The sequence below is a fragment of the Solanum lycopersicum genome, chromosome 10, assembly GCF_036512215.1.
Source record: "Solanum lycopersicum chromosome 10, SLM_r2.1".
NCBI lineage: Eukaryota > Viridiplantae > Streptophyta > Magnoliopsida > Solanales > Solanaceae > Solanum > Solanum lycopersicum.
Window position 1 is genome coordinate 25,435,784 of NC_090809.1, and position 70,161 is coordinate 25,505,944.

The following is a 70,161-nucleotide window of genomic DNA, read 5'->3' on the forward strand; positions in this document are numbered from 1 at the left end:
TATTTGACATTCTTTTGGGTCAATGTAGTCAAGGAAGATGCAATGGACACAAAATAATCCAAAAACCTCCTATAATAACCCGCTAGACCGAAGAAACTTCTAATGTTGGCTGGAGTCAATGGTCTAGGATAATTTTTCACCGCCTTGATTTTCCTTGGATCAACCTCAACCCCCTCACTAGAGATGATATGACCAATAAATTCCACCGACCTCAACCAAAACTCACATTTTCTACTTGGAAAATAATTGATTCTCCTTAAGCACTTGTAACACCACCCTCAAATGATCTGTATGTTCACCCTCACTTTTCGAATATACCAACATGTCGTCAATGAAAATAATAACAAATAAATCTAGGTAACTTCAAAACACCCTATTCATAAGATCCTAAATGTTGTTGGGGCATTAGTGAGACCAAAGGACAATACTAAGAACTCATAGTGATCATATTTAGTACCAAATGTAATTTTTTGTATATCCTAACATCTAACCCTAAGTTGTTGATACCCCAATCTCAAGTCTAAAATGTCATTTTTGGTATATCCTCACCTATTACCCTAAGTTGGTGATACCCTGATCTCAAGTCAATCTTAGAAAAGTAGCTTTCCCCTTGGAGTTGATCAAACAAGTCATCAATCTGAGGGAGAGGATACTTGTTCTTAACAGTGACTTTATTCAGTTGGTGATAATCAATGGACATTCTAAGGGACCCATCCTTCTTCTTTAAGAACAAAATGGAGCACCTCATGAAGAAATACTAGTTCTAATGAAGGGTTTGTCTAGTAAATCTTTGAGTTGAGCCTTCAACTCTTTCAATTTTGCCAGAGTCATCTAATAAGGAGGAATTGAAATGGGATTTGTATCCGGTAACAAGACAATACCAAAATCAATTTCGTGTTTGGGAGGAATACTGGGAAGATCATTAGGAAAGACATCTGGAAATTCCTTCACTAGAGGGACCGACACAATGAGAGGAATTTCGGAGTCTAAATCTTGGACTCTTACTAAATGGTATAAACATCTTTTAAAGATCATTTTGCATGCTTTTAAACAGGAGATGATACGACCTCTAGGAATAGAATTTCCGCCCTTCCACTCTAAAATGGGCTCATTTGGAATGTTAAACTTCACCACCATTGTTCTACAAACTATGAAGGCAAAGCAAGTATGCAACCAATCCATACACAATATGACATCAAAATCAAACATATCAAGTTTTACTTGTTCAACATGAGTAACTCTATTGGGAAACATTATAGGACAATTTCTATATACTTTTTTTTGCAATAATCAACTCAATCACTAGGGTAGACACCATAAAAGGTTCATTGAAGATATCGGGCAAAATGTCAAACTTTTTAGCTACTAGAGGAATAATAAATGAAAAGGTAGTACCGGGGTAAAGTAAAGCATATACATCAATAGAAAATACATTCAACATTCTGGTCACCACGTCGGAGGAAGTATCTCGCTCACCCTTAGAGCGGAGAGCATAAAAGTGATTCTTCTTTGGAGCATCATTAGAACCACTTGTTTGCCCACTCTCCTTGTCTTGTCCCTTCACATTTGGGCAATCTCAAACTTTGTTCCCACTTTTACCACAACCAAAACAATTATCCGTTCCCTGAAGGCAACCACCATAATATTTCTTGACACACTTCCTACAAGTTGGCTTCCTTGTAGGTGCACTAGCACCCCTTCCTTTTTGAGGCTTTGGGTTAGAAACCCTATCATCACGAGCCTTGGGAAATTTGGTAGGAACTTGATCAGAAAACCTCTTCTAGAACTTAGGCTTGTCTTGAATGTAAAGCCTACCCTTTGACGAACCATCATTAAAAGACCTTGACATCTCTACTCTTTCTTTTAGCCCTTGTCTCTTCCATTTGTTGAGCATGAACCATGAGACAATAAATGTTCATATTGTCATGTAGCATAGCCAAATGACATTCTTCTTTCAAGTCATCCGACAATCCCGTCATTAAGCGGTTTATTTCATCTCTAGGGTCGGAAAGAAAGAGCATACTTTTAAAATTTAGTAAATTTCAAAGAGTATTCAGGTACACTCAAACCTCCTTGACGAAGGTTGATGAACTACACCATATTATCTTCCCTCTTCTCCCTAGGAAACAACTTATAAAGAAAAACCTTCTTGAAAACCTACATGTCACGGTCCACCTTTTAAGGGCCTATTGTCTCTCAATTGAACGTACCAAGTTTGGGCCACATCTTTGAGTTGGTAAGTGTCTAACTCGGCTTTCTAAATAGTAGTCAACCCCATAGCACAGAGGATCTTGTAGATTTCATCAATGAAATCTTCGGTGTCTTCCTCAACCTTGGACCAACATAAAGTAGGGGGATTCATCCTAGTGAAATCCCTCAAACGGGAGGCCATGGAACCAATATATCGGGTTACTCGGGGTACAACCTCCCGATTAGCTTGGGCCATCATAGCTTGATCTTGAATAGTGACGTCTTGTGCTTGAGTAGTAATTACTTGAGCCATTTGGAGAAAAGAAACCCTTATTTCACCATCCACCAAAGGAGGAGGACTTACCAAATCTTTGTCATCATTAACATCTTCTTCGAGATGAGGGACTTGATTGCCTCGGGCAGGAGCTCTCGTATTGGCAATCTCTTCATCAAGTCTTCGTGGCACGTTCCTTCGAGTACTCACTACCTATAATCATAATAATAGTATTAGATGCTAAGAGCACATATAGTCAAGACTCTAGAGGTCCGATATTGGATTTCCAATAAAGTGAGAGTTTTCTAAGCATGTTATAGTTTCCTATTCATAAGTGTGGCGTGATTAACAATTATCAATAAGAATCTACATAGATGTTGTTAAGTAAGACATTGAATCTAAAATACTCAACCTCAAGCTCTGCTACCAAGTTTGTAAACCTGGGGAGAACCCCCTAGACGTAACCAGCGTCGTCATCCACTTTGAGGACTAAGACTAGACTCTTAGCTTACATCATTATATTCATAGGCTAAAAATGTAAAAAAACTTTAAAACTTTTCTACATCTATCTTGAGGTTTACATAGACCTCTACCATATATATATATATATATATATATATATATATATATATATATAAGATATAACATAGTCATAAAACTGAATGTCTCATCTTATAACCATCTAAACGTGAATACCACAAATGGGCATATCCCATACATCAATACAATAACAGACACATATAGTCTTTACAATCTTTAGTACTCAAAGGAAAAGGAAAGAACGAGGAAGTCTTAAAACCAGAACAACTTCATTAGCTTGATAGTGGCATTGCCCTCGAAAAGTAAGGACCTACCCAACTTGGATGAGTGAGAATTCCAAGTCTTCCTTCAAAGTCATCTCAAAAGCCCTTCAACGACCGAAACCTAAAATGTCGGGAAAAAGGTAGAAAATGCCATTTGTACTAAGTATGAGACCAAATGCACACACATCATAAAAACATGCTAGAACAGGACATCTCCCTTAAAGTATGCAATTTACTTTGAAAAGTCTTATTCACATTCAAGAAGACCATTTCAATCAGTAAAACATATTACTTAAGTCAAGAGCTTACATCACGAGACCAACAATACTAAGTCTAGTCAAGTTAACATGCTCATCCACACAATTTGAATAAATAGTCAAGAAAACCCTATTTATCAAGCTATAACATCAACAAGCATGAATAAGAGTTCATTACAACATAAACAAAGAAAGATCATTACCCATGAACCTTATTAATTCAACTAGTGCAATGATTAAGCAAAGCCTCATAACCTTACTCAATCAAGTGAACTCAACAAGAATCATGACCAATGTCCTATTTCACATAGCATATAATTAATAGTATATATCATCATACTTTATCAATAGACACCAAACACTCATAAGTGAATTCAACATCATAGGATAGCACCAACATGTAAAATCCTCATATACATATTATTTACATTTATAAGCATATTCATATCTAAGAAAATACTCCTAAGACTTCACTTAAGGCCAACCAATGCAATGTATAGGTAAAGTTCCATACCCCTACCTAGACTAAGTCACACCTCTCAAGTTATCTTAGTTAGAGTCCGTTTTATTTCTTTACTTTAGTTTTGGTAACATCTTCCATAACCGACATACAGTGTCATGCAACCCTACACTGAAGGAGGGAGGACTACTTGCAAAGGTAGTACCAAAACATGAACATAGAAACTATGTGAATCCCCTAGCTAGTATTCCTATGGGGGAAACATGGTTCAAGAACTAGGAGATATAGTTGGGACCCTCTTTATGCTATATGCATTGTTGTATCCAATCTCAAGAGTACCTTAGTGATCCTACCTTTCCTATGTGGGAAGGGCACTCCTCACTCTAATTCACTCGGTGCTAAGATAGAATCTCTTTTGAAATGTCTTTAATGTATTTATTAATCATCATAGCTTAATGTCGGTCATAGGATCTATCCCTTGTATAATCATCATCATCATCTCAATGATAATTGCATGAGTATAGTAATTTCATTACAATCCATATAAGTGAGGTTAGCACATTCAAATAATCACATCCTTATAAGGCACATTGGTAAGTTATCACCATCCTTATAACATTTACATCTTAGCCAACAACTTACAAAACCATAGTCAAGACATTTCAATTTAACATCACACCAACCCTATCAATATTAATACAAGGTATACTTCAATACAACATCAGCACTTAATCACAATCAACCATAATTGAAGTAAAAAGTTGAGATCATAAGACTTGCCAAGTCTCCTTCATAATCCACCATCAATGTTTTACCATGAACTCTTAACTCAACCCAATAAGGGTGTAATATCATCACACAAAAATAACCAACATGATAATAAAATCAATTGAATCACTACATCACAATCCATCACTAGTTGATAGATTAATATAAGAGACATAAGTTAAATTCATAATGTACTTCACAAGCTAGATCAATTACTCAAGAACTAGCATGATAGGACAAAAATTTATCTTAATTTATTCACAACGGATACAATAACATCATGGGATAGTAACTTAACCAGTAACAAAGTTGATTGAACCAACACTACACAATTCACATTAAGATCACAACCTAGGGTTAAGGGAAAAAGGTAATCTTCTACAAATTAGACCAATTTATCAATGAGTAGTGTAATATAGTAATAATTCATCATAATTTAATCAATACAATCCAAATAAACCATAAGAAGATCAATTTAAGGTATCAATTTGGAGATTGGAAAAGACTCACATGAAAAGTCATCTTTCGCAATCAATTTGATGGAACCCTTTGGGGAAAGAAGTCCAAAGGTAAAAGTAATTCCATACCTTAATGTTTGATGGAGATTTATGGAGAAATTTGGTGATTTCAGCCCTAGAACCCCTTTCAATTTGCCTTCTATTGTGTTATTGTACTTGTGAAAGAGAAAGAATAAAGGAGGATAATTTGGGTTTGTGAATTTTGAAGGCTTAAGTTAGTTTAATTAGCTTAGTCTTTATATAGGTCATTAACTAACTTAATTAGACCTCACCTAACCCCTAAATAATTGTCTAACCACTTAATTAATTAATCCAAGTGAACTTAAAACGAATAGCAAAAATAGTGGTCTCATAGACGAGACCATGACGACGCCTCGGGTGCCAATCGATGGACCAAGGGACAAACCATCCTGCTGGTCAGTAGTTTAGTTTAGAGACTTGTCAAGTTATACCTCATGTGTATTTGTCTAAGCGTCCATCGACGGAAGCAGTCCACGCCCTGTGGATTGGACAACAGATCATTTGTTGCATCAGTTGGTGGACACTGCCTTGGGCATCCTTTGACCCCAAAATGCATAAGTCCTCCTTATGGGCCCTTGGCTGGTCCTTGGAGAGTCGTGACCAGACGTTTCATTTACGAATCAAATCTAATACGAGTAATACACTTGTACCAAAATTTATCAATTCTTGGCTAAAACTTAGTCAAATAGTCTAAGGCACAGTGGAATTTCACTAAACTAGTTTTCGGACGTCATGGACGTTCTTTGACGTTTTGATTCCTAAACTTCCTAAATGACTTATATACATTAAAATTTGACCTTAAAACAGATTGTAAACCTTTTGACACCTATTTTAGACTCTATAATATGTCTTATACTTTTGGATTATTACAGTAACATCTCGTAACTTGTAGTAGCCTAGAAAAGCAAAGAAACTAAGAATAATCACTTTTGGAAAGAAAAGGTAAAAGCTGGAAATTTTCCTAAGTTTAAAAAGTGGGGTTTGGTCATTTTCAAACAACCATAACTTCTAGGTTATCATGAGTTAGAGGTAGTTCTTGTTATGGTTGGTAAACGCTTGGAAAGATCTTTCCAATGGCATCATGTTAGCGCAATTTTGATATCGTATGTGGGAGATATGCCTTTAGGAAGTTAGGTTGTTGACTGAAGGAAAGTCCAATCCAGATTTAAGGAAGGGAAAACTACTCTTTTTACCCATTAATTTCCTAATTCCTTTTAAGGGTTTAATTGGGGTACAAACAAGTTTTAGTTCAGATTAGAAAAGTCTTTCACGCTAAGGGATTAGGAGAAAACAAAAGAGAAGAAGAAGAAGGGAGAAAGATCAAGATTTCGAATAGAATGCCAAGGGATTCTAGTGGAATTCGTCAGGGTGATCCCTATTATGGTACATGGGAATTAATTCATCTGCACCCTAATATTGCTTCAGTTCTGTAGATTTGGAGTTTTTTTACATGATTTGAATGAGTTCTTGATAAATTTTCTTGAATCCCATTTAGTTGACTTATTTAATACCCATTGGTGTTGATTAGTAGTTTCCGATGTTTTTTTATGTTAGATTAGTTGGGTATTGATAGTATTGATGATCCTAAGGGTTTGCAGATGAAACCATGGAGGTTTAGGCGATCTGGAGATTGAAAAATGAAGAGAAAAGTTTGTTATAAGCATCTTGGAATGCCTGGCGCATCACGCCTACTGTACGCTAGAAACTAGCTTCAGTCACTGGGGCCTGGCGCGGCGTGCCACCAGTGCGCCCGGATCCGCGGTTTTATTTCATTGTTCATAGTTTAGACCTTTTAAGTCTTCCAACTTATATTAACACCTTTCAATGATTCTAATTACTTCAAGATCAAACTCAAGGAAGTTAAGAGTAAAGTAGAAAGTTAAGAAGTAAGTTAATGTAAAGTTCTTGAAGGTTTTTCAAGAGCCTTGTTTTAACATTTTGACTTTGTTTTAAGACTCGAGTTTCAATCTAAGTAAAAAGTTAAGTTGAAGTTATTTTATTCAAAGGTATATGGGGACTAAGTATTCCTAAAGATACTTCAAATATTTTTTCACATTTAAACAAGTAAGGAAACTTTTATTTCCAAGGAGTCTTAGGGCGAGTTTTCAGAAAAGAACTAACTTTCTAAAAGAACCAAGCAGGAAAACTAATATTTTCAAGATAGAGTTTGAGACAAGTATTTTGAGCACTAATCTCAAACCATAGAATTTGTATGTTTTTAAACATAATATCCAACATATTTTTTGGGAGTAGTATGGAGCAAAGATATGGGAGAGAGTTCAGACAACTCATAGCCCCCATAAACCATGTAGCCGCCATAGGCAGAAAAGGGTTAATAAATTTTAGATGAACCCTTTTAAGACTAGACTGGTGGATCAATTAGGCAGATCAGGTCTTATACTTTGGCCGAATATAGGATGCGCTAGTAGCGTGAGGTAGATTGTTGTATCATCACTGTAGCTCTTAAGTGATGGTTCTCGTTCAGGGAAACTCCAACAATAGTTATTATTTTTTTATACAGATTAGTTTATTTGTATTTTTACATACATATCAGAGTTTATTGTATCTTTCTATACATTAAGAGTTTACAACATGTTTTCAGATAGAATTTCTTTATATTGCAGTTAATTTTATATTGCATTATACTGAAATGAGTTAGTTACTTATGAGTTGAGGAGAGACAAGGTTAGTGTTCCTTCTTACTCATTTTCAGGTTGAAGTGTTGTTAGAATTTTCAATGTACTGATGTCAGTTGGCCTGCATCGTATCATAATGCAGACGCAGGTAAGTAGGATCAGCATTTGGCATATCATTGATTCATTGAGCAGCTCAGAGTCAGTTACTGAGCCTCCCTTCATTCTGGAGGACATATTTAGCATAGTGTTACTTTTATAGTTTTCAGTTGTTAGGATGATTAGGGGTCATGTCCCAACATCCCTCGTTATTTTACAAGCTTCATAGATATATGTGAGTAGTTTTCGTAGTCTTTCTTTCTTTTATAATCAACTAAGACTTGGGTTGCCACTTTGGTTAATTATTATCTTTAAAGTTTTTTCTTAGGTTTTATCTTATGTTTATGTCTTCTGCTGAGTTAAGTAATCCAGGACAAGGGTCTGCTTATGGCTGTAAATGGTCATTCAGTGTTGGCTACGTCCATGGTGTAGGCTTAGCGCATGACAAACTTGGTATCAGAGCAAAGAGTTCATTAGTCGTAGCGTGTCTATGAAGTCATGTCTGTAGAGTCTTATTCATCGGTGTAAAGCGCGCCACATCTATGATTAGGAGGCTACAACATTTACAAATTTCTCACTTCTTTCATATTCCTTTTTGTGTCTTCGAGTCTATTTCTAAAAGTCTCTCTCTAATTCGTGCTTGCACGTGTTCCAGATAACCATGCCTCCACGAAGAGCAACTAAAGGTCGTCCAGCTAGGAAGAATATCAAACCTCAAGAACAAGAGTTACCTAGTGCACCTAAAGTACAACCTCAAGGAGAAGTTACAAACACTGAATTTCGTGAGACTATCAGGATATTGAGTGAATTTGACTACCCAGGTTGGTCAACAGAGGGGAGCTCGACAAGGAGGGGCTGACACTTCGAGGATTTGGGAATTCTTGAGGATAAGTACCCTAAGCTTCACTAGTTCATACGCTATTGAGGACCCAGAGAAATTCACTGAGGATTTGAAGAAGGTAATCAAGGTAATACATGTTGCTGACATTGAGAGAGTTGATCTAGTTGCTTATCAACTCAAGGGCATTTCTAGAACGTGGTTTGACAAGTGGAAAGAGTGTAGAGATTAATATGCACCACAAGCGAGCTGGGCTTGTTTTGAATAGGCCTTCTTGGGGCGTTTCTTTCCCCGAGAATTGAGAGAGACCAAGGCACATAAGTTCCTCACCCTTAAGAAGGATTCGACGGGATTGGCTAAGCTTGCATGAGTATGAGTTTAAATTCACCCAACTCTGTTGTTATGCTCCAGAGATGGTTAAGGACATATGGAGCAGGATAAGTTTGTTATTTTTCGGATTTGGTTGCTCTTCAAACAAAGAGGGTTGGATTATACTTAATGGAGACATAGACATTTCGAGGTTGATGATATATGTATAACACGTAGAGGAGGAAAAGCTAAGGGACAAAAGGAGTATAGAAACACAAAAGCCAAGACTGGAATGAGTTTGAGCAATAGAAAGGTGGTTCGAATCGGCCACAATTTCATAAACAAAAGAGGTCGGCACCATCATCTACTAGTGCACCTGCACCCAGAGATAGGATTGATAATCAGGGTCAGAACTCCCAAGCTAAGCTTGCATATTCACAGGGCAGTGTAGGCATGGAGGTAGTAAGCTTCCTGCCTGTACCAAGTAAGATAGAAATCACTTCAGTGTTTTTTGTAAGGGATCCACGGGTTGCTTTAAGTATGGTCAGATCGGGCATTTTATGAGAGAGTGTTCAAAGAACAAGCTAGGTGGTAGTAATGGGGGTAATACAGCTCAGTCATAATTAGTTTCTCAACTAGATAGGGCTGCACATATGGGAGCTACTTCTGGTGCTAGCGGAGAAATGAACCTCTTGTATGCTCTCAATAATCTCCAAGCACATGCAGATTTGCCAGACTTTGTTAGTTGTATGATGCAAGTCTTAGACTTTACTGTTTATGCATTGTTAGACCCAAGAACGATTTTATCTTTCATAACTCCATATGTCTTCATGAACTTCATTATCATTCATGAGCAACTTAGTGAACCATTCAGTGTTTCTACCCTTATTGGAGGATCAATTATAGCGGAAAGGGTCGGTCATGATTGTCCTATTTCCATCAATCACAAGAACACAATCGCTGATTTAGTTGAGTTAAATGTGGTAGCCTTCGATGTCATTCTTGGTTTGGACTTGCTTCATGCAAGTTATGCCTTAGTTAATTGTAGAACTCGAGTAGTCAAGTTTCAATTTCTAAATAAGCCAGTCTTATTGTGGAAAAACAGTTCAGTAGTGCCGAAGGGTCGATTCATTTCCTATCTTAAGGCGAGAAATTTAGTTTTTAATGGGTGTGTCTATGACTTAGTCCTAGTGAATGACTCTAGTGTTTAGATGCCTCTTATTCCTTCAGTTCTAGTAGAAAAGTGTTTCCAAAAGTACTTCTAGATTATTTTCCCGGAGTCACTCATGAGAGAGAGACTTCAGTTTATATCTTTTTCCATATACTCGTCCTACCTCTATTCCGCCATATATAATGGCATCAGTAGAGTTAAAGAGTTCAAAGAACAAGTAAAAGATCTTTTAGATAAAGGTTTTATCTGACCAAGTGTCTCACCTTACGGTGCTCAGGTCTTGTTTGTGAGCAAGAAGAATGGTTCCCTTAGGATGTGAATAGACAAATGGTAGTAATTTTTTAGTCTTTTCCTTTCACTTGTAATCGACTAAGACTTAGGTTGCTACTTTATCTAATTATTATCTTTAAAGCTTTTTCTAGGGTTTTATCATATGTTTAAGTATTCCACTGCAACATTCAAGTATATTATGAACAGAGTCTTCAAACCTTATTTAGATTTGTTTGTTATCGTCTTCATTGATAACATACTAATCTATTCAAGGAATGAATAAGATCATGCTAGTCACATCAGGATAGTTCTTCAAACATTAAAAGATAAGGAGTTATATGCAAAGTCCTCCAAGTGTGAGTTTTGGCTTAAGTCTATGGCATTCTTGGGTCACATCATTTCTGGTGATGGGAGTAGATTTGATATCCAAATGATAGAAGTAGTTCAGAGTTGTCCTAGACCCACATCTCCAACATATATAACGAGTTTCTTGGCTTTGGTTGGCTATAGAAGGTTTGTTGAGGAGTTTTCATCTATATCATCTCCTTTGACCAAGATGACTCAGAAAAAAGTTATGTTTCAATGGTCGGAAGCTTATGAGAAAAAACTTAAGTAGTTGAGAAAAGATTGACTACTGCTCCAATTTTGACCTTACCAGAGGGTACTCAAGGTTTTGTGGCGTACTGTGATGCATCAAGACTAGGTTTTGGGATGTGTGTTAATGTAGAATGGCAAGGTTATAGTTTTGCTTCCATACAATTGAAGGTTCATGATAAGAATTACCCAACCCATGACTTAGAGTTGGCTGCTGTATTTTTCACTTTGAAATATGGTGTCACTACTTGTATGGTGTTCATGTTTACATATTCACTTACCATAAAACTTATAACATGTGTTCATCCAAAAAGATCTCAATCTTACACAATGGACGTGGTTAAAGTAACTCAAGAATTAAGAAGGCTTTCCATGATGAGTACCACCCATGTTAAAGAACAAAAGAGAGAGCTAGCCAAAGATGTGCACAGACTTTCACGCCTGATAGTCAAACTTATGGTTTCCACAGAAGGAGGAATAGTGGTGACCAATGGGGCTGAGTCATCCCTAGTGTAAGATGTTCACGAGAAGCAAGACCAAGACCCCATTTTGATTGACTTGAAGGAAAATGTTCATTGGAAAAGAGTTTTGTCTTTTGAACAAGGGGGAGATGGTATGCTGAAGTATCAAGGTAGGTTGTGTGTGCATAGGGTGGATGGACGCCAAAAAAAACATGGAGGAAGCTCATAACTCCCGATATTGCATTCATCTGGGTTCCATATAGATGTACTGCGGTTTGAGAGAGGTTTATTGGTGGGAAGGCATGAAGAAGGGCATTGTTGAGTTTGTTGACAATTGACCAAATTGCCATCAAGTCAAAGTAGAACACTAAAGTCCTGGAGGTTTGACTACGAATATAGAAATTACAAAATGAAAGTGGGAGATGATTAACATGGACTTCATTACAGAGATTCCAAGGTCTCGCAGATAGCATGATTCGATTTGGGTGATTGTCGATATAATGACAAAATCAGCCCACTTCTTGCCGGTAAATACCACTCATTCGGCAGAGGATTATGCAAAGTTATACATTTAAGAGATGGTGAGACTTCGTGGATTCCTAGTTTCAATCATTTTATATAGAGTTACAGAATTTACTGGACAGTTCTGGATGTCTTATAAGAAAGGTTTGGGTTCAAAGGTTAACTTAAGCACTATTTTTCATCCTAAAAAGATGGGAAAGCAAGCGCACTATCCAGAACTTAAAAGATATGTTGATATCTTTCATGATCGATATCAAAGGGAATTGGGATGATCATCTATCGCTCATCGAGTTTGATTACAACAATAGTTACCGTTCGAGCATCCAAATGGCTCCAAATGAAGCTCTTTATGGGAAAAGATGCAAATCTCCTATTGGGTGGTTCGAAGTTGGTGAAGCAGGGTTTATATGACCATATGTACTTCACCAAGCTATGGAGAAGGTGAAGGTGATCCATGAGAGATTAAAAAAAACACAGGGTCATCAAAAATCCTACACAGATGTTAGGAGAAGGCCGATTGAGTTTGAGGAGGATGATTGGGTATATCTGAAGTTTCACCCATGAAGGGTGTGATGAGGTTTGGTAAGAAGGGGAAATTCAGTACCCGATGTATTGGTCCTTATGAAATCTTTAAGAGAATTAGCAGTGTAGCTTATGAGTTGGAGTTACCCTAAGAGTTCGCAGCAGTTCATCTAGTGTTTCACATTTCTATGTTGAAAAACTGCTTAGGTGATCCTTCATATATTGTACAAACAGAAAATTTTGGGATTAAGGAAAGCTTATCCTATGAAGAAATTCTGATTAAGATTTCATATCGTCAAGTTCGCAAGTTAAGGATAAAGGAAGTTGCGTCAATCAAGGTCTTTTGGAGAAACCAGTTTGTTGAAAAAGAAACTTGGGAAGTTGAAGAGGACATGAAAAAGAGATATCCACATCTCTTTGAATTCGGAGAGAATGCAGATCAAGGTACTCATTCTCTTATTAAGTACTTTATAATTTATGAGTAAGCATATTGTACTTGCTTTTGATTTTGAGTGTTGAACTTGATGTTACTATTGTTAGTGTAGTTAAATAAATCTCATTCGAGGATGAATGTCCCCAAGGGAGAGATATTATAACATTTTGTAAGTCGTAGTAGCCTAGAATAAGAAAAGAAACTAAGAATAATCACTTTTGGAAAGAAAAGGGAAAAGCTAGAAATTTTTCTAAGTTTAAAAAGTGAGGTTTGGTCATTTTAAAATGGCCATAACTTATAGCTCGGGATGAGCTAGAGGTAGTGTTTTTTATAGTTGGAAATCCCTTGGAAATGTATTTCCAATGGCAGCGAGTTTTCACAATTTCAATATCTATGAGGGAGATACGTCTTTCGAAAGTTGGGTTGTTGAATTCAAGAAAGTCTAATCCGAATTGAAGGAAGGGAAAACTAGTTTTTTTACCCATTTACTTCATAACTCATTTTAGGGGTTTTATTGGGGTAAAAACAAGTTTTAGTTAAAATTAGAAATGTTTTTCACGCTTAGGCCTTGGACAAAAGAGAAGAGAAGAAGAAGGAAGAAAGATAAAGATTTAGCAAAGAACGCTAAGGGATTCTAGTGAAATTAATCAGGGGTGATCCCTATTAAGGTACTTGAGATCTTTCATGTTGGATTAATTCTTCTGCACGCCAATGTTGTTTCAATTCTGTAGTTTTAGAGTTGTTCACATTATTTGAATGAGTTCTTGATAAATTTTGTCGAATACCTTTTGGTTGAGTTGATTTAATACCCATTGGTGTTGATTAGTAGTTGCTGATTTTGTTTCTAAGTTATAGCAGTTGGGAATTGATAGTATTGATGATCATAAGGATTTGGGGATGAAACCATGGAGGTTTAGGAGGTTTAGGAGATCTGGAGATAAAAAAATATAGAGAAAAATTCATTAGACGCACATGGGCAAGCTAGGAGCGTCCAACCTGCAGTACGCCATAACCTGGCTTCAGTCACTGGGCATGGCGTGGCATGCCACCACTTCACCAGAACCAAGCTTCAATCAAATAAGGCTGGCGCGGTGTGCCACATGTGCGCCCACATCAGCATTTTTTTAACAAATTTTTGTAGTATAGACCTTTTAAGTTCTTCAAAGGTACATTAACACCTTCCAATGATTCCAATTACTTCAAATGATCTCTAAAAAACTAGAAATCATTATAGAACTCAAATAATAACCTTGTATCCATAATTCAATTCAAGGAACGATAAGATCAAAGTCAATGAAGTTAAGAAGTATGTTAAAGTAAAGTTCTTAAAGGTTTTCAAGGTCTTATTTAGGCATTTTAACTGTTTTTAAGACTTAAGTTTCAAGCTAAGTAAAGATTTAACTTGAAGTTCTTTTCTTCAAATATATATGTGGACTAAGTATTTCTAAAGATACTTTAAATGTTTTTTTCACATTTAAACATAAAAACATTGATTTCCCTAGAACCTTAGGGAGAGTTCTCAGAAAAGAACTATAGCTTTCTAAAAGAAGAAAGAAGGAAAACTAAGATTTCCAAGATAGTCATTGAGCTAAGTATTTTTAGCACTTATCTCAAACCACAGAATCAATATGTTTATAGAACATAACAGGCAACTTATTTTTTGAAGTAGTATTGAGCACTGATATGGGGAGAGTTCAGACAACTCACATCCCCATGAACCATGTAGCCACCATGGGTAGATAAGGGGACATACTTTTTAGATGAAACCCTTTTTAAAGTAGACTAGTGGATCTATTAGGAATTTTAGGTCTTATACCTTTGGCTGGGTATAGGATGCGATGGAAGTGTGAGGTAGATCGTTGTATCATCATTGTAGCTCTTAAGTGATGGTCGTCGGTTAGAGAAACTCCCACAATAATTATTATATTTTATATAGATTAGTTATTTGTATTTTTACATACATATTAGAGTTTATTATCTCGTTGTATACATTCAGAGTTTACAACATGTCTGATACCTTTTCTTTATATTTCACTTAATTTATATTGAATTATATTGAAATGAATTAGTTTTTCATGAGTTGGGCAGAGCCAAGGTAAGTTTTCCATCTTACTCCTTTCAAGCTTAAGTATTGTTATCATTCCAACCCGCATACTCCTACATTCAATGTACTGATGCCAGTTGGCCTGCATCATATCGTGATGCAGACACAGGTAACTAAGATCAAAATTTGGCATATGGTTGATCTAGTGAGAAGCTCAGAGTCAGTTGGTGAGTCTCCCTTCATTCGGAGGACATCATTAGCATCAAGTTATTCGTTTTAGTTTTCAGTTTTTGGGATGAATGGGGGTCCTATCCCAACATCCCTCGTTATTTTTTAGGCTTAATAGACAGATGGTAGTAGTTTTCTTAGTCTTTTCCTTTCACTTGTAATCGACTAAGACTTAGATTTCCACTTTGACTAATTATTATCTTTAAAGCTTTTTCTTAGGTTTTATCTTATGTTTAAGTGCTCCACTGGGTTAAGTAAGCTAGGATAAGGTTCCGCTCAGGGCTAGAAATGGTCATTGGGTGTCGGCCACGTCCAGGGTGTACGCTCGGGGCGTTAAAAGCTTCAAGACACAGAGGTATTATGAATTTATTTTGGCAAATACCGATTCAGTAGAAGTTGGCATATATTTGAAGAAAGTAATCCAGATAATATAGTATATTCGACGATCACAATCAAAAGAATTTTGAGTCCATTTGAAGGGTTTGTAGATCATTTACATACCCCTATTCACTTATCACAAGTTCATCGGCACCAGATATATAATTGTTATGTTAATAAAGCAACCTGGTACAATTTTATTTTTGTTAGACCCAATAACCGAACATGGTTTATCAAATATTCAAAAGAAATAAAGAATGTAGTAATTCCCCGATGGTTTTACAAATGATGGAGCCAGTTCGGAGGAAATAAACAAGTATTATCAGCTCAACATCAAATAAAGTTTGAGAAATTTTAAGTTGAAATGAATATATCTACCATATCAGAAAATATTAAATTAAATTATGCAAGTTCTTTATTTCCAAAAGGATTTATCATATTATTAGTTCGTCCTTTGACATTCATTAATTTGAGAGGATCAAATATTTAAGCAAGAAATTAAAATTAAAGGATGGGTACCATCTTTCCGCAATGATAAGTTAACTTCAAGTTCATCACCCCGACGGACTATAACAATTTCAAAGAAAAGTTAAAAAGAAGGCTCAAAGAAGCCTTACTAAACCTCAACACTTATAGATATTCAGAATTTGAATTATTAGATATTGTTGCCTCACATGACGAGCTTAGCAACAGAGATATGTTAGATCTACAAGGGATAGCAGGGGCATACCTCTTTAATTAGAAGAAAGTGTCATCAAAATTTGATGATAAAAGAAATAAAAAATCATATCACACAAATGAATGGTGCAAAACAACAAGTTTCAAGACCATTATGATAAAATTCAAAATGCAAGCACGTGTTAACATTTAATGTGTCAACAATTCAACAAACTCGTGAACCCGCAGGAACAAAAGTCCAAGCACAAAGTGACAAAGGACATGATACCAAGGTGCATATATTCAACAATCAAAAAATACATCTTCAAGAAGAAATACATGCAAAAAAAGTCAACAAAATCTATGTATACAAAGTTCCAGCTACGTCACATATATTTCCTACCACGTATAAAAAATTATCAGTTATATCTAATAGTTAGTAGATATGTGCTAGAAGAATAGAGTGTATTAGTATATGCGCACATGTAAACTAGATAGCAGAATAAGTTCAATTACTCAACATTTTTAAGGCCTATTTAAGGCTTTCAACTTGTATTAGTAATGGACATTCAAAATCTTGTGACTTTGAAACCTCTCCACAATTCTCTAAATTTTTCCACTTTTCCAATCTTTTTCAATTCTCCCATCGGTTTTCTCTCTTTCCCTAATCAATAAAAAGATTATAATTACATATTTTTCTCTACTTATTCTTATAACATGTTTTGAATTTTTACGTTTAAGTTTGTTACTGCTTTCTTGTTCTTCTCTTTTCTTATAGTTTTGTTTTAAGATTTTTCTTGTTGTTTCTTTCTTTACTCTGTGTAATTTTCCTATAAATTTCATTCAAGAACTCGGTTCTTCCTCTCCTTTGGTAAAAGAGTTATGTTGGCAGTGAAGGGTATTAGTAGGAATGGCTAAGTCTATACGTTGTCCTTGGCCGGATATCATCGAGACTTATGTTGCGGTCGGTGTAATATATTCCGAGTTTGGTAGTTTTTATTCTTCATTCACTTATGTTCTTAGTTTTATTCCTTAAAGTTGGATAACCGGATAATTTTTTATTTAGACGTTGGCAAGCCTGTACTTTTTCGTTGGGTTAGCTTAGGATGTGTGTGTCATAGAGCCAGGCTCGGAGTGTGGTCTTGTCCCCAAGCCTAGAGGAATAAAATCAAAGAAGGTTAGTGAAAAAGGTAACACAAAGAATTTATTATTCTAATAGTAATATTTTAAGTAGACTTTTATGCCCAAGGATGGTGTTCTTCTCCCTGCTAGATTCTCCATCAAACTTAAAATAAGATCACCTACAAGACACCGTGATTTTATCAAAAATTATAATATTAAATTTTTTGAATCTACTATTGCCATTAATAAAAATATTGAGACGATTAAATTGTTAGCATCTAATGATATTTATAGGTATAAGAAAAATTCTAAATTTCTTCATATAGGAATTGTCATAATCCCGCCCTTCCGTTACTCTACTAAATTTTCCTTAGGATTCCATTCTGGAATTCGGTTCGTCCCCTCCACTGGTATCAGAGTCAAGTTGGTCGGGAAGGCTATGAGTAAGAGCAACTAATTCCCTATGTTGTCCTTGAGCTGACAGTATCGAAACATAGGTTGCGGCCAGTGTGATAAGTTTGGATTTTTGTAGTTATTGTTCTTCTTCCGCTTATATTCTTAGTGTTATTCCTTAAAGTGGGGTAACCGGATAATTACTGGTTTAGACATTTGCATGACCATAGTTTTCCGTTCGATTAGCTCAGACCATGTGTCTTAGAGCCACACACAGAGGGGGTTCCAATTGTCAAGCTTAGAGGAATAAAACAATGAAGGTTAGAGAAACAATAACTACATGAAGAATTTATTATCCCAATAATAATCTTTAAAATTGACATTTAAGCCCAAGGATAGTGTTCGTCTCTCGGCTAGAATATCTTTTAATATGAATTCACCTACACATCAAAATATTTTAAATAGCATTAACATCTCTACAATTTCTAATAAAATTGCAAAAATTGAAAATGATCTACAAAATTGAAATATTCCTAAAGAACACTTTTAAAAGGTTTATAAAACTTGTCACTTTTATTTTATTAAAATTTATAATATTAAGACTTCTGAGTCTACTATTGCTATTAATAAAAATATTGAGACTATTAAATTGTTAGCAGCTAACAATATAAATATGTGTAAGAAATATTATAAATTTCTTCATATAGGACCTGTCCAAGTTGTAGTCAGACCATTATATAGATTGAGTTTAGATGTACTCATATGTCTTCTCTTAAGAGACAATAGGTTATTAAATTTTGACAATTCATTATTAATAGTACAACAAAGTAATCTTGCCAATGGCCCGGTATATTCTAATTGTTATCCTAATTATTCAGTAGATATTAATGATCAAAATGTAATTAATACATTAAAATTAAATGTTAAATCTAAAATATGAATGGTAAAGCTAATACTAGAGAAACAACTATTATGTATAGAATATATTATAGATTAATGAAAACTATCTTAGCTCCTAAGGCTAAAATAGTAAGTAATAAAGGAGTTACCATGCTCATGGATGCAAATCATAACCATAATAACACCTTTATCCCAAAAATTATAAAATTAGATGATGTATTAACAAAATATGATTGGCATTTTTACTCCATAATGGAGCCAGAAATTGAAGAAGAAAATCCAAAAATTGAACACGTAATTCAATTTCCAGATGGATTAATAGATTCAATATTTCTAAGATCCCTATCTTGTGGTAAAATTTCTTCAAGTAAAAGGATGTTATTTTTGACCTATCTTTCTCCTTGACAAAGGAGGAAGATGAAATATCCTTAAAAGAGAGAGATAAAAAATTAAAAGGGGGTAGATTTCTCATAAACGATTCAAGAAATCTACTTGTCCCGTTACTAGTAAATTTCAAAAAATAAAAGAACTTTTATGCATGATTAGATTAGATGAACCTTTTGAACCAGATATTAAATATTTAGATAAATTTTGAACTAGTCAAGAAAATTCCATTAAAAACAATAGTATGTAAAAAGATATTCTTTATTAGAAAGAATAACCTTTAGAAATAAATGGTTCAGTGATATGAAAAGATTAAAATGTTACATAAAAAATTTTAAATGGTTTGAATACATAGGAAAATTAGACAACTAGAAAGAGTCATTAAACATGCTTCTAAATAAATGGTAATAGTACCAAAAAAAGAATAAAGTAGTTGATTCTACAGTTCCCTCATTAGAAGAAATTACTTTGTCAATAGAGGGTAAAGTAATTATTGTCTCACCCTTTAAAATAGATATAATAAACACAAAAGGTGATCCAACAAATAAGGATATAAATATAATACTGAAACAAAAAAATTATATAAATTAACTACTTTAGGTAGTCTCTAATCAAATCTTAGAAGCTGATAATAAACAGATGTTAAAGATAAAACAAGCTCTTCTTACAAGGATAAAAATAAAGATTCAGGAAATCACCCAATATTTAAATTACCTGAACTTCTTAAAGATAGATTTCATAACTATCAAGAGAAAATTGAGATTACTGATGAACTTATAGGAATTATTAATGAAAAATCAAATCCAAGTCCATAAATACTTTGTCCAAAGATAATCACAATGAAATTAATAAATTAGGTTATAGTTATTCCATCAAAAACAATTATTACAAGAGACCTTCCTTTTCGGATATGAAATATGAAAAAACAAATTTCTATCTCATAATTCACACTCTGAAAGTGAAATTGCAGAACGGAATATTGATGGACTCGCAAAATATTAAATATATAATAAATTACATGAAAAATGTATCTGATAAGCAAGCTACTACTTTAGTTACCGCCAAATTTACTGGCACATCAAAAAATTGGTGGGACAACTACCTTATCGAAGATCGATAATAAGGAAAAGGTAGTAAATGCTACTACTATCATTTCTATAATTAAAACTCAGTCAGGAGGGGAAATTATAGAAAATCGAATTTTAGAAGATTTCACTACCAGCTTAATTTATAATATAGTTAAACACTTTATAGGGGAACCTCAATTCTTTCAAGATAGAAATTTAGAAATATAATCTAATTTAACTTGTCAAAAGTTAGATGATTTTCGATTGCATAAATTTGTTTTCATGAATAAAGTTATGATTCGCAAGGACTGCAATCAGTTATTGGAAAGAACAATTTATTAGTGGTTTACCAGTACAATTTGCTAAAAATGTTAGAATAAAATTAAAAGATAGGTTTTGTAACACTCCAGAAATTTATTCAAACTAAGACATGAATCATCCTTCGTAGTGAGTGATATTTTTTAAAGGAATTTAAATTTTCTTTAGTTTTAAGGTCACTAGATGTATCATATTGAGTTCTCTAAGAATTAAATTAGAAATAACAAAAATTTGAAATTTGGAGAGTTAAGATATTTATGAGTTTTGGGTCAACTTCAAACTATCATAACACCTAGAACATGATGATTTAGGTGTGGTAAAAGATATCATAGGAGATATCATCGAATTATATTTCCAACACCACCGAGTTTGCTAAGTTTTGAATTCGGATGAGTTAGATATAGCCTTTTGAAGTCAGGTTGTCAAGTTAAGGAAAGTTAGCCGAATATAGGTTAGGATATTTCGGTCTTTTCCTTACCCAATAAGATTTGATTCATTTTTATTAATATTTTAGAGGTTTATTCCTTTACGTGTAAGTTTTATAATCCTAATATATGCCTAGGGTTCTAGTTGAGAGTTCAAGAAGAGACAAGAACATAAAAGAGGAGAAAAGAGGAGAGGATCAAGCGTTTGTTTAGATTCTTCCGTCTTGTTGCGGAATTTCGCCATTGGTTTAACACCTAAGAGGTATGTAAGCTTCCATAGTTTTAATTTTGTTCACCTACATACCAAACATGTTATTTTCAACGTAATTTTATTCCCAAAGAGTTGAAGGATTTAAGTTCTTGATAGGTGTTCTTGAGGTTCATTATAAATCTTGTCTTGTTGGGGTTTTGATGATTTCTTGAGATGAAAGTATTTTTTGGAGTTTTTTAGTGCATTAATGTGTACTTAAGTTGGGTAATTGAATGTAAGGAAAACTTAAGAAAATAAATCGATTAAAAGCAATTTAGGGTCAGAAAACGAGAGAAGAAATTCATCGAAACGTGGCCCGGAAAGGGAATAGGGCAGAAAACACCAGATGTGACCAAGGGGATAGGTAGTGCGACTGCAGTGCACCTAAATGCACTCTCTGATGTTAGAGGCTTGCGCTTGGAACGCGCCAGGGTCGCCTACCCCCACTTCTTTTCCATCGGTTGTCCCGTTTGAGTTCATTTAAAGTGTATCTTCATTTTTTTTATTATAAACACTTTAAACTAAACACTTATAAATCATTCATAACATGAATTATAACCTTAAAATTAATAATTCAAAATCAAGGTAAAGTTGACATTTAATTTTGAGAGTTCTTCCAAACCTTTTGAGAGAGTCCTTTTGAGGATCCTTCTACAGCTTCAGTAAATTGTTTCAAGACTCAAGAAATTGAGCATGCGAGTGAGGATAATGTATTCATGATACTATAATATGACCTAGATCCTTCATATCATGAACCATAAATATCTTGAATTCATGATGACCATTTAAGAGAGATTTAAGAGAAGAGTTCAAGAAAGAATTTTGAGTTCAATTGTGAATCCTTTGAAATAGACTATTGATGTGAACTAAGTTTTGATGAAGGAAGGAAGAGAATGATAAGATTTTTATACACGAGTTCAATCTATTTACCTAGACCTTCGAATCGAGTTGTTCATGTCCATAACTTCCGCATGAGTTCCATAAATTGAGTATCATTGAGAGGAGTAGTATCTCCAAGTTCTATGTATTAAGTATTGAGTTCCTTTTTCCTTTTGAGATTATTTTCCTAATCATTGTACTATTACATGTTACTCATGAAGTCCTTGAGATGATTAGTGCATGCCCATAATTCCGCATGTACCCTATAAGTCAAAAAATCTTGAGATAAAAAGTGTCTTATAATCCTTGAGTTAAGTAGTTCATGCTCATAATTCTGCATGAACCCTCCAAGTTGAACATCATGGAATCATCCATAAATATGATATCATGAACCTTGAATCCATAATCCAATTTAAGAAAAGTTATGATCAATGTTAAAGGAGTTAAGAGTTGAGTCTAGAAGTTAAGAAGCAAGTCAAAGTAAAGTTTCTTTAAGTTTTCATATTGTTGGGTTTGTTCACACACACACCAAACATTTTATATTCAGTGTAATTTCATTCCCAAAAAGTTGAAGGATTTAAGTTCTTGATAGGTCTTCTTGAGGTTCATTATAAATCTTATCTTGTTGGGTTTTTGATAATTTCTTGAGATAAAACTGATTGTTTAGAGTGTTGTTTTGAGTTTATTAATGTATACTTAGGTTGGGTAATTGAATATAAGGAAAACTTGAGAAATGAAATCTATTAAAAATATTTAGGGTAAGAAAATGAGAGATGAAATTCGTCGAAACGTGGCCTGGGGAAGGACTTACACAGCACGCCCCAGATGCGCCCATGGGTCTGGAAAAAGCGCGCATGCAGTGCTCCAAAATGCACTTTCTGATGTTAGGGGCTGGCGCCCCACGCACAGAACGCGCCAGGTTCGTCTGCCCCCACTCCTTTTCGATAGGTTGTCCCGTTTAAGCTCATTTAAAATGTATCTTCACTCCTTTTAATTCTAAACAAATTAAAATACTTATAAACACTTAGAAATAATTCATAACATGAATCATAACCTTAAAATTAATAATTCAAATTCAAGGTAAAGTTGATATTGAGTTTTGAGGGTTCTTCCGAACCTTTTGAGAGAGTCCTTTTGAGAAGTCTTCAACTACTTCTAGTAACTTGTTTGAAGACTCAAGCATGTGAGCATGGGAGTGAAGAGAATATATTCATGAGTCTTCAGTATCACCTAGATCCTTCATATCATGAATTATAACTCTTGAATTCATAATTCACATTCAAGAGAGAGTTAAGAGAGGAAATCAAGAAAGCCTCTTGAGGTCAATTGTGAATCCGTCGTGGTAAACTATTGCTTTGAACTAAGTTTTAAGGAAGGAAGTAATAGAAACAGAAAATTTTTATACATGATTTCCATCTAGTTACTTAGACCTTCTAGTCGAGTTGTTCATGCCCATAACTTCCGCATGAATTCCATAAATTGAGTATCATTGAGAGGAGATCTCCAAGTTTTAAGTCTTGTATATTGAGTTCCTTATTACTTTTTAGATTATATTCCTAATCATGGGACTATTACATGTTGCCCATAAAGTCTTTTAGATGAATATTTCTTTCCCATAATTCCGCATGAATTCTATAAGTAAAAAATTCTTGAGATAAAAAGTGTCTTTGAGTCCTTAATTTAAGTAGTTCATGCTCTTAATTTCGCATGGAACCTCTAAGTTGATATCATGAAATCTTCTATAAATATAATATCATGAACCTTGAATCCATAATCCAATACAAGGAAAGTTAAGATCAAAGTCAAAGGAGCTAAGAGTTAAGTCTAGAAGTTAAGAAGCAAGTTAAAGTAAAGTTAGTTTAAGTTTTCAAGAGTCATTAATAAATGTTTTAACTTTGTTTTAAAACTAAAGTTTCAAGTTAAGTAAATAGTAAAGAGTTGAAGTTCTTCCTTCAAAGAAATACAAGGTAACTAAGTATTCCCTAAGAGTTGATTTAAGACTCAAGTTTCAAGCTAAGAAAAGAGTAAATATATGTTTCATTTCTCAAAATATATAAGGGAACTAAGTATTCTATAAGATTCTATTATGTAAGTTAAGATGAAACTAAGATTCTCAAAAGATTTTTGAGCAAGAAAAGGGAACGTTGATTCCAAGAGAGCTTTCTAAAGCTAAGTGTTGAGCAATTATCTCAACCCAAGGAAGGAAGTTGTTTTTAAAAGCATGAGCTAAAGTATGTTTTAAAAGTAGTATTGAGCACCAATGTGGGGATGAGAGTTCATATTAACTCAAGTATCCATGAAAATCATGTAGACATCATGGTATTAATGGGTTATACTTTTTAGATGATCACGTAAGTTAATCTAGTGTATCCACTAAGTTAAGTAGTTCTATGCGACGACAAAGTGTATGACAGTTCTGTCAGTATGGGTAAGACTTTGTATTATCATTTAGGCTTATAGTGGTGGTTGTTGGTTAGAGTATCTCCCATAGAAATTATATAACTTTACTATATAAGTAAAGTTGAGTTTCTTATTGCATTTTCTATAACGACCTAAGTTGCTTTTATTGTTTTATAAAGTTTTTATACATGCATGTGTATTGTTGTTTTAAATTGAGTTGAGTATCCCAAGTTGAATATCCAGAGTCGACTATAATATTTTTAAGTTAAGTATCTAATCTCTAACTTGAGTATCTTATCCTTGAGTATTCTGAGTTGAGTAAGTTGAGTATTCTTGAGTATTCCCTGAGTTTCAAGTTTTAGAAGAGGTAGGTACACTTTAATTTTTATCAAGTATCAAGCTTATGTTATGTTTTAGAAATCTCCTTACATGCTCGTACATTTCACGTATTGTACCATTTGTCCTGCATCTTCTCATGATGCATCTTGAAGTATTCAAGATCATCAACAGGTGCTTCGTTGATACATCCAAGAGTTCGAATTAGATATGGTGAGCCTCCTTGCTTCCGATGGACTTCCTTTACTTTCCAGTTTAGTTAGGAGGTCTTAGGTATTGTCGTGACTTCAATCATTATCAGTTAAAGGCTTCATAGATGGGAAGTATAGTTGAGGATTTTGTATTAATCATATTTATTTTATTAAAATTTTTCAAGACTTAAGTTGCCCTTTTTATGGAGAATTGAATATAATATATTATTTAGACTTTTTCTTGAGTTAAAGTTTTGTATTTCAGTTTCATGAACTTTATTTTTTTTAAGCTTTTGCATGCTTAAGTTAGTCTTTCGCTTGTAGTCAGCTAGGATGAGGGTTAGCTTGGGGACAAACAATGATTCTTGAGTGTCGTCCAGATCTAGGGTGTAGACTCGGGTTGTGACAGGTTTGAAGGAAAAATTACATACAATCAATTAATCTATGGTAACCTCATAAGTTTTATAAATAGTACTGGATCAGAATTATGCACAAATATGAAACTTAATAATCAACTAGCTTATGTTCTTTATCTTTTATGCATATTGGATTTTTCTTGATAAAAAGCATGTCTTCAACTAAAATGTCCCTTTATGCATATTTTAAATGTTTATGTGCATAACACCATACTTAGTACGTGTATTATATCAACCCATATTGTTTTCCTTTTTTCCACATGTAAGCTCGGGCCATTGAGGTTATTCAAGGTCATTTCTCAAGAAGCTTGGATTTGCTTTTCCAATTTGGTGAGTCCCCGAGTCCAAGGAAGAAGCATCTATGACTCTAGCTTTAGTTCATTTTGTATATTTGATAGACTGTTGTTCTATCCTATTCTTAGACTTTCTATTGTTGTAAGGTCTAAGTCCCACTTTTCATAGTATTATGTCTAGATGGTACTATGAGACAAAGTTAGTTCATATTTTGATATATAGAGGAAGTTGACTTTTAAATTGTTAAAGTTTTAATAATTTTGTATTTTTCTATGGCAATATGCAATGATGAATGTTAAGGGCATATCTAAGACCTCTTCGAGGTCAACGATGTCGGTTACGACTAGGGGATGCTCTCGGGTCGTGACAAAACCACACATCTGCCCTTCACTATTTATTTAACCCTTACAACTAGTTTACGAACCCGTGTGTTGCGCGAATATTTTAAAATATAATATTTTAAATTAAAATAACTATTAAAATTTATCATGCTCTTAGTAATATATATTTTTAAAATGATGACAGAATTCATTAACTCATTTATTTGAGCATGTTAAATTAATCATTATTTATCCACAATTTAATAATTATATTATGAAAATATTATGTCTATAGGCATAATTAGCTATTGGAATAATCTTATAACAAATTGTTTTTTTAATTTTAAAATTGTTGATTTTTAGTTAGTATTTTATTATATTAAAAGAAATAAATACATGTAATACAATTGGTTTAATTTACTAATTTTTACCTAAGCAGGTTTTAAAGTGTGTTTGAGTCGGAATGTAATGGGAAGTTATAGAATTACCTATTTATATTTCCATTTTTAATTAAATAAAGAATTTAAATATGATTTTTAATTTGTAATTTTTTCTAGATCATTCAAATATTTAATTTTTTGTTTTTATAATTATAGAAATATTAAAATCTACAATTTGTGTATATAATTTGTTTACTTTATTAATTTTTAATTGATATGTTTTAGAATATGTATTTGAGTGGGATTGTAATGGGAAGTTTTAAAACTGTCTATTTATATTTTTTATTTAAATAAAGATATTTTTGAAAAAACTAATTTTAAAACACGTTATTTTAGTATTTTTTAAATTTTTGTCTTTAAAGAAATATAAAATTTGTAAAATGGTTATACAACATTAATTTAAAAAATTTATTCAATAAAAAATAAATTTAAAAATTTTGTTTTGATTTGAAAATGACAATTTTCATTTTATTTTTATTATATAACATTAATTTGTAAAATGGTTATATAACAGAATTCATTCGTAATAGAGTTTATGTTTGAATAGGATATTATTAATGGGCAGTTTTAAAATTGTCCATTTATATCCCCGTTTTATAAAATTAATATATTAAATCCTTCTCTGACACAGAAGAGAGAGCGCACTCCCCAAGCCAAGGATGAGTGCCAAAGAGAAGATACCCAAGCTAGTCTATCACAAGGAGAAAGCGAGGCAGTGAGATTTTAGGTTTCATTAGGGATATATACTATACTAATTGTATATTTTAATATTTATAGAAAGGATAATATTATAAATTATATTTTTGAAAATTAAAAATAACAATTAAAATTTTTACTTTTAAAAAGCGGGAATATTAATATGCAACTGTGAAACTTCCCATTACATTTCTCACTCAAACACAAACTTTAAGACCTGATTAAGAAAAAATTTGTAAATTAAACAATTATACTACACTGATTGTATTTCTTTTAACATAATAAAATCTAATAAAATAGACAATTCAAAAATTCAAAAAATAACATAATTATTTTATAAATGTATCTTAAATTAACCAAAAAGAAATTTAAACCAACGAAAAATTCTTCCAAAAACAAATATTAGAAAATTGTGTTTTCCGGAAAAAAAAGACATGTAATTGCAGTTAATTATTTTAAAATAGTGGGATCAATTTTAGAAATCAGTAATTATAATTAATTAAAATTATTTCAAATCCGCAAAAAAATTTAAAGATAAATTTTTAATTTTTATCATGTTGCGGGGATCACATCTACTCAAATCTGCAAGATATAAACAAAAATATTAGTGCATGATAAATAATGAATTATATTTATTATAATATAAATAATAAACAATTTCCCATACTCCTTTAAACAAGAAGTTTTCCTTCAAAGTGTATTTTTATAATTAGAAGAACAATAGAGTGTAAATAAGTAAATCAATTTTTTGTATGTAATTTAAACAATTCTTTGATAGTTTTCATACCTGACTTTAAAATAATGCATATAATAATTCACTGGTCGAAGCAATACATCTGTGCATTGAAAATGAATTTCTCACTCTGAAAAATGATTGTTCTAAAGGATGATACTAACAAAAAGAACAATTTTTTTCTAAAAAATATGACATATATAGAATGAATGAAGCAAATGGATAAACAGGCAGTGATCGCGTTTATAATAGGAATTCAAAATTAAAAAGTGATTACATATTTGAAACAAACCGTATTTTTACATATGATTTTTCTTTTCAGATTTAAATTGAACAGTATGATATTTGATTATCATCTAAGTAAATTTTCAGATTTAAATGGGAAGTTAAATAAACATGGAATTTATTAGATTTTATTTTTTTTTCTTTTGTATTTTTTACTTTATTTTTTAGAAAACGTGGGACGTTAGACTTTTTTTTTAAAAAAAAATAATAACTCAAATCAAGTTTTTTCAAATTTTTTTTGGTTTGTAATTTTAACTACTTTAAATTTAATTTAAAATATTAACTAATTCGCCATTTTCTCTAAATTAACATTATGTGGTTGGTTAATTAATTTGAAAAAAAATCATATTCAATAGTATTTTTACTTTTTAAAAACTAAACTATATCTTTATTTAAAAGATTTTGTTTAATGCGTGAATAATTTTTCTAGTTATTTATTTAAAATTATTAATGTATCATGTTTATATTTTATTTTTTCGTATCTACGTGTGTATGTTATAAAGAAAAATAATATTATTTTTTGAAATATTCCTTTAGAGACATATCAAAATGACAGTGTTTTTTTTCCTTTTTTATTTCTCACAAGTTTTATACTATTATTAATTTGAATAAGTTTCATACTGTTAAATAAGTTTTAAAATGTTTATTTAAGAAATACTTTATGTTTTTATTTTGACAGCTTTTACTTCTCCTGTTTTATATATAGATATAGAATATTGATTTTTAATATTATTAATATTATTATTATTATTATTATTATTATTATATTTTAACAATTTGCCTCATATTTTTAAATCTCGTTTCAAAATAGTAAATTTTAAAATTCAAATAAGAAAACAACTTTGGTTGAAACTATTAGCAATTTAAATTCATTGTTATTATTAAATTATTATGTTATTATAGTAAATTGTATTATTATTATTATTATTATTATTATTATTATTATTATTATTATTTATTATTATTATTGTTGTTGTTGTTGTTATTGTTATTATTTCTTTTATTAGTACTATTATTATTTATTATTATTTAAATAATTACATCTTATTTTTAAGTGGTATATACTAAAAGGCAAATACGCATGGATAAAAAATAAACACCACTTTCAATTTTACATTTTCATATTGCGGGGATTACATCAACTCAAATCAGAAAGATGTAAAACTATATTATTGCATGATAAATAATTAATCATATTTGTTATAATATAAATAATAAACGATTACTCATACTCCTTTAAACAACAATTTTTCTTTCAAAGTATATTTTTATTAGAGGAAGAACAATAGAGTGTAAATAAGGAAATCAATTTTTGATCTGTAATTTAAACAATTCTTGGATAATGTTCCATCCCTGATTTTAAATTAACACATATGATAATTCACTAGTTGAAGCAATACATTTGTGCATTAAAGATGAATTTCTCACTATGAAAAGTTATTGTTTTAAAGGATGGTACTAACAAAATGAATAAAAAAAGAGTTTAACTACTATCCACCGACGGTGGACAAAAAATTACACGGGCATATTATTTTTAGAAATATTTAATTTTTTTAATTAATATATTTTAATATTATTAATATTAAAATAAAAATAATAACAGAGTGTTATATGGTAACTTGAATTATAAATTAATTGTACAAATTTAATTAGGATTCTTATTTGTCTTACCAAAAATAAAAAATACATAATTTCTTGTGTTTTCTTATTGAAAAGCACTTCAATCCTTCAAAGAAAATCATTGTCAACATATTATTTTTTTTTATAAGAACCGGTACTTGTTGCCATTGAAGCAGTGCTAGCAAAATATTAATATGAAACTATTCCAGAAACATAAAGTGCAACAAAATCAACATATTCAAACTTATAAGAGTAAGCAAACAAAATCAAACACTATTAAATACGGCCCATGATTTAATCACAATTGCATGCTTGGTTACAAATTTTATTCTTTCGGTGAAATTTTTTTGTTGCTATACGTTGTTATTGCTGCTGCTATGTATCAGAGAGTGGAGTATCCTTGCTAACATATATGAAGGCATAAAAGAGTAACTAATTCACTATGAATAAAAACACAATCAACAAAAAAAACTAAAGCTAAAACTCTTAGTTATTGTATGTAAACTTAAAAGAAAAAAAAGTCTTGAACAAAAAATATCCCTGGATTTATATTCTACCAAAGAAAGAAAACAGAACAAAATGAATTTTGAATAATTGTCTCTCTAGACATCCTTTATAGTTTTAAATTCCACATACTCCAAGTCACCTTGTAGATTAGAAACCTCTTTGATATGGATACGAAGTTGCTCTCATCAAATCCTGAAACAGTAATTGTTTACAAATGCATATATGCTATAAATAAAATATATACAAGCGCAGTAAAATAAACCCACCATAAATGAGGTTGGATATGAATCAGCACGACCACTTTGCCCTTCAAAAGGTTCTGAATATGCTGAGAATTCCTTTAAAAATGATTAAATAAAAGAAAAATTTGTTAGCTAAAAAGAGAATGATACATAAGAATAAGTCTTAGTCAAAATTCACATAATTTATCAAAATAAAATCTTACGATTGTAGGATCTGCATTAATGATTGTTTCCCTGCTATTGAATTCCTTTTCAACATTAATGTGTGAACTGAAAATTAAGCAAATAATTGAAATATGTGATTTATTCAATGAATTCACATTAAATTAAAGATCAAACTATAAAATTACCTTACTCCTTTGCCTTTTTTTCTGATTTTGGTTTCTCTTTTTGATTTCAGCGAAGAGCTTCTTTTAACCTTCTGAGAACTTTCTAAACCACTTTTCATTCTCAAAGAACGAGGACGTCCTTTAGTAGCCACGCATGGAGGGTTAAGCAAACTAAATTTTTCTCTTTGTTCACTTGAGTTCAAATCATTATTTGACTCGTTAACTTGATCATCACAAACATTATCATTATCCTCATATGGAAGTTCATCAAGTTCTTTACTTAGTTGCAACAATTTCTGATATGTAAATTTATAATGCTTTTCTGAACGAGTAGCTCGTTCAGAGAGCCCAAGAGAATGTGTCATAATGTTATTAAACCATATAGTAGAAGACTTCAGATTATATGCAAGCGATCCTGCACTTGAAATGTCATTAGCTTTTTCTGTAGTTGCATACCTTGTCCATCGATCCAATAAATAACATGGTGGAAGAGAGTGAATCTGTTTCTTTATAAATATCATAAGCACATGTCTACACAAAATTCCCATGAACTCAAACTTATGACAAGAACAAGTAGCATTCTTTAATTCAAGATTCAACCTAACAATATGTGTCGGTATTTCTCTCTGAAACAAATGCAATTTATAAATATGTATCCCATCCTGAACCTCAATTTTTTCTAAAATAAATTTTTGAGATTGAATTAACTCTTCTTGAAATTTTTGAAATATTTTTCTGGTATATATTTTGGCTGCTTCATCCTGCATTGGATATAATGTTTTCAAGATAGCCTTTGAATGCTTTGTCTTATAATCCTTCTCCCTTACTTTGTCATACCTAGCGTCAACAGCTTTATCATATTGCGTCACAAATACACTCATTGGCGTACTAGAGTTAAGATAATCTTTAAAGTATTTATTCATACTTTCACTTCTTTGAGTTGTTGACATTCCGGCACAAAAAGTAGTTCGCACATATGCTGGAATCCATTTCTCGCGAATGGTGTATATCTTACGCAACCAAATATGCTCTTCTAAATTGTACATTTTCATTATATCGATCCAAGCAATTTCAAATTCCTCAGGAGTTGTTGTAAAATGTAAACACTTACTAAACTTATTTTTAAAATCATCAAATGCATGAAAAACATGACTTAGATATTCAGGAATCTTCTTCTCAATGTGCCACATACAAAAATGGTGTGCACTATTCGAGAACACCTTTGCAACTGCATTTGTTATTGCAGCATCTTGATCTGTGATTATTGTACGAGGGGAAATACCAAACATTGCCTCTTGCCAAGTATGAAGTAACCACTGAAAAGTTTCTTCCGTTTCATCCCAAAGAAGAGAACATCCAAATAAAATGGATTGGTGATGGTTATTAACTCCGGTAAATGGAACAAAAGGCATCTTATATTTATTTGTCAAGTATGTAGGATCAAATAGGACAACATCTCCAAAATTCTTGTAAGCTATCCTAGACCTAGCATCTACCCAAAAACAATTAGCTAAATGACCCTCCACATCCATTTGTATTGCATAAAAGAATCCTGGGCTATCAGATTGTCGCTTTTGAAAGTATTTCAACATCAATTGTGCATCTCCTTTCTCAAGACAATTTTGCCTTTTAGTGCTCAAATAATTCTGAATATCTCGTCCAGTTATATTGAGATTCTCTATGCCTCCCGCCTGAGTAGTTAACACTGATGCGATTTTACTTGGACGAATACCAGAATTAGTTAAGAGATCAATAAGATTTTTTTGAGCCTCTGATTTTTTTCTTTTTGATCGCAAGAATTTCTGACTATTAGGAGAAGCAAGTTCATGATTATGATTCAAGACAAGCCTAGCTATAACCCACTTTTCTTCTTCTTTTTTTGACATATATATCATCACTTTGCACCCCTCTCTAGTCTCATCTCGTTGCTTATTACTCTCAAGACATTTTTTTGAACGAAATCCTTCTTTTGAACAAACAAACTCTTGACCAATAATGGATTTATCTTTTCTTGATCTACTAATTCGATTTTTGCGCACACTAAAACCATTACGATGAGCATAATCAAGATAAAATTTAAATCCAGTATCAAGTGATTGAAATTCCATACCGATGTAAGGCTCTCTTAATTCTTGCTCACCTAGTTGAGGAACAAAAGATACAACTGCATTCATGTTGCTTTCTATATCCTCCAAGGAATCTTCAATTCCTTCTGCATTTTGCTCTTCTAAATTAGATATTTCAAAAGTTTCCTGCACTACACAATTATTAGATATTAGACTGATAGGGTAAGTTAGCTTTAAAATTTTAAATATTTTTCATGGCTAATGTATTGAACTTCTTCAATTTGCTAAAAAGTTCTTAAACGTATTCTTTAAATATCTTCATCACTACAAAACATAAATTTCTTCATACATTAAAACAAGAATATTTCTTTGAAACGTTTATTCATGTTGCGAAAAAGACTTAATAAGTTATGTAAAAAAAGATATACGAGGAAAACGCTACCATGATAATTGTTTCAAATTGCTTCAATGGTGGATAGTTGGTTGCTTCAATGGTTTATGTAGAAAAAGAAGAACGTTAATACAACTAAGAAAACACAAGAAATTATGTATTTTTTATTTTTGGTAAGACAAATAAGAATCCTAATTAAATTTGTACAATTAATTTATAATTCAATTTACCATATAACACTATGTTATTATTTTTATTTTAATATTAATAATATTAAAATATATTAATTAAAAAAATTAAATATTTCCAAAAATAAAATGTCCGTATAATTTTTTTGTCCACCGTCGATGGATAGCAGTTAAACTCATAAAAAAAATTCTACATATATAGAATGAATGAAGCAAATGAATAAATAGGTAGGTGGTTGCCTTTATTATAGGAATTCAAAATAAAAAGTGGTTACATATTCGAAACAAATCTTATTTTCACATATGTTTTTTTTTCAATTTAAATTGAACCGTATTTGATTATCCTTAATTAAATTTTCAGATTTAAATGGAAAGTTAGATAAATATGAAATTTATTGGATTTTATTTTATTTTATTTACTTTTTTACTCCTCCTATTATATAGAGATAGTTTTAGTTAATCGAATTATAAATTTTTGTTTAATTCTTTAAAATTGAGAAGCTATAATTTTGGATTTTGTCCATAGTATGTATTTTTTTTTTTTAGAAAACGTGGGAAGTTAGACTTTAAAAAAAAAGAATAATAACTCAAAGAGTTTAACTGCTATCCACCGACGGTGGACAAAAAAATTACACGGACATTTTATTTTTGGAAATATTTAATTTTTTTAATTAATATATTTTAATATTATTAATATTAAAATAAAAATAATAACATAGTGTTATATGGTAACTTGAATTATAAATTAATTGTACAAATTTAATTAGGATTCTTATTTGTCTTACCAAAAATAAAAAATACATAATTTCTTGTGTTTTCTTAGTTGTATTAACGTTCTTCTTTTTCTACATAAACCATTGAAGCAACCAACTATCCACCATTGAAGCAATTTGAAACAATTATCATGGTAGCGTTTTCCTCGTATATCTTTTTTTACATAACTTATTAAGTCTTTTTCGCAACATGAATAAACGTTTCAAAGAAATATTCTTGTTTTAATGTATGAAGAAATTTATGTTTTGTAGTGATGAAGATATTTAAAGAATACGTTTAAGAACTTTTTAGCAAATTGAAGAAGTTCAATACATTAGCCATGAAAAATATTTAAAATTTTAAAGCTAACTTACCCTATCAGTCTAATATCTAATAATTGTGTATTGCAGGAAACTTTTGAAATCTCTAATTTAGAAGAGCAAAATGCAGAAGGAATTGAAGATTCCTTGGAGGAAATAGAAAGCAACATGAATGCAGTTGTATCTTTTGTTCCTCAACTAGGAGAGCAGGAATTAAGAGAGCCTTACATCGGTATGGAATTTCAATCACTTGATACTGGATTTAAATTTTATCTTGATTATGCTCATCGTAATGGTTTTAGTGTGCGCAAAAATCGAATTAGTAGATCAAGAAAAGATAAATCCATTATTGGTCAAGAGTTTGTTTGTTCAAAAGAAGGATTTCGTTCAAAAAAATTTCTTGAGAGTAATAAGCAATGAGATGAGACTAGAGAGGGGTGCAAAGTGATGATATATATGTCAAAGAAAGAAGAAGAAAAGTGGGTTATAGCTAGGCTTGTCTTGAATCATAATCATGAACTTGCTTCTCCTAATAGTCAGAAATTCTTGCGATCAAAAAGAAAAAAATCAGAGGCTCAAAAAATCTTATTGATCTCTTAAATAATTCTGGTATTCGTCCAAGTAAAATCGCATCAGTGTTAACTACTCAGGCGGGAGGCATAGAGAATCTCAATATAACTGGACGAGATATTCAGAATTATTTGAGCACTAAAAGGCAAAATTGTCTTGAGAAAGGAGATGCACAATTGATGTTGAAATACTTTCAAAAGCGACAATCTGATAGCCCAGGATTCTTTTATGCAATACAAATGAATGTGGAGGGTCATTTAGCTAATTGTTTTTGGGTAGATGCTAGGTCTAGGATAGCTTACAAGAATTTTGGAGATGTTGTCCTATTTGATCCTACATACTTGACAAATAAATATAAGATGCCTTTTGTTCCATTTACCGGAGTTAATAACCATCACCAATCCATTTTATTTGGATGTTCTCTTCTTTGGGATGAAACGGAAGAAAATTTTCAGTGGTTACTTCATACTTGGCAAGAGGCAATGTTTGGTATTTTCCCTCGTACAATAATCACAGATCAAGATGCTGCAATAACAAATGCAGTTGCAAAGGTGTTCCCGAATAGTGCACACCATTTTTGTATGTGGCACATTGAGAAGAAGATTCCTGAATATCTAAGTCATGTTTTTCATGCATTTGATGATTTTAAAAATAAGTTTAGTAAGTGTTTACATTTTACAACAACTCCTGAGGAATTTGAAATTGCTTGGATCGATATAATGAAAATGTACAATTTAGAAGAGCATATTTGGTTGCGTAAGATTACACCATTCGCGAGAAATGGATTCCAGCATATGTGCGAACTACTTTTTATGCCGGAATGTCAACAACTCAAAGAAGTGAAAGTATGAATAAATACTTTAAAGATTATCTTAACTCTAGTATGCCAATGAGTGTATTTGTGACGCAATATGATAAAGCTGTTGACGCTAGGTATGACAAAGTAAGGGAGAAGGATTATAAGACAAAGCATTCAAAGGCTATCTTGAAAACATTATATCCAATGCAGGATGAAGCAGCCAAAATATATACCAGAAAAATATTTCAAAAATTTCAAGAAGAGTTAATTCAATCTCAAAAATTTATTTCAGAAAAAATTGAGGTTCAGGATGGGATACATATTTATAAAGTGCATTTGTTTCAGAGAGAAACACCGACACATATTGTTAGGTTGAATCTTAAATTAAAGAATGCTACTTGTTCTTGTCATAAGTTTGAGTTCATGGGAATTTTGTGTAGACATGTGCTAATGATATTTATAAAGAAACAGATTCACTCTCTTCCACCATGTTATTTATTGGATCGATGGACAAGGTATGCAACTACAGAAAAAGCTAATGACATTTCAAGTGCAGGATCGCTTGCGTATAATCTGAAGTCTTCTACTATATGGTTTAATAACATTATGACACATTCTCTTGGGCTCTCTGAACGAGCTACTCGTTCAGAAAAGCATTATAAATTTACATATCAGAAATTGTTGCAACTAAGTAAAGAACTTGATGAACTTCCATATGAGGATAATGATAATGTTTGTGATGATCAAGTTAACGAATCAAATAATGATTTGAACTCAAGTGAACAAAGAGAAAAATTTAGTTTGCTTGACCCTCCATGCGTGGCTACTAAAGGATGTCCTCGTTCTTTGAGAATGAAAAGTGGTTTAGAAAGTTCTCAGAAGGTTAAAAGAAGCTCTTCGCTGAAATCAAAAAGAGAAACCAAAATCAGAAAAAAAGGCAAAGGAGTAAGGTAATTTTATAGTTTGATCTTTAATTTAATGTGAATTCATTGAATAAATCACATATTTCAATTATTTGCTTAATTTTCAGTTCACACATTAATGTTGAAAAGGAATTCAATAGCAGGGAAACAATCATTAATGCAGATCCTACAATGGTAAGGTTTTATTTTGATAAATTATGTGAATTTTGACTAAGACTTATTCTTATGTATCATTCTCTTTTTAGCTAACAAATTTTTCTTTTATTTAATCATTTTTAAAGGAATTCTCAGCATATTCAGAACCTTTTGAAGGGCAAAGTGGTCGTGCTGATTCATATCCAACCTCATTTATGGTGGGTTTATTTTACTGCGCTTGTATGTATTTTATTTATAGCATATATGCATTTGTAAACAATTACTGTTTCAGGATTTGATGAGAGCAACTTCGTATCCATATCAAAGAGGTTTCTAATCTACAAGGTGGCTTGGAGTATGTGGAATTTAAAACTATAAAGGATGTCTAGAGAGACAATTATTCAAAATTCATTTTGTTCTGTTTTCTTTCTTTGGCAGAATATAAATCCAGGGATATTTTTTGTTCAAGACTTTTTTTTCTTTTAAGTTTACATACAATAACTAAGAGTTTTAGCTTTAGTTTTTTTTGTTGATTGTGTTTTTATTCATAGTGAATTAGTTACTCTTTTATGCCTTCATATATGTTAGCAAGGATACTCCACTCTCTGATACATAGCAGCAGCAATAACAACGTATAGCAACAAAAAATTTTCACCGAAAGAATAAAATTTGTAACCAAGCATGCAATTGTGATTAAATCATGGGCCGTATTTAATAGTGTTTGATTTTGTTTGCTTACTCTTATAAGTTTGAATATGTTGATTTTGTTGCACTTTATGTTTCTGGAATAGTTTCATATTAATATTTTGCTAGCATTGCTTCAATGGCAACAAGTACCGGTTCTTATAAAAAAAATAATACGTTGACAATGATTTTCTTTGAAGGATTGAAGTGCTTTCCAATAAGAAAACACAAGAAATTATGTATTTTTTATTTTTGGTTAGACAAATAAAAATCCTAATTAAATTTGTACAATTAATTTATAATTCAAGTTACCATATAACACTCTGTTATTATTTTTATTTTAATATTAATAATATTAAAATATATTAATTAAAAAAATTAAATATTTCCAAAAATAATATGCCCGTGTAATTTTTTGTCCACCGTCGGTGGATAGTAGTTAAACTCTAACTCAAAACTATTTATTTCAATTTTTTTCGTTTGTAGTTTCTATTTTTTATTTTTGGATTCTAGATTAATTTAGTTAATTGAATTAATAGTTCAAATTATTATTAGAAAATGCACTATTTAGTTCGATGTTTTTTTATAGTTTATACTATAATACTATTATTATTATTATTATTATTATTATTAATTTATTTATTTATTTATTTATTTACTATAACTTATTATAATCTACATTTTTTTGGCTAAAAAATTGTAACGTTTTTCTTTTTAAATAAAAACAAACCACTTTTTAAGAAACTTTTTTCTTTTATTAAAATATTAAATTTATTTTAATTAGTTGATTATTTAAAGTTAAAATTAGATATTAATTGTAATCGCGCTATCACCTCTAGAAGATTATTTTCTAAACCCTAAATCATTTTTATTATCTTTGTTGCCCCCCAACTCTTATTTTTCTCTCCTGTTCATCCTACAAACTATTTGACAATATGACAAAGAAATCATTTGAGTATTTAACTCCAGATCTTTAAGTGAAAAGGAAACTCATGAACGGCAGATCGATCTGACAAAAGAAAAGGATTTAGAACTTTCCTTTGTTATTGTGGGTGATGATTGTGCCTGGACTTTGCTATCGAACAAAATATCTCTTTTCTTTGATCAGGTAAGATAATACTGTAAAGATCTTGAAATTTTTTATTTTTCTCCCAAAAATTCTATTAATTCAATTGAAATGGAATAAACTAAACCATTTACATTCTTTTATTTTAAATTGAATCTAATGAGAATCACTGTTTCATTATTAGTTTGATGGAATTCATCAGACCATCATAGGTTTTTTGTTTCTTATTCTCCAAGTTGTTGATTTTCAATAGATTTGATGGGGTGTTATCAAAATGGAGTTGTAATTCAAACATATCTTTACTTATCTCTATGCATTAAACTTTCTTTGATTTTCTACCAATTTAATAAAAAATAAAGAGACAAGTGCCAATAACACACCTAAACTATTTACTTTTTTTAAGCTTCATACCTAAAGTATTGAAACCGTAAATTTCATACCTAAACTATCACTTTTTAGTTTGAGAAACACACCTCAGTGGTGTGTGTAGTGCACTCTCTCTATTATATGAAAAAACTTTGACAGATGGCATTTCACAATTATCTAGATAAAAATTAAATAATAAAAAATTAATATTAATTAAAAATTAAAGATTACTTTCCATATAAAAAATTAAATTATTTTTCTTATCTCACTCCACCACCACCTCTACGTACTCCCCCCCCTCCCCCGCGACAACACCATCCTTTTTTTTTAAAAAAAATCATTTATAAAATATTCTTACAAATTTCATATTTCATCCTCCCCCTCCCCCTCCCTCTCACCCCCAACCCCCACCCTGATAGAAATTGATATTATTTTTTTGAAATAATCTACCCCATCCTATTTAATTTTCCGCTCCTAATATTTTTTTTTACGTTATTCTTATTTTGTGTTAGATATGCATGTACACATATTTTTAGAAAATTTTTTTACTAGTGTGCCGAATATAACATAAAACAACTAAAAATATAAAAAGTCTTGTGGCGGCAAGTAAAAAGTATTCTCGATATGTAATCTAAACAATGCGGAAAAAATTGAAAGCAGAGGGTTAAGTGGGATGGGTAAAATTATATTTTTTTAAAAATAAAATAATATCTAAATTAGTATTTGATGAGGGGGAGGAGAAGAATTAAAATAGGAAATACTTTTATAAAAGAGATTTAAACAAAATAAAAAAGTTTAAAAAATGGTGTGGGGTAAGAAAAATATTTTACATTTTGTTTTATAAAGAAAATATTTTTTTGTATAATAGTTTTTTAATATTTTATTTTAACTAATACTAATAATTTATTTATTTTTTGTCAAGGTTGAATATTTTGTCCATATGGAGTGTGATGTGGAAATTGTTTAAAATAAAAGAGAGAGATTGTATTACACATACCATGATGAGAGTGATATAAAAGTGAGAGGTGTGTTTCTCAAACTAAAAAGTGATAGTTTAAGTATGAAACTCAAACTTTCAATAGTTTAGGTATGAAATTTAAAAAAAATGTATAATATAGGTCTGTTTTTTATACTTATTTCAAAAATAGATAAAGAGTTTGTTAATCAGTTTCTGAAGTAAAAGAGTTTTGAGATTATCTATTCGGAGTTCCTCATGCGAGAGAGATAGGCTTCAATAAAGATGTTCTTCTAGATACTCGTCCCATATCTATTTTGCCTAATAAAATGGCACCAGCAAAGTAGAAAGAGCTTAAAGAACAGCTAAAAGATCTGCTTGATATGGGCTTTATTCGATTAAGTGTCTCACAATAGAGCGCCCTGATCTTATTAGTGAGGAAGAAGGATGGTTCCCTACGATGTGTATATAGTACTGTAAGTTGAACAAGGTTACCATCTAGAATATGTATCCTTTTCCAAGGATTGATGAGCTTTTGCTCAACTTCAGGGTTCTACTTGTTTCTCCAAGATAGACCACAGACTACCATCATTTGGGTAAAGGAATGTGAAATTACAAAGACAACATTCAGGACTCGCTATAGTCATTTTGAATTCCTAGTTATGTCATTTAGGTTGACTGATGTGCCTGCAATATTCATGGACCTTATGAATATAGTATTCAAACCTTATTTGGATACGTTTGTTATCGTCTTCATTGATGATATACTAATCTATTCAAGGAATGAAGAAGATCATCTTAGTCATCTCAAAATAGTTTTGTAGACTCTAACAGATAGAAAGTTGTATGTCAAGTTATCTAAGTGCGAATTTTGGCTTGAGTATATGGAATTATTAGGCCACATTGTGTCCGTAGAGGTAACTAAAGTTGATACCCAAAATATAGAGGTAGTGCAAAAATGACCTATACATATGTCTCCAACCGGTATTAGGGGTTTTTTGGGTTTGTCTAGCTATTATAGAAGGTTCATAGAGGGGTTCACATTTATTTTATCCCCTTTGACTAAATTAATTCAAAAACCAATAAAGTTTCAATAGTCTAAAGCTTGAGAGAAAATCTTTCAGGAATTGAAAAGGTTGACTACTACCCTATTTTTTACCTTACTAGAAGGTACTCAAGGTTTTGTGGTGTATTGTGACGCATATAGAGTTGGTCTGGGTTGCATATTAATGCAGAATGGGAAGGTTATAACTTATGCCTCCAGAGAGCTGAAAGTCCATGAGAATAATTAGCTAACCTATGACTTAGACTTGGTAGTTGTAGTATTTGATTTGAATATATGACATAATTATTTGTATTGTGTTCATGTAGAATCATTCATTGATCACAAGAGTCTTCAGTGTGTGTTCACTTAAAAAGAGCTTAATCTCTACAAAAGAGGTGGTTACAATTACTCGACGATTATGACATGAGTATTCTTTACCACCCATTAAGGCTAATGTTGTGGATGATGCCTAAATTTTGTTTTCTATGGGTAGTACTGTCTATTTTGAGGAAGATAAAAAAAATAACTAAGAAATGATGTGCATAGTGTTGCAGGCCTTCCACAAAAGGAGGAGTAATGGCGATGATGTTGAATCATCATTAGTGTTAGAAGTAAACTAAAAGCAAGACCAATACCCTATTTTTCTTGAATTGAAGGCAAATGTTTATAAGCAAAAGGTAATCGCTTTTGAACAAGGGGGGGATGGTGTATTGAGGCATCAAGGTAGATTGTGTGTACCAAGGGTGGGTGAACTCCAAGAGAGGATCATGGAGGAAGATCATAACTCCAGATATTCCATTCATCTGGTTTCCACAAAAATGTATCATGATTTGAGAAAAGTTTACGTCTGGAGTAGTATGAAGAAGGGCATTGCAAAGTTTGTTGCTAAGTGTTCGAATTGCCAACAAGTTAAAGTAGAGCATCAATGGGTCAGTGGTATGACTCAGAATATTGAACTTCCTAAATGGAAATGGGAGATGATCAATATGGACTTCATCACAGGTTTACAAAGGTCTCGCTGCCAAGATGATTCTATTTGAGTGATTGTTGATCTAATGACAAAATTAGCTCACTTTTTGCCTATAAAGACTACTCATTCAACAAATGATTATGCTAAGTTGTATATTCAAGACTGGTAAGACTTCATGGGGATTCTGGTCTCTATTATTTCATACTGTGTATTGCTGCACAGTTTTGGAAGTCATTTATAAAAAGGTTGGGTTCAAAGGTGAACTTAGTTACTGTCTTTCATCCTCAATCAAATGGTCAAGTAGAGAGCACTATTCAGACCTTAAAGGATATATTTAGTTCTTGTGTGATTGATTTCAATGGTAATTGGGATGATCATCTACCTCTAATTGAATTTTCTTACAATAATAGTTATCGCTCTAGCATCCAAATGACTCTTTATGGGAGAAGATAAAGATCTCCTATTGTATCGTTTGAAGTTAGTGAAGCTGGGTTAATAGGACCAGACTTAGTTAATCAAGCTATGAAGAAAGTGAAAGTCATTCAAGAGAGACCAACAATAGTGTATAGTTGTCAGAAATCCTACACTGATATTAGGAAAAGGGAGTTAGAGTTTGAGGTAGATGATTGGGTAAACTTGAAAGTTTCACCCATGAAGGGTGTTATGAGATTTGGTAAGAACTGGAAACTTATCCCTGATATGTTGATCCTTACAGAATATCCAAGAGGATTGGAAATGTAGCTTATGAGTTAGAGCTACCACAAGAGTTACCAATGGTTCATTTGAGGTTTCATATTTCCTTGTCGAAAAAGTACATGGGAGACCCTTTACTTATCATAACATCTGAAGATATTGGAATAAAGAATAACTTATCTTATGAGGATATTCCCGTTCAGATTCGAGATTGCCATGTTTGCAAGTTGATGTTTAAGGAAGCAGTATCAGTCAAAGTCCTTTGGAGGAACCCGTTTGTTGAGGAAGCTACTTGAGAAACTGAGTAAGATATGAATAAGAGACATCCACATATTCCAAACCAAAGAATTTCCGGACCAATGTACTAATTCTTTTCTTAATACTCTTTAATTTATGAGTTGACATGTTGTATTTGCATTGCTTGTTGGGTGTTTGAGCTGAATTTTAAATGTTACACCCTTAACAACTAAGATTAATTTCATTCGAGGATAAATGTTTCCAATTGTGAGATATTGTAAAATCTTGCTAATTGAAATAACTAGGAAGGAGTTAAGAATTGGAAATAGTCATTTTAGGAATGAATTGATTTTTGGAAAATTTGTTAAATATATTAAGTTGAATTTTTGGTCAACTTCAAATGACCATAACTCCTCTATAAGGATTAGTTAGGTGTTTTTCATATCGTAGGAAATATCTTGGAATAATCATTCTAACTACGCCGAGTTTGCGTGATTCTGAGTTCGTATGAGTGAGATATGTCTATTTGAAGTTAAGGTGTTCAAATAAGGAAAGCCTAAATCGAATTTTTTGGAAGGGTATTTTATTCTTTTCCTTACCCAATTATTTTAATAAGTTTTTAGCAGTTTATTTGGGGTCTAATCAGAAGTAGATCAGTTTAGTAGATTTGAAACTCACGCTAGGGCTTAGAGATAAAAGCAAAGAGGAGGAAACAGAAAAGAGAAGAAAGTTCAGGATTCGTTGATTTCTTGGAGGTTTACATGTGAATTTCATCAATGTGTGATCCTTATGAGATATGTCGGATCACGTAGCATTGAATTAGCTCACCCACGCGCCAATCTGACTCAATTCAACGAAGTATAATTGATTTGAAAGTAAATACTATGTGTTCAATGTACTGATGTCAGTTGGCCTGCATCGTATCATGATGCAGACACATGTTACTAGGATAAGCATTTGGCGTGCCATTGATCTAGTGAGCAGCTCAGAGTCAGTTGGTGAGCCACCCTTCATTCGAAGGACATCCTTATCATTTATATATTTAATTTAGCTTTCAGTTATTATGATGATTGGGGGTCCTATCCCAACTTCCATTTTTAATTTAGAGGCTTTATAGACAGACAATATTAGTTTTATGTAGTCTTTTTCATTTCATTTGTAAACCATAAGAATTTTAGTTACCATTTTGGCTAGGTATTACATTTAAAGTTATTTATTGAGTTATCTCATGATATTAGGTCTTACGCTGAGTTAAGTAAGTCAGGACAAGGGTTCGCTCAAGACCAGCAATGGTCATTGGGTGTCGTCCACGTCTAGGATGTAGGCTGGGAGCGTGACAAACTTGGTATCAAAGCACAAAGTTTGAGAGTCCTATGGACTCTATGAAGCGGTGTTTGTAGAGTCTTATTCATTGTTGTAAAGCGCGCCACATATTTGATTAGGAGGTTACAACATTTAGGAATTTATCAGTTCTTTCATATTCCTTTTGTGCATTAGAGTTTTATCTCTAGAAAGTTTCCTTCTTATTCATGCCTGCGCGTGTTTTCAAATCATCATGCCTCTTCGAAGAGCAGTCAGAGGTCGACCAGCCAGAAGTATTGTTGAGGAACCAAAGGTACCTAATGCACATAACATGCAACATGAAGGGGAAGTCACCATGCTGAATTTTGTGAGGCTATCGAATGCTAGACAAATAAAGTCAGTCAATAGACGAGAGCTCAATAAAAAGGATCTGACACTTAGAGGATTTGGGAATTCTTGAGGATGAATCCCCCAACTTTCACTGGTTTGAATTATACTGAGGATTCAGAGAACTTCGTGGAAGAGTTGAAGAAGTTATTCGAGGTAATGCATGTGATTGATACTGAGAGAGTTGAACTAGTCGCATATCAACTCAAGAATGTGGCTAGGGCTTGATTCGATCACTGGAAGAAGGCCAGAGATGAGAATGAATCATATCCAAGTTGGGCTTGCTTTGAAAAAGCTTTCTTGGGGTGTTTCTTTCCCCAAGAACTTATAAAAACAAATATACGGGAGTTCCTCACTATTAAACAGAACTCCTTGAGTGTCTATGAGTGGATTGAAGTTAACCCAAATGTCTAGCTATTCTCTTGAGATGGTTAAGGATATGAGGAGGTAGAACAAGCTTGTTTATTGATGTCTTGGGTCATGGTTCAAGTAAAGAAGGTACGACTACAATGTTGATTAGGGACATGGACATTTCAAGGTTAGTGGTCTATGTGAAACATGTAGAGGAAGTGAAGCTTAGGGATAGAGAGGAGTCCAAGATCAAGAGATCTAAGACAGGAAATGAGTCCGGGCAGTAGAAACATGATGCCAACCAATCATCCTTCCAATAGAGGCCCTACTATGTGTCTGCTAGTGCACATGCACCGAAGAATAAAAATGAGAACTACGGGCAGAATTCCAGAGTTAAACTTGTCTACGCTCAGGGTAGTGTGGCGTAGGGAGGTAGTAAGCCTTCGGCCTGCACCAAATACAGTAGAAATCACTCTGATACTTGTCGTAAAGGCTCAGCGGGTTATTTCAAGTGCGGTCAAACTAGGAACTTTATGAAAGAGTGTCCAGGGTTCAAGAAAGGCGGTGGTAATGGGGGAAATAGAGCTCAGTATTCATTAGCCGCTCCACCAGACAGGGCTACACCTAGGGGAGCTACTTCTAGTGCTAGAGGAGTAACAAACCACTTGTATGCTCTTAATAATTGCCAAGAATAGTAGAATTCGCCAGATGTTACTTTTTATGCATTGTTAGAACTAGGATCAAGTTTATATTTTGTAACTTCCTATGTTGCTATCAACTTTGAAATTTTCTTGAGCAACTTAGCGAACCATTAAGTGTTTCCACACCTTTTAGTGAATCCATTCTAGCAGAGAGAGTCTATCGTGATTGTCCTACTTTAGTCAATCACAAGAGTACCATAACTGATTTAATAGAGTTAGACATGGTAGATTTTAATATCATCCTAGGTAATTGATTGGCTCCATGGTTGTTATGCATCAATAGATTGTAGATTTGGATTTATCAAGTTTCAGATTCCAAATGAGTCAGTCATAGAGTTGAGTAGCAGTTCAACACTTCCTAAGGGTCATTTCATTTCATACCTTATGGCAGGAAGTTAGTTTCAAAAGGGTGTATCTATCACTTAATATGAGTTAATGACAAAAGTGTTGAGGTACATTTCCTTCAATCAGTTACTATTGTAAAAGAGTTTCCAGAAATTTTTCCTGATTACCTACCCCGAGTCCCTCCTGAGAGAGATAAACTTCAGCATAGACATCATTCCAGATACTCGTCCTATTTCTATTCTGCCATATGTAATGGCACCAGCACAATTAAAAGAGTTGACTGAGTAGCTGAATGTTTTCTTAGATAAAGGTTTTATCAGACCAAATGTCTCACCTTGAGGTGCTCTGGTCTTATTTGTGAGGAATAAGGATGGTTCCCTTAGGATGTGTATAGAGTACCCAAATTGAATAAGTTGACCATCAAGAATACGTATCCTCTTCAAAGTATAGATGATCCTTTTGACCAGCTTCAAGGTGCTTCTTGCTTCTCTAAAATTGATCTCAGGTCAGGCTGCCATTAGTTGAAAGTAAAGTTAGGGAATGTGACATTCCAAAGATATCCTTTAGAACCAAATATGGGCATTATGAGTTTTTAGTTATATCCTTTGGTTTGACAAATGCACCTGCAACATTCATGGATCTTATGAACAGGGTCTTCAAACGTTATTCTGATTTGTTTGTCATTGTCTTCATTGATGACATACTGGTTTATTCAAGGAATGAAGAAAATCTTGCTAGTAATCTTAGGATTGTTCTTTAGACTTTGAAAGAGAAGGAGCTATATGCCAAGTTCTCCAAGAATGAGTTTTGTCTTATGTCCGTGGAATTTTTGGGTAACATTGTTTCTTCTGATGGGATTAGAGTTAATACCCAAAAGATAGAATTAGTTCAGAGTTGGCCTAAGGCCACATCTCTAACTGATATAATGAGTTTCTTGGGTTTGGCTGGCTATTATAAGAGATTTTTTGAAGGATTTTCATCTATATCGTCTCCTTTGACCAAGCTAACTCAGAAGACAGTCAAGTTTCAATTGTCTGAAGCTTGTGAGAAAATCTTTCAGGAGTTGAAAAAGAGATTGACTACCGCTCCCGTTGTGACCTTACCAGTTGGTACTTAAGTTTTTGTAGTGTATTGCGATGTATCAATTGTTAGTTTGGGTTGTGTGTTAATGCAAGATGGCAAGGTTATAGCTTATGCCTCAAGACAGTTAAAGGTCCATGAAAGGAACTATCCAACTCATGACCTAGAGTTGGCTACAGTGGTTTTCACCTTGAAGATATGGCGTCACTATTTGTACGACATTCATGTGGATATATTTACTAACCAAAAGATCCTACAATATTTGTTCAACCAGAGAAAGCTTAATCTTAGATAAAGAGGTGGTTAGAATTACTTAAGGATTACGACATGAGTATTCTTTACAACCTAGGTAAGGCTAATTTTGTTGTTGATTCCTTAAGAAGGTTATCCATTTGGAGTACTTCCCATTTTAAAGAAGATAAAAGGGAGTTAGATAAAGACGTCTACAGACTCAAACACTTGAGAGTCAAACTTATGGATTCCAAAGAAGGAGAGATAGTAGTGACTAATGGGGCTGAATCATCACTAGTGTCTGAGGTGAAAAAGAAACAAGACCAAGATCTTATTTTATTTACTTGAAGGAAAATGTTCATAAGCAAAGATTATTAGCTTTTGAACAAGGGGAAGATGGTGTGATGATAAAGGTGCGATGTTTGTACTTAGGGTGGATGAACTCCAGGAAAGGATCATGGTGGAGGATTATAGCTCCAGATATTCCATTCATTCGGGCTCCACCAAGATGTACCACAATTTGAGAGAGGTATATTGGTGGGAAGACATGAAGAAAGACATTGTCGAGTTTGTTGCCAAGTACCCAGTGGAACACCAAAGGCCTGGAGGGTTGGCTCAAAAGATAGAACTTTTGGGATGGAAGTGTGAGATTATTAATATGGACTTTATCACAGGCTTGTCAAGGTCTCATAGGCAGCATGATTCTATTTCGGTGATTGTTTATAGAATGGCAATGTCAACCAACTACTTGTCGATAAACACTACCTATTACGCCAAGGATTTTTCTATGTTGTACATTCAAGAGGTGGTAAGAATTCATGGAGTCCCGATCTCCATTATTTCAGATAGAGGTGCCTAATTTCCTGCTCAGTTATGGAAGACTTTCCAGAAATATTTAGGTTCGAATGTGAACTTATATACTAATTTTCATCCTCATACAAATGGACAAGAAGAATGTACTATCTATACCTTAGAAGATATGTCAAGAGATTATGTGATTGATTTCAAAGGGAATTGGGATGAGCACATACCTCTCATTAAGTTCGCTTACAACAATAACTATCATTCGAGCATCAAAATGGCTCTATACAAAGCTCTTTATATGAGAAGATCCTGATCTCCATTGGGTGGTTTGAAGTTGGTGAAGCATGGTTGATAGGACCAGATATAGTTCACCAAGCTATGGCGAAGGTGAAAGTGATTCAACTAAAATGGCACAAAGTCGCCAAAATATCTATACAAAGGTAAAGAGAAGGCCGTTAGAGCTTGAGGTGGACGTTTGGGTGTATCTGAAAGTTTCCCCCATGAAGGGTGTTATGAGGTTTGTTGAGAAGGGGAAACTTATTCCCCGGTATATTGGTCCTTACAGAATCTCTAAGAGAGTTGGCAATGTAGCTTATGAGTTAGAGCTACACCAAGAGTTAGGAGCGGTTCATCCGGTATTCCATACTTCTATGTTGAAGAAGTGCTTGGGTGATCCTTCATTGGTTATACCAATTGAGAATGTTGGAGTTAAGGATAACTTATCCTATGAGAAGGTTCTGGTTCAGATTCTAGATCACCAAGTTCGCAAGTTAGAACTAAGAAAGTTGCATCAGTCAAGTTCCTTGAGAGAAACCAATTCATTGAGGAAACACTTTAGGAAGCTGAGGAGGATATGAAGAATATATATCCACATCTCTTTGAATCCGGAGAGAATGCAGATAAAGGTACTAAATTTCCTTCTTATCATTCTATAAGACTATGTGTAAGCATGTCATTTCTTACTATTGTTGTGGAGTATTGAAATGATGTTGCTACCCTTAGCATAGTGAAAGATTTCTCATTCGAGGGTGAATGTTTTTAAAGGGGGATATATTGTAACATCTCGTAGCCCGAAATACCTAGGATTAAACAAAGAATTTAACAATAGTTATTTTTGGAGAGACTAGGAAAAATATGAAAAAATTTCCCAAGAGTAAAAAGTGATTTTTTGGCCATTTTCAAACGGCCGTAACATCTAGCCCATAATGACTTAAAGCCAATTCTTTATATGGTTGGAAATACCTTTGAGATATCTTTCCAACACCGCCGATTTTGCGTATTTTCAATATCGTATGAGGAAGACATATCTATCTGAAGTTGGGTTGATGGATGAAAGAGAATCCAATCCAGATTTGGAAAGGGCAAAGTTGTCTTTTCCTTACTCAATTAATTTAATTTTTTTGGGAAATAAATGGGGGTCTAAAATGATCCTATTTGGTTAACGCTTTTAGAAAACAAGTTAGAATTTTGGAGAGAAGAGAAAAGAGGATAAAGGAGAAGAGGAAGCAAGAACGTCCAAGATCGTCGAAGTTCGGCTTATATAATTCGTGGGAAGTGATCCCTATTAAGGTATGGGGGATATTTTGTGTTGGGTTAATTCACCCACACACCAATTTGTTTCAATTTAGTAGTCCATGTGTTTATTTCATGTTAGAAGTTAAGTTCTTGAAGAAAAGTTTTGAATTCTTGTTGATTGAATTGTTGGCTGCCAGTGTTTGTTGAATTCTTGTTTTCTCCGGGTTATTTGGAGTTGAAATCGATGGTTATTGAGACCGCAAATAGTGAAAGAACTAGGAAGGTTTGGAGGTGTTGGGGATGAAAAACAAGTCAAAATTCGTCAAACGCACCTGAGTAAGAGCTGAAGCGGCGTGCCTGCAGTGCACCAGAAACTTGACTCAGTTAACCAAGGCCTGGCGTAGTGCGCAACTAGTACGCCTAACTCAGCATTTTTCGTTCAATTTTCATAATTTAGTCCTCTTAAGTCCTTCAAAGGTAATTGACACCTTCCAGTGATTATAATTACTTCAAATGATTTCTAAACATCTAGAAATCATCAAAGAACTCAAATCATAACCTTGAATCTATTATTCAATTCAAGAAAAATGAAGATCAAAGTCAAGAAAGTTAGAAAAGGAAGTAAAGTTTACAAGTGAAGATCCAAGTTAAGGTGAATTCCTAAAGTTCTGAGAGTCTTTAACGAACAATTTTTTTACTTTGTTGTAAGGCTCAAGTCATAAGTTTAGCATGTGTAAAGAGTTGAGTTCATTCTAAGAAGTTATAAGGGGACTAAGTAATCCCGAAGAGTTACAAATATTATCACATTTAAACAAGTAAAAAGCCTTCGAGTTAGTTTCCAAACGGACGTAATAACATTATAAAATGAAGCAAGCAGGGAAACTATGATTTCCAAGTGTGCTTTTAAAGCTATGTTTTGAGCGCTAATCTCAAACCACATATTCAATGTCTTTAAAACATAAAAGTTAGTATAGTTTTGGGAGTAGCACTAAGAACCGATATGGAGATGCGATTTTCAGATTAACTCAAGTCTCTGTGATAATTATGTAGCCATTATTGGTAAAAAAGGGTCATACTTTATAGATGAATCTTTTTCATAGTTTATGATGTGAGGCCAAAATACACATTTTTATAATTATTTACCTCACATTTATCATTTATATTTGTACATTTTAAGTATAAATTTTATGGATTGTGCTAAATTGTGTAGTTTATTTGTAGGATTAATTTGGTGAAAAAAATGAAGAAGTTTAGAGCTAAAACGAATTAAAGATTGAAGGTTGAAGAAATAAATCAAGAAGACAACTTATTGGATTAAATTGAATAAAATATCATATTTATATATATATTAGAAGTGCCGCAATTTTGAAAATCAAATTGCAGCCACGTGGTAGCAACTAAGTGATCAACTCAATTAAAGGCGGCAACAACACAAATTTCCAGTAAATAATTTACGAAATCAATTCCTTCCGGGTTTTGAATTCCTACTTTATTTTGGACTCAATTATTTTATTAGAATTTTCTTTATTTATAAATAGTCCATAGAAATAATTATTTAAGGAGGAGGACAAGAACCAAGATACAAGACATAACATAAATTTTCTTCTAGCTTTGGAGCTTTGTAAGAGCCGCCGGCGATACCGGAGAATTGTGGTTTATCATTTTTTCCTTTATTATTTATTTTTATCGTTATTAGTAAAAGATAGTTTAGATGTTGTTCTTAACTTTTTATGATCAACAAAAACATATTTATTTTAATAAATTTTGATTGTCTTTTTGAGATAATGAGTAAGCTCCACAACTAGGTTTGTAGGAACCATGAGCGATTAATAAAGTATTAATAGTAATTAAGAAATTCTCAAATAGATTCTTGCATTATTGATTATTATTTCGCTTAGAAGTTTTTTTAATGAGTGCACGCGTTAGCACTTGCCTTGTTGCTACTTGCAGGACCAAGGAGGTAGTTAATAGGAAAAGGATTATCAACATAGATTTAGTGGGATACTATCTAATAGGCTAGTGTCGATTGGTGTGAAGTAATAACTAAGTCATACATCAATTATGATGTCTAATATAAAGTAAAGGTAAGGTTAATAAATTATACATACATAGCCGGACCAAGGTACAGGGTGAAATTTTCTGGATGTCGGACCAAGGATTTAGAGATACATAACTTATTACTTTACATGCAAAACACTAGCGAAGAATTGTTATTGTTAGGGATACAACGTTATGAGCTTATGCGGAGCACACTCCTAGTTATTATAAATAAATACTTAGTTCAAAATTATTTTTATTCATTTATTTTTATTTCAATTTAAAACACCCCCATTTTTATATAACGACTACCGAGTTACATATTTTCTATTGATAATATTCTTCCATATTCTCTATGGAATCGACCCTGACTCATAGTTGGGTAAATATATTGTATACGATCGTTTAAATTTATTTTGAAAAAGTATATTTGAACGTTATCAAGAATGATGCCGCTATTGGGGAATATGACTTAGAAATTGTTTTAATATTTTTTCGAACTTGTAATTTTTTTTTGTTTCTTAGGATAGTGTCGTGCCGCGACGTTAAATTAAGTGCTTATTGGGAGGCAACCCAATTTGTAGTGTAGCTTCTTTTTTTAATTTTTAATTTTTATAATTTTATTAATATCACTTTTTTTTTGCAGATTAGGGGAAGACTAAGTACCCAAACAAAAAAAAAGGAACATGTTTGAGCTTAAGTGTGGGTGACGATCCTTGATACAAATTTAAAGAACATGCTACTAGATAGGCCTAAAGGCCTTAGGGAGTTTTTCTAACACTTGTTTTATATTTTATTTATTGCTTTGGGGACATAGCATATTTTTAAGTGTGGGATGGAGGAATGAACTCCTAATTGTTACTGTTTTATTGAGTCTTTTCTTTTTAGGATGGGTTCCTTGGCTTTTATTTTCGGTTCTTTTCCTAAGGATAGTCCCTTTGAACAAAGTGACTTTTATTAAGTTTTTTTAGGAATAAATTTTATTGCTTTTATCTATTTTTTTGAGAAAAAAGAAAAGACCCTTTTGAAGTATGTGATACTTACTATTTTGGCCTAATTTTAAAAAGTACTTTCTTGTGAATGCTCGATTGCTAGTGAAATTGCAAACTTTTTATAATCTAGGTTTTATTTTGTAGTTTGATATGATCTGTCTCTCTTAGAAGTGGAATTGATCCATCTTGATTGTTGATTGTGTCATGTGCGGGGAGATTTTATTTATTCCACATTTTGCATCTTAGTCTAGAACTTGCCCTGCATGTTATTGAAGCGAAATAAGAAGTGTTGCTTTGTTTAGAAGAGTATAATAGGCTTTCATTGATTTGTCTTGTAAATTTTAGACCTTTTCAGATATTTTATAATTAGCTATCTCTTTTGAGCCTCTAGCCTTTTGTTTGTAGCCATATTTTGCCTAACCTATTTTGTTGAATCCCTAGTTTTTGCACCTTCCTTCCTCGAACATTATAGCATATACTTATTATAATTATTAATTTTGAGAAAAAAGGAATGTATGAGTGAAAAATTAATTAATGATGAACACAAAGTGTTTAAAACCCCACTTTGAAAGAATGTGACATAAAAAAAAAGAAGAAAAAAAATGTTACCTTGATGATGGCTCTGGTCCTTCCAAGGACACTGTGCACCTTAACGCATGTAAAATATTAATGTTGAGGGTGACTATTATAAAGGAAAACAAAAAAAGAGGGGAAAATGAATTGAAACATTCTTGAGATAATGATGAAAATTACTTGTGAAATAATTGTTGAAGAGAGGGATGAAAATAAAGAGAAGAAAATATGGGTGATGAAGTCTGAAAATTGCAAAGTGCTTAAGGAAGTGTGATTCACTATTATATATTTTTCCTAATCATCCCCTAGCCTACATTATAACCCGTTAAAGTCCTCTTTGATTCTATTCAAGCATGATTAATTAGTGGATATGTACATAATGGGCAAGCATATGATTCTTTGTGCATACATGTGTTATTTGTGAGTGTGAGAGTTGTTCTTGATATGACTTCCTTAATTTATACTCAATATTTTGAATTGAGTGTGTGGACTATTTCTTTTTGTGAGGAAACTTGATTCATGATAGATAGGTGATGTTATTAACTTTCTTTGATAAGAGTAGATGAGCGAGCATAAATTTGATGAGTTCAAAGTCCTTCCTTGAAGTTAGGAAGTTAGAGGTATGTTGTTTATTTTGTGTCTTGCATAATGATTGTGAAGTCTACTTAATATTTTGAAATAGATATATGAACTAATTGTTTGTATTAATAAAAGTGATGGCATTGCTAGTATGATTTTTTTTAATGTTTGCTCCAGGACGAGCAAAAATTTTAAGTGTGGGGCATTGATGTGAGGCTAAAATACACATTTTTATCATTATTTACCGCGCATTTATCATTTATACTTGTATGTTTTGAGTGTGTGTGTGTGTGTGTGTGTGTATATATATATATATATATATATATATCGAAAAGTGCCACAATTTTCAAAATCAAATTGTTGTAACGTGGTAGCAACTAAGTGATCAACTCAATTAAAGGTAGCGGCAACACAAATTTCCAGTAAATAATTTACTGAATCATTTCTTTCTAGGTTTTGAATCCCTAATTTATTTTGGATTCAATTATTTTATTAGGATTTTTTTTTATTTATAAATAGTCCATAGAAATAATTATTGAGGGTGAAGGCCAACAACCAAGATACAAGACATAATATAAATTTTCTTCTAGCTTTGGAGTTTTATAAGAGCTGCCGTGGAGGCCGGATAATTGTAGTTTATTATTTTTTCTCCTTTATAATATATTTGTATCCGAGATTAATCAAAGATAGTTTAGCTATTGTTTTTAACTTTTTATGATTAACAAGAACAAATTTATTTTTATAAATTTTGATTGCGTTTTTGAGATAATGAGTATCTAAGCTCTACAACTAGGTTTGTGAGAACCATGAGCGATTAACAAAGTATGAATAGTAATTAAGCAATTCTCAAATAGGTTCTTGCATGTATTGATAATATTTCACTTAGAAGTATTATAAACGAGTGTACTCTTTAGAACTCGCCTTGTTGCTACTCGTGGATCAAAAAAGTAGTTAATAGGAAAAGAATTATCAGCATAGATTTACTGGGATAGTATCTAATAGGCTAGTGTCGATTGATGCGAAGTAATAACTAAGTCATACATCGATTATGATGTCTAATATGAAGTAAATGTAAGGGTTAGTAAATTATACACACGTAGCCGAACCAATGTACGGGCTGAAATTCTCTAGATGCCGGACCAAGGATTTAGAGATAAATAACTTATCACTTTACATGCAAAACACTAGGGAAGAATTGATATTGCTAGGGATACGGCGTTATGTGCTTATGAGGAACACATTCCTAGTTATTTTATTATTTTTGATATAAATAAATACTTAGTTCAAAACTTTTTTTATTTTTTTATTTTTTATTTCCATTTAAAAACCCCCATTTTTATGTGACGACTATCGAGTTAAATATTTGCTATTGATAATATTCTTCCATATTCTCTGTTGGATCGACCGTGACATAGTTGGGTAAATATATTGCATACAATAGTTTATATTTCTTTTCACTATATTTGAACATTATCACAAACCCTAACAATATTCTTCAAACTCTCATTATTTTTTCTATGAACTGGTATGCTCTTTCCATTTTGAAACCCATTTTCACTTTTTTAATAGTTTATCCATTTACTGTGTAGTTTAGATTGAAAAAAAAACACTAAATATGAGAGGCCTCTTTCATAAGTGACAAAAAAGGAAAATAGATGAAGATATAGTGAAACTTGTATGACACTATCTAAATACTAGTAAAATTTGTTTACACTATTTATTTTCTCTCAGATTGTCATTGCTATGTTTTCATGTTGGTATGATTTATTTTAATATCATTCTTTTAAATTATTGTTGATAGGGGAAACAAGGGAGGGGATTGCAATGTGGAAAATCGAACTCTCACCAACCTGACAAAATTTTTAGATAGTCAATCAATTAAGTTATTAAATTTCACATTGATATACAGTCTATTTTAGTCAATCCTATATTATGCCCTTTCCCTTGTTTACTTTTAAAAAGATCCTGCCTATAATTGGCACTTAATCCATTTTCCATTAATTGGATACTTTACTAATGTTTACCTTGTTTGACCCTCCATTAATTGGATATGTATCTAATGTTCATATCATGTTCAATTCGTAGTTAGATATGTTAGATAATGAGATGACCCTAGGTACATTAGTTGGTCATTTCCACTGTCTAGATACTGAAATTTTTATGTAGAATTCAGGATTAGAGGAATAAGAGGAATAGCAAGAGACGGTAGGGGTAGGTGGCTAGGAGGATTTGTGGCCGACTAGGTGTAGTAACAACGTCGTGCCTCACAGCGAAATTGTGGGCTATACATGGCGGGTCGACCCTGACGAAGAACTTCAACATGATGAAAGTTATTATTGAGATAGAATCAAATGAAGCATTTATGTTCATGAGTAAAAGAGGTGTCAAACACTATCACCCCAATCGCGACGTCATAGAAGAATGTTGGCGTCTTCAGAGTTCAGTCCGAACTTGGGATCTTCATGATGTATATTCTAAGGAAGGAAATAGTTATGCAAGTCCTATGGCAAAACTGGGATGAATGCGACTAGATTCTAAAAAATAGTCTATGGGGATGTATCCATGTTCACAGTTCGTACAAGTTTAATTGAAAGAAGCCAAAGAAAGAATTATCACTACAATGAAAAATGATCATTAACGATAATTAATATATTAATTGTTGCTAAGTTTATATTTTTAGAGGCTGTTATTACTCTATAGTAAATTCCATGAAGTATATAACGACACTGAATCTAATTACAATAGATTGATGTTGGTAAAAGCTCAAACACTCTTCATTATTGTTAGTATTTATTGCCAATAAAAGTTATTTTTATCAAAGTGTATTTCGGACACCTGTAAGCTTCAAAAAACTTGATATCTTGTTATGCCCAAAAAGAAGAGAGGTGGAAATATTAAAAATTAGTCAATTTCCGATAAAAGAAGTGGACTAATTGTTTATATACTAATATTCTAGGAAGAGTGCAATGGAAATATAAAATATTTGTACCTAAGATAAAACAATCAAAATTATATACTAAATGTGGCAAGCAAGAGAGAAATACGATTGGTTCTTTTAACAAACTCCATCATTGAATTCATATTAGTTATCGCATATTTATTATCATCCCACAAGCAAATTTCCCAAAAAGTACATGAAAAGCCTCTAGAAAGGGATAAAAAGAAGATCAATTTTCAATTAACCTTCCTGGAATATTTAGTAGAGTTAAAAGAAATAACCAAAATACCAAAAAGGAATTGCAGTATTTATACAAATCGCTGTGACTTGCAGTAAAATATTATGCTACATGAAATAGGAGGAAGAAAACTTCAAAGAAAGAAGCACACTTCATAAAAAGCTAAATTAATGTGATCGCATTTGAATTTTCTATAGCCAAAAAAACTTCAAATAATAGTTGCAGAAAGAGAAAATTTGTTTCCTAAAGAACTAAAATGTTTTGAATTCAACCATTCCATCAGCGTGATGAGTTGTGAACCGAGAGGCGCAAGAGTACTAATGTCGCATTGCAATTGAAATCACTTTTTTGTATTTATTATTTCTTCTTTGATTCCTTGAATTGAGTGTTGCATTTTAAAGTGCATGAAAGAGAAATTAAGAGTTGTTAATTTTGTGAAAAGTTGTGACTTTTGTGAAAAAATTGGGATTTTTTTAAAAAATTGGGATTTTTTTAAAAAATTGGGATTTTTCAAAAAGGTTGTGACTTTTACATTTTTAAAGAGTTGCGACTCCTATGAAAAGTTGTGAATTTTATGTCAGAGTGAAACAAAATTGTGATATGTGAGGCCCACATAGGCAGCTCTAAGATTTCCTTTTATATATATGCTAGTAAATGAGCCCATGTTTCACGCGGTTAGTACATTCTTTTTAAATTTATTAGAATTGGACTTTTCTTGTATTTTGATGTTATAATATTTTTAGATAATAAATTTTTTAAGAGTATAGAGGTTCTTTAATTGTATTTTACCGTTTGTTTTAAGGCAAATTACTTATCATATTACTATTTTCTCCTAGGTTACATAATTTCATTTTACATATTCATTGATTTTCTTTTGAAAATTTTGTAATGATTAGTTTATTTTAATTATGTATATGAATGGTTACATCGTGTCCTTAATTAGAAATTCACATAAATATTTTTCTCAAAATTTCTTCTTTTTTTCCCCTGATCCCCTCTCCTATGATTCTTCATTCCCATGGTTCCTCTTCCTCCTTTATTATTTAGCCACTTTAGTTTTTTGCACGGCCACAATATGAATAATTTTATCTTAAAAATCATTTAATTTTGTATTTTATTTGATAACACAAAATTTATTAAAGTAATGGTAACTATCTTAATAATTCGTTCAACTTTATGTTGTAATAAAAAAGTCGATCAACTAATTGTAACTCAATAATTGCAATTCTCTTCGAAAGTATTCAACTTTATTTTGTAAGAAAAAACATGCTCTACTATTGACACATTTCACTCATTAAGGAGTTTGGGGAGCATACAATGTACACAAATGTTACTCCACCTCTGTAGGTTAGAGAAGTAGTTTCTAATAGATACTTGACAAGTTGATTCATTGAAAGTTCTCTGAATTGATCTTGTAAGGAGAAATATGACATGCTAGAGCCAAATAAATTTCGCATTGACGCAAATTCTCTGAGGAGTAGGGTAAATTTCCATCAAAGGTGTCTATTGGGTTCCTTAAAAGATGAATCACTAAAACCACCTTCCCAAAAGGACATTCAAAGTTTGGACATTAAATCTTTGAAGATACTAGCAGGAGTGAAGGTCAAAGAATTAAACAATTAATACTTCCTCTTTAAATTTCCTTTGAGTATTGAAGTGGAAAGGGTAAAAATGGGGAGACGGGTATTCGATAATAGTAGGAGATGATTTTGGAATGGTGGTCTCCTACATGCTACAGGAAAAAATGTAAACCCAGGGTGTACTTGGATTTATAATTGGGCTTCCCATCTCATCTCTGGTCTGAAAATCTATTAAAGGCAATTGGTGATGATGATACTAGATACAGACAGCAATTGAGATGGGCTAGAATTTGCGTGAAGAACTCTGACTTTCAATTCTCAGAGACAGTGAATTTAATTGTCAATGATCTTAGTTTTTCAGTACCTTTATGGGTGGAGTCTGCTGCTCGGGTGGATGATTACGATTAGAATGTGGCAGAGTCCCGCCGAAGAACATGCCAGAACTCGATTGGTTAACAAAGGAACACGCCAGTCACACGTGATTAATGGTGGGAAGAATAACTTTTAAAATATTGAGAAGGGAAACAAGGTGAATAATGGAAGGGGATTGGGGAGTTGAGCCATCAAGACAGAACATGTGATTTGACCCTAGTTTTAATTTAGAAATTTTTCAAAATGTTAATATTTTAAAATTTAATAAGATTCATTGTCAACACTTTTTTTATTTAGTAAAATATCAAATTTTTAATTTATTATGTATCTTATATAAGTTTTTATTATTTATTTTGATTTAAAGAATACGATCATTAAATAATAGAATGGGAGAAATTTACTAGGGAGAATTTTTTTTAAAGGCTTAAAAGTCTCATCAGTTACAAAAATTCAAACTAAATACAAATTCAAAAAAGAAAAACATAGAACTCATCCCACTTGTTCATCAAATTTATAGTATCGATTTTTAAATTTCATTGATAATACTCAATTTCTATTGAAATGAATTTGATTAAATCACTTTTTTTTTATATCCAATCATGACTTCAATGGATCAGATTTTAGAGCCAAAACCGACTTTGGTGAAGAACAACAGGAAAAAGATAGAATCGGATAAGAATGTTGCAAAGAAAAAGAGAATGAACAAAAATGTTGTAATAATTTTATTCATATTAGTTTTTGTTTGTCAAATGTTTTTCTTTTACTCAACATTTATATTTTTATTATGAACATTGTATTTTTATTTAGTTTGTAGTCATACCATTATGTATGCCAAATTGATTTGTATTTTTTAAACATAAATGTATCCTATTTCTTTCATAGTCAATTTTTTTTCTTCAGAATCTTGTATCTTTCTTTAATTTTATTCATATGTAATGATTAGATTATTGTGATACAATGGGTAATATTTTGTAATACGAATAAAAGGAAAACATATTTTTTAGTTATGTAATACAATTTTGATCAATGCGATCAATTTTTAAATTTCACTATGAAAGTAAAATACCAATTTTAATTTGAACAGTAAAGTGATCAAATAAAATACGAATTTTTTTTATATACAATTATGATGAAAACATATAATTAAAAAAATATAAACCTGTTGTCATTGAAATTGAGATTGAAATACGAAATGAGCACAATAAATACTCACATTAATTGAAATACAAATTTGACTTTTTTTGGTATGTCATTATGATGAACACAAAAAAATACAAATTTTTCTGAATACAATGTGAGAGCCCAATACAAAATAATCACAGTAAAATATGCAACACAATATGATATTCAATTTTAATTTGAATAGTAATGTGAGCACATAAAATAGAAAAGTTGTTGGTATACAATTATGATGAAAACATAATAAAAAAAAAGTACATGTTGTTATCATTTAAAACTGAGATTGAAATACAAAATGAGCATAATAAATATTCATTTCAATTGAAATACAAATGTGACTTTACTGTTATACCATTATAATGAATACAAAATTTTAAAAGAAGGTAGAACTTGTTTGTTATAAAGTGATATTGAAATACAAATCAAGCAAATTAAAATACAAAATTGTCGTCATTTGTGTTCTAACTAGAAAATTGTGATATTGAAAAATAGAAAATTATTGACTAAATTTGATACCTATAGTAATTCTCTTAGATTCTATCATTGGAGAGTGAATTAAAGTTTATCAAACTCTAACCGTGATTTTAACTAAAGACAAAACGAATAAAGATGCATACCTTAATAAAAGGGAATGTGTGAATATCTTTATAAAATATATTTTTCAATTTTTGGAAAAACAAAAAAAAGAAAGAAGAGAGAAATGCGGGGTTTTAAATGATGAAGAATGGGAAGATGAAAATATGTTGCAAAAAAAGAAAAAGATGGAAATATGAGAGAGAAAATATTCCCTTTATTTTAAAAATATTATATAAGATTAATTGGAAAATGTGTAATTAAGGTAGATAAAATAGAAAGTAAATTAGGATACAAAATCTTTTCTAAAATAATGACATTTTGACAATTTTACTAATATTTATAAAGTATGAAGATTTTACTTATTAAGTTAGATTTTTTAGACTAGTTTGGTAATTTTCCCAATTTAGGGGAATACCCAGCAGTAAAGAGAGGCAATTTTCGCGGGCCCAAGAAATAGTAAGTAAACTAAATCTGTTTACATGTCCATCCAAATAGACCCATGTCTTAAAAAATCTCTACAGCCCTACTTGTCTATTTTGAAGCTGAAAAATCAATTTGACCCCCTTGTGGCTGAAATAAAAGCAAATCAAATGCAGGAGTATGCTCGCATACCAATTGATGGTGTAGAAAAGCAAGGTGAAACTAAAGATAAATATCAAAGTTGGGTGACACTCTGCTAAAGAGAATTGTGATGCCAATTTGGGAGAACTCTATTTAGAAGAAGTTCATCTTATTTCGATAGAAAAGATGCTGGAGAAATTTCTGAAAGATACATTGAAAGTGAATGAGACAGGGATGGGACTCAGGTGATGATAAGATAAGAAGAAGAAGTCCGCACTGATGAAGCCCAGGATAAACTTATGCTCCCATGGTATGAGAACATACAAGAAAAATTAATTAAAATTGAAGCATCCAGATGGGTGAAGATGAACATGGTCAAAATCAGCAAGCAACTGGGGATCAAGTCAGGGGATAAAGATAAGCTTCTTGAATTGTTGATATGTTAAAGGGTGAAGAAGATGTTGGAATTCAAGGTAGGTTATGGAGGTGATTCAAACACGTGAGCAAGGAGCAAGGGAAGGAAGGCTTCATTAATTGCAAAATGATGCTGAAGATTATTTGTTGAACTGTTTGGGGTATGAATGACAAAGATAAAAAGAAGGATGATAGATCTTTTACTTCGAAAATGGAATGTTGACGTTGTTTGCTTAACAAAGACAAAAATTAAGGTGATTGACTTACCTTGTATCAAACAGGTAGGTTGTTCAAGATGGACAAATTGGGTCGAATTGAAAGCACAAGGGAGTAATGGGGGAATTTTGGTATATTGGGACAATAGAAAATTATAATGTATGGATAAGCTAGTGGGACAACATGTTACTGTAATTCTTGAGGAAGGGAGTTCAGGGCTGCATTATGCATTTACAGGGGTATATGGACCATGTGATAGAAAAGAAAGAAAAAATTTATGGAAAGAGCTGGCAGAGGTTCACAAAACAATAACTAAGCCTTTGGCAACTGGGGATGATTTTAATGTAATTACATTTTAAGAAGAGAGAACACAAACAACTAGAAATACTAGATTAACGAGAGGATTTTCAAAAGCAACACATGATATTTTCTTGATGGATCTCCCTCTACATGGGGGAAATACACATGGTTTAGAGGCATTAATAATCAGACGGCTTCCAGATTGGATAGATTCCTAATTTCAGTAGGATGGGATGAGTATTTTAAGGCTATCAAAAAAAGAGTTCTTCCCAGAACATTGTCTAATCATTGCTTTATCTTACTTAGAATGTGGTGACTGGAATTGAGGCAAGGGATACTTCAACTTAAAAGTGTGAATACCACATGTGTGTCGCTTTAATAGACAACTAGTGGAAATCATATGACAGTCAAGCTTTACCAGATGTTTTCCATGCTTAAAAAAATTAAGGTTGTTAAAGGCGGATTTTAAAAAAATGGAACATGAAAGTATTCGGCAACTTAGAATTAAGTGAGGAAGAGTAAAGCATTGGAAAGGCTTGAATGTACTGATCACGTGCTAAGAAACAACTAGAACAATGAGCAATTAGAAGTTGAAAAGAACAAAGTCATCATGGAGTAAGAGGAAATTGCAGAATCTGAAGAAATAAGTTGGAGACAGAAATGCAGATGCTTGTGGTTGCAGCATGGAAATAAAAACACAATTTTTTCACAGGGCAAGCAAATTCAAACAAGAGATTTAATCTTATTGATAAATTAATGATTGAAGGGGAGCTTGTTGAGGATAATGGGTTAATTATGGACCATATTCAAGGATTTTATGAAGATCTTTTTACTGAAACTGAAGTTTGGAGACCAAGCTGGGAAGATGATAAGCTGAGAAAATTATCAAATGAAAATAAAGAGTGGTTGGAGAGACCTTTAACTGGTGAAGAAGTGGAAAGTGTAATCAACTCTTTTGATGGTGACAAAGTATCAGGTCCAGGTGGTTTTGATCTTCATTTTTTCCAGAAGAGTTGGGATGCAATTAAAGATAACGTATGGAATGTTGTTGATCCTTTTCAACGGAAAGGCATCTTTGTTAGAAACATACCTTCATAGCTTTGATACCAAAAAAGAAGGGAGCATTAGAGATAAAAGACTTCAAACTTATTAATCTTTTAGGAAGTGTTATTAATCTTTTAGGAAGTGTAAGATATTGGCTAAGTTGTTGGTTGAAAGATTGAAACTGGACGTTGACAATCTGATCTCTCATCATCAAAATGCCTTCTTAAAAAGTAGACAAAAATAATTGATGCAGCTTTGGTGGGTAACGAAAGTGTGGAACATTTGTTGAAAATGAAGAAGAGAGGTGTAGCTTGCAAGCTGTATCATAAAAAGGCTTATGATCATCTTAGTTGGGCTTGCTTGATCAATGTCATGAACTTGATTAATTTTGGGGACAAATGGCTTGACTGGTTTAGATTTTGTATTTCCACAGTTAGATTATCCATCTAATAAACAGAAGTCCTAATGTCTATTTCAAGTATCAAAGAGAGTTGAGACAAGGAGACCCCCTATCCCCTTATTTATTTGTTTTAATAATGGAATTGTTGAGCAACTTGATAAAAAGGGCTTAACAATTGGCTTGGATCAAGGGATTGTATATTGGGAGAAACAATTGTAACAATGTAAGGTTGCCTCATATTTGTATGCAGACGAAACACGTTTATTCTTTGAGGCAAATAAAGAATAATTTCTTTATCTTAGAGGAATTGTACTGATTTTTGAAGCGCTGTCTGGATTGAAAGTAAATATGGGAAAGAGTTGTACATTTAGTATCAATGCGGATGACCGTATAGAGACCTGGCAAATATTTTGGGGTGTCAGGTTGGAAAAATTCCCTATAGCTTACCTTGGATTTTCATTGGGAGTGAGAAGGAATGATCAGAATATCTGGCAAGGAGTTTCGGATCGATGTTCTCACCAAATTAACTCCCTGGAAGAAAAATATTTATCACTTGGGGGAAGACTCACATTGATTAACAACATTTTAGATAGTATACCTTCCTATCTGATGTCATTATTTTCTATGTCTAATGCAATTGAAAGAAAGATGAACTCTATGAGGAATAAGTTCTTATGGGAAGGAAATAATAGTAACAAAAATTTTCACTTGGATGGCAAGTTGTCACTAGTGCAAACGAAGGGGGTGGATTGGGAATTAGAAACTTGAGATTGCACAACAAAAGTATGTTGTTTAAATGGCTTTGGAGATTTAACAGGAACAAAAGGGTGGTATGGATCAAAATAATTGAAGCAATCTATAGTAGCAGACAAGGCTGAAATCCCCCTTCAAATATTTCATACACTAAAGAGGGAGTATTGAAAGGGATTTGTAAATTATTGGTCGAGTTTTAACTATTAACCAAATAGGAGGTAGTAAATTGAGCAAAAAGTATATTTTGGACTGACTTATGTACGGATGATGTGTACTTGAAATAAAATGTCCTATTTTTTGCAGCTATTGCAATAACAAAGATGGAGTTGTGGCTAATTTTTATTCCAACACGGGATGAGAGATGAGTTTTAGAAGGAATCTAAAGGATTGAGAAATTGACGACTTTTGACAATTGCTCCTTCAACTGAATTACACTACACCCACATTGATCAGAGCAAGGGGGATTCACTAGTATGGATACCTAATAATGAAGGAACCTTCTTAGTTAGAAGTGTTATAGCATTCTAATAAAGCAAACAAGATTTTGGGATACTAGTTGGGCATGGAAAGGGATTTGGAGGACTAACGCACATATAAAGGTACCTTGTTTTTGTGGATTGCAGCATGGGGATCTTGCCTTACACAGGATAATCTTTAGAAAAAGGGTTTTGCACTAGGTAATAGATGGAACTTATGTGAAGAAGATTTGGATACGGTGAATCACCTTCTTTTGCGTTGCAACATACATAGCTAGACAATGTTGGGAATTATTCTTTAGTATTTGCGGGATCTCTTGGATCATGCATTAGCGTGTGAAGGAATTGTTGGAGAGTTGGCAATATCAAAGAATACACGAAGTTCTGAAGCAAATATGGAGAACTATACCTTTGTACATTTTCTGGACTATATGGCTAGAAAGAAATAAAGCTTGTTTTGATGGGCAAAAAGACCATATTTTTAGAGTTAAAAACAAGCATTTACATAATTTTTTTTGGTGGTGTAAAAGTAGTTTCCTTGATAATATAGATCAATATATGGAGTTTTTAGAGCTGCTAGGGAAATGTTGTGACTGAATGCATGGATATTCCCAGCAGCCTTTTGGTACCTTCTTGGTACTTTAGTCAATAAACTTATCGTATAAAAAAAAAGAAACTATTGCCATTTCATCTATTAATTCGCTCAATCAATTCAAGTTATATTTTTATTAAATAATAGTTTTCACACCAATTTTTTTTGTAAAAAGTTAAGGAATCCCATAGTGTAATTCAATAATTACACTCTGTCCCGACAAATTTAGTATTTACTAAAAATCCGTTAAAATTGTTGTGCCGTGATACTTTAGACTCTAGTGATACATGGTAAGTTTAAACTTTTAAGAAAAAATGGGAAAAAAATGGTACATTTAATCTTGTTAACTAAAACAGCTAAATTTATGGTAACAGATCATTAAACAGCATTAAATCAGCACGTAATTGGATATTAATTTCAAATTTTGAAAATCAAAGATTATATCATCTATTTTGAATACATTTTTTATGAACAATCTGTTAAATTTTGAACTGTAGTAATTTATTGTTGTTACTGTGGATTTTTCAAGATGAATATATCAATTTTGATGAGACATTACAAAATTTGGGTGAACAAATTGCAGTATGAAAGTTACAAAATCGACGAAATCGTTGTTGGAGATTCAATTTCGTTTTCTAATCTCGAAGCAGCAATTGCAGCCGAGTTGGATATTGATGTATCAAGGAAAGAAATTGAAATTCGTTACATTGTAGAAGGTAACTCCTGTCCGATGAAGCTTAAGAACGATATGAGTGTTAAACTATATTTTGAACTGAAAAAAAACGAGTCTGGATTTTCAATGTATCCATTATATATTGACACAATTGAAAAGAATGGTGGTACTGTACATAACTTTGATGGAACAAGTGGAGAAATAACGTGTGTAGAAGGCACAATACATGATACACAGGCTTTGGCAATGGTTGAAACTAGATTATTTGATTCCCCTGAAAATGCAAAAGTTGGAGTTGCAAATGTTGTAATCAATTCAGATATTGTTGATGTGAAGACAGATCAGATACATAAGGATAAAACAACACTTGTAGATGTGATGATGAAATATAAGATAAAGAACAACTTCAATTGCAAAGTAAAGAGGTCTGATAAACAAAGTATTGCAGTGTTTTATATTTTAATGTATCATTTTTTCTTTGATATTTTAATTAGTACATGAAACATTATTATTTCAAATGAAAACCTACATGTATCATTTGTTATTTGATATTTTAATGTATCACCATTTAAGTAATTTGTTTTGATACATTGAAATAACTATTTTGATACTTTAATATACTACTGCTGATATAGTAAGGATTGTATCAATTTAAACAGTCATATCACAACTAGTGGATACTTTTCATTAATGTATCACCATTTAATTAATTTCTTAAAAACTGGTTGATATTTTTTGTGTAATTTATTGTTTGATTACTTTAAACATTATTGTTGAATATATTATATGATGCAATTGCTATATGTATTAATATGCTGAAAAAATGTACGCAGCTATGTGTTGGTATGCTTTTCATAAAAATGTGGTTGGACTATGAAGGCGTCCTGCAGGAAAAAATCTGATATATTCTTTGTTAGAAGTTTCAATAGTGAACATACGTGTCCGATGAGGGAGAGGGTGTTAACCAAAGTCCAAGCAACAGTCGGATTTGTAAGTGGAGTGACTGCTCCGAAATTGGTCAATCATAAACGAATTTATACTCTAAGAGATATAATTGATGATATTAGAGAATATTATGGGGTTAAAATATCTTACCAGCAAGCATGGCGTGCTAAAGAACGTGCACTCTCCATGATTAGGGGAAAACCATCTGCAGGATATAGATGGATGCCGCGATACATATACATGTTAAAAACTGTGTATCCAAATTCTTATATAAGAATGCATAAGACCAAAGAGAATGAATTTATGTATCTGTTCATCGCCTTAAGACCATTCATTAGGGGATTTAAATACTGCAGACCAGTAGTTGTTGTGGATGGTGCACATCTAAGTGAAGCTTACAAAGGGACATTTGTATCAGCAAGCACACTTGATGGCGCAGGTACTTTTTATAGTAATGATGTGTTTTATATATTAAATATCAAATAATATAATGTGTGTGTAATCAAGTTGCATATTTCCATTGGCATATGGTGTTGTTGACACCAAAAATGATTGTTCTTCGAATAATTCAAACATGCATTTGGCGATAGAAAAGATATGTGTGTTGTTTCAGATAGAAATGAGAGTATCATGAAGAGTGTGAGTATTGTGCTCCCAAATGTACCTCATTATGCATGCATCTGGCATCTTTGTAAGAATGTATGTGGAAACTTCAAAAGGAGCAGAAAGACCATAAGTGATCTATTCTACTCTATGGACAATACATATAGAAAGGAAGATTTTGATAAGTTGATGGCTAAGGTTGACAGAATTGATCACAGGGTTAAGGAGCACCTTGAATATGCAGGTTACGAAAAGTGGTCAAGAGGTCATGCAACAGTAAACAGAGATAGAATGATGACTTCAAACATTGCAGAATGTATCAATGGTTGTCTTGTTGAAGCACGCCAATTAACTATATTAGAATTCTTGGAAGAGGTTAGAATTCTTTTTGGATCTTGGCATTACAAAAATAGAGAAGTAGCCTCATACACAAATGACACATTAGGGAGAAAATTTGAGGAATTGTTGATTATAAACGCGGCTAAAAGTTCAAAAATGGAGGTATGTATCATTATATAATACTTTATATTTTATATATCTAATTCAGTGTATCATTCTGCATTTTAGAACATGATTTTTTTTAAAATTATATATTTAAAAATTTTAATGTACACAGGTTGTTCCATCATCTGAATTTATTTTCTCAGTTTATGAAAATGGAAGAAGATATATTGTTTGAGCGGAAAGTATGTTCTTTTTGTAGATTTCAACTAGATGAGATACCTTGTTCACATGCAATCGCTGTATTGAAAAAAAAAGAATGTCACAGATATGAATCCGTATTGCTCTGATTATTATAAGTCTGATGCATTAGCAAAAACATATGAAATTCCAATGGTACCAATGCCAGATAAGGAAGATTGGTCAGATCCTAATAATGTGGTAGCTGAAACTGTGTATCCACCTAGATACAGAAGATCATTTTGACGACCAAGAAAAAGAAGAAGAAAGAATGCAGATGAAAAGATTTCGTTGAATACAAACTGTTGTGGACAATGTGGACAAGAAGGACACAAGAGAAGAACTTGTACTTTCTACCCAAAAGAGAAGTGAATTAGTCGTAATGTTCCTATGATATCAAGAATAATTTATAACGTAAACATTTTAATGATTTTCAGTTTTCATTAAAGTTGCAAATTGAACACTTTTAGTTTAGATAAATAAACTTAATAACCTATGTTAATTAAATTTGAAGTCGTGCTTTTGATTATAAATACTTTGTTATTATTGGTATTGATAAATATATTTGTCAATATTTCTTTTTAATATAAAATTTTATAAATCTTATGATACACTAAGATATATAAATTTAAGAATTATCAGGTAACATATTGTACATGATACATATGGTTTATCCAATGTATCATGTACTTTTAGTGTATGTTTGGTACATGTGTATCATTTGCTTTGCACAATGTATCATCTCCATTAGATAAAAAATAAAAAAATCTTATTGAGGTTAGTGTGTACTTTACAATGACTATAAATCATGTATCATGTGATTATATATAATTTAACTTGTGTAATGCTTTTTTTGATATGCTTTTCTTGAAATATACAGTAAATAACTTTACTTTTAAAAAATAATACCAATTCATATAACTATGCTATTCGTTGTACCTAAATATCATGTAAAATTTAAGGATTATAGGGTAACATATTGTACATGATACATATGGTTTAGCCAATGTATCAGGTATTTTTAGTGTGTGTTTGGTATATATGTATCATTTGGTTTTGCCCAATGTATCATCTCCATTAAATAAAAAATTTAAATATCTTTATTTCTTTGTTCAATTATAAATACTTTGACTATACTTTATTAAAGGAATTAAACCCGTGTGACGCTATAATATGTCTAATATTTATATTTTTAAGATAAAATATTTGTTACGTAATGTTAAAAAAAATATTCATGGAAATTGACAAAACCAAAAAAATAACATTAAAAAGGATCAAAATACTTGTTCAATAACATATAAAAACAAGAAATATAACATTAAAACATTGTTTTATCATGAAATGCTACACTATGTGAACAAAATCTTCTTCTAGTGGTGGTGTGACTACGCCCCTGGATTTTGGTGAATCATCATTCTCGCTAACATATCCGCTTTTAGCCTTCTCACTTCCATAACTCCACAGCAATGCTCCATATCTTTGACATAGGTAATCAGGACTAAAATCAGCATATGATATATTGATTTGGTCACTCATATACTAGGCAAATGCAGTAACATATAACC

The 70,161-nt window shown here is 32.2% G+C and overlaps 3 protein-coding genes and 1 pseudogene across 3 annotated transcripts; 3 read left to right on the plus strand and 1 right to left on the minus strand.

Moving 5' to 3' along the window:
- Positions 1-2,257: 2,257 nt before the first annotated feature.
- On the minus strand, positions 2,258-33,171 carry LOC112940199 (protein FAR1-RELATED SEQUENCE 5-like). The gene is made up of 4 exons (XM_026027977.2): positions 31,019-33,171; positions 30,872-30,938; positions 30,693-30,764; positions 2,258-2,677 (listed from the first exon to the last, which is right to left on the minus strand). The coding sequence occupies exons 1-4, from the start codon at positions 33,169-33,171 to the stop codon at positions 2,258-2,260; spliced, it is 2,712 nt and encodes a 903-aa protein (XP_025883762.2).
- LOC138338767 (protein FAR1-RELATED SEQUENCE 6-like) lies at positions 33,170-35,135 on the plus strand. The gene is made up of 2 exons (XM_069289855.1): positions 33,170-33,244; positions 34,806-35,135. The coding sequence occupies exons 1-2, from the start codon at positions 33,170-33,172 to the stop codon at positions 35,133-35,135; spliced, it is 405 nt and encodes a 134-aa protein (XP_069145956.1).
- Positions 35,136-35,213: 78 nt separating this feature from the next.
- On the plus strand, positions 35,214-43,217 carry LOC138338768 (protein FAR1-RELATED SEQUENCE 9-like; annotated as a pseudogene).
- A 5,486-nt stretch (positions 43,218-48,703) lies between these two features.
- LOC138338769 (uncharacterized) lies at positions 48,704-49,216 on the plus strand. The gene has a single exon (XM_069289856.1). It carries the CDS (start codon positions 48,704-48,706, stop codon positions 49,214-49,216), a length of 513 nt encoding a protein of 170 aa, XP_069145957.1.
- Positions 49,217-70,161: the final 20,945 nt, after the last annotated feature.

Excerpts from the sequence above, each read along its gene's own strand:
- LOC138338769 (XM_069289856.1), top strand. The coding sequence starts at position 48,704 with ATGGTTGATAGGACCAGATATAGTTCACCAAGCTATGGCGAAGGTGAA.
- LOC138338767 (XM_069289855.1), top strand. The coding sequence starts at position 33,170 with ATGTTGCTTTCTATATCCTCCAAGGAATCTTCAATTCCTTCTGCATTT. Across the intron at positions 33,245-34,805 it reads CTAAATTAGATATTTCAAAA|GAAACTTTTGAAATCTCTAA; the intron begins GTTTCCTGCACT and ends TGTGTATTGCAG.
- LOC112940199 (XM_026027977.2), bottom strand. The coding sequence starts at position 33,171 with ATGAATGCAGTTGTATCTTTTGTTCCTCAACTAGGTGAGCAAGAATTA. Across the intron at positions 30,765-30,871 it reads TTAATGCAGATCCTACAATC|GAATTCTCAGCATATTCAGA; the intron begins GTAAGATTTTAT and ends TCATTTTTAAAG. Across the intron at positions 2,678-30,692 it reads CATATCCAACCTCATTTATG|GTAGTGAGTACTCGAAGGAA; the intron begins GTGGGTTTATTT and ends TTATGATTATAG.